This window comes from Panthera tigris, chromosome A3, assembly GCF_018350195.1.
Source record: "Panthera tigris isolate Pti1 chromosome A3, P.tigris_Pti1_mat1.1, whole genome shotgun sequence".
NCBI classification, from domain to species: Eukaryota; Metazoa; Chordata; class Mammalia; order Carnivora; family Felidae; genus Panthera; species Panthera tigris.
This window is the reverse complement of record NC_056662.1, coordinates 26,584,667-26,638,905: the sequence shown is the minus strand read 5'-3', so window position 1 is coordinate 26,638,905 and position 54,239 is coordinate 26,584,667. Positions and strand designations below refer to the sequence as shown.

At 51.5% G+C, this 54,239-nt stretch overlaps 2 protein-coding genes across 2 annotated transcripts; both read left to right on the top strand.

The window, feature by feature from the left end:
- The first annotated feature begins 333 nt into the window (after window positions 1–333).
- XKR7 (XK related 7) lies at window positions 334–24,175 on the top strand. Its single transcript, XM_042979715.1, has 3 exons — window positions 334–920; window positions 21,756–21,958; window positions 23,220–24,175. The coding sequence occupies exons 1-3, from the start codon at window positions 334–336 to the stop codon at window positions 24,173–24,175; spliced, it is 1,746 nt and encodes a 581-aa protein (XP_042835649.1).
- Window positions 24,176–35,994: 11,819 nt separating this feature from the next.
- On the top strand, window positions 35,995–53,854 carry CCM2L (CCM2 like scaffold protein). Its single transcript, XM_042980668.1, has 10 exons — window positions 35,995–36,063; window positions 38,842–39,009; window positions 40,558–40,641; window positions 40,740–40,923; window positions 41,712–42,181; window positions 45,029–45,164; window positions 47,425–47,488; window positions 50,477–50,606; window positions 51,178–51,316; window positions 52,232–53,854. Exons 1-10 carry the CDS (start codon window positions 36,034–36,036, stop codon window positions 52,540–52,542), a joined length of 1,716 nt encoding a protein of 571 aa, XP_042836602.1. The 5' UTR covers window positions 35,995–36,033; the 3' UTR covers window positions 52,543–53,854.
- Window positions 53,855–54,239: the final 385 nt, after the last annotated feature.

The following is a 54,239-nucleotide window of genomic DNA, read 5'->3' as shown; positions in this document are numbered from 1 at the left end:
GGAAGTGCAGTGGGGTGGGGGAGAGAGGCAGAAGCCTGTGGCTGGGGCCCCACGCCTCTGAGGAAGGAAGGAGAGGATGACCTGGGATGCTCTCCACTCCCTTCCCCCTCTCCATTCCCAGGGGAGCTGCCCCCATCCGGCCACAGCCCAGGCGGGGTGGGGGAGGGACGGGGGCGGCGCCGAGGGAAATGAATAATTGAAGTAGAGGGGAGGAGGAAGAAGAGGAGAGGAGGAAGACGAGAAGGCGGGAGCCTCCCGCACAGGGTCCTCCCCACTCCGCACCCCACCCCCTCCGCCGCCCGGAAGTCGCTCCCCGCCTCCTGCTCTACCAACATGGCCGCGAAGTCGGATGGAGCGGCGGCCGCGGCCGGCCCGGGGCCGGAGGGGGCGGCTGGAGGAGCCCGGGGTGGTGCAGGCGGGCGCGGGGAGGCGGCGGCGGTGGTGGCCGGGGGCCCTGGAGTGACCGGGGCGGGGGGCTCGGGGCCGCGCTACGAGCTGCGAGACTGCTGCTGGGTGCTGTGCGCGTTGCTCGTGTTCTTCTCCGACGGCGCCACGGACCTGTGGCTGGCGGCCTCCTACTACCTGCAGGGTCAGCGCACCTACTTTGGCCTCACGTTGCTATTCGTGCTCCTGCCCTCGCTGGTGGTGCAGCTGCTCAGCTTCCGCTGGTTCGTATACGACTACTCGGAGCCCGCGGGAGCCCCGGGACCCGCCGTCAGCACCAAGGACAGCGGCACCGGCGGGCCCTCCATCAGCACCAAGGACAGCGCCGCCGCCTTCCGGACCAAAGAAGGCAGCCCCCAGCTGGGTCCCGGGCCCGCGCCCTCCTCGGCCAGCGCCTACCGCCGCCGCTGCTGCCGCCTCTGCGTCTGGCTGCTGCAGACCCTCGTCCACCTCCTGCAGCTCGGCCAGGTCTGGAGGTAGGAGAAGCGCAGGTGGAGGGAGCTGAGCCCAAGGAGTGGGGGTGGCAAGGGGGCTCCCTGCCGCCCCAGCCCTGTTCTGACCTCTTCAGGTCCCCCTTGCGTCCTGACCTCCGCCCCGCCCCACCCTATTGCAGTTCTGATTTCTTCTCTGCCAGCTTCTCTTGCCCTCTACCCTCAAACACTGACCAGCCTCAGTACCATCCTCTCTGATCTGGCCATTGAGGGAGGAGGGGATGGGGCAAGAAGAGAGAAAAAGTGATCCTCAGGGGTGTGAATAAGGAGGGCCAGGGGCTGAAGGGTTATGAGAGGGAAGCTTGGAACAGGGCCCCAGGGCTCCCTCCAGCCTTGACCCACTCCTCTCTGCCTGAGTGCCAAGCCTCAGGTTAGGAAAGATCTCAGAAGTCCTTCCTTGCTCTCAAAGATTCTCAGTTTGGAATTGCAGTCCATTCCCAACCTCCCAGGAGAAACAATCTGAGGCAGCTAAATGAATATCCCGCCCAAACTTTTTGGACTTCTGGTTAAGGGTGTGCTGGACCCTGCTGAGAAGCTGTCTTCTGTTTTCTAGGACTTCCCCAGTTGTCTCCCCTATCCCGACAGGGCCAAGGGGATTTAAGATCTTGAATCTGAGATTAAATGGCCACTAGCTGACCTTTAATCCCAGGACAGTAAAACAAAACTGAGGCTTTGTACAAGCAGCCCACTTCCAGGCTGTCTGCTGAGCTGAGCTAATTGGAGACAGGGGGAATTCTGAACCTGGGGCTCCCCTTGAATCAGAATCGCTCTGGTAGCGTAGGCTCTACTGTGCACTGACAGAATAAACTTGCCCACTTTATGGTCTTAGATGAACCTCCCTCCAAGCCTCTGTTTCCTCACCTGTGAAATGAGGGAGAATTCCTACTTATCTCATCTCATTGGTCTACCATCCCATTTTATTACCTGTTGGGATGGTAGGGTGAGAGAAAGTCTGTGTGAAGGCCTTGCAGACTGTAACATATTTTAGGGATGTAATAGATTGTCATGATCACAGATGTAGGGAAATCAAGGAAAAAGTCAAAGTCACTGTAGAGACGTAAGGGGTGATTACTGCTGTTGTTATATTTATTCTGCTACTTGTTAACACGTTCTGCCTAACTCAGAAGATTCAGTGCTGGGCTGAGGGTTGGAAACAGGACTCCCAGGGTTTGTCCCAGCTGCTCACTTGCTGTGTCACCCTTGTTGTGTTGCTGAGTCTCTCTCTGCCTTGGTTTCCCCATCCACGCCTTGCTGAGATGGTGTGTATTTTTCATTTAGCTTGCCCTGGGGGAAAAGGGAGGTGGAGCTCTAGCCACACAAGGTGGTGTTATTATTATTAGCTTGACACATAAAAATATTCATGTCTACATCCAGGAACTAATCTGCATTTATCATTCTGTGCCCGAGTGGACAGATGGTGATAGATATTTTTAGATTCTGAAATGGCAACTTCCTATTCTTGGTAGCCAAAGCTTCATCCCCCTTTCCCTTTAGCCTAAAATGGGCCAGCTGCCCCTCAACTCACTGGCTACCTCAAACCCCCTCCTCCCCTTGTTTAGAATCTACTTACAAGAAACAAATACTTCTTTCTTGAACATAAACTGAGATTCCCTCAAACAGGGCAAAAAATGACCATGGGGTAGGGGTGGGGGTCTCAGGGAGAGTACCTAGAGATGGCTGAGGGTCCATTGAGCTCCATGGCTTCTCAGACAAAAGGGCTAACTATTTCCATTCTCCCTCATATGTAAAGCAAGGGGCTTGGGATGAGATGATTCTCCAGGGATGACAAACTAACGTCCCCAGGTTTGAATATGGCATACAAACGTGTTTTGTTTGGCTTGTACAGTATTTCAAAAACCAAGAGTTCTAGCTTTTCTTGGGGGGAAAAAAAAGGAATCCAGCAGTATCAGGCCTATAGCCATGTATACAGGGTATATGTCTCCTGGTTGTCCAGCTCCATTCCCTTTGGTCACATCTGGACCATTTCACTTAGGCATTAGAGGCATGAGAGCCCTAATTTACAGTTCTGTAACAATTATTTTATTAAGCACTCACTTTGTGCCAAGCCCATTGGTTGCCTTTTTATCCGTTTCATCTCTTATATCCCTCCTAATAATCCTGTGATGTGGTGGTATTATTCCTACTTACCAGCTGAGGGAGTGGAGGCTCAGAAAGGGGGCATCCTTGCCCAAGGTCACACAGCTAAGCTGTAGTAGAGCTGGGACTCAGGACTCTCTGCCTTCAAAGCCTAAGTTCAATTTATCCATCCTGCAGTTCTGCCACGAAAGTGTCCCCCAAGCTCAAAGAATTATGAGTCTGAGATTCCAAGATTCCAGGAGATAGAAAGTCAGGGCTTCTGCTGCACTGAGATAATAATGTGAAAGGAGGGGGAGGGAGTTGAACTATGTGGGTGAGGATGGGGAGACAGCGTGTATCGTGGGAAGAGTGCTGGACTTGGGGTGAGGAGATTAGGAAACCCACGTCTTCATCAGGGTTTGTAACTAGCTTCCTAGGTGACCTTGGGTGAGACTCTTCCCACCTCTGGGCCTCAATTTCCCTGTATGTGGAATGGGAACATTAGATCTGATGACCTTAAGAACCTTCCCTTTCTGGAATTTTGACTCTGGGACTAGTTACCAGAGCTAAAGCCTCTGGGCCCCTGTCCCAAAAGCTCTGGATTCTAAAATGGCTAAGTGTCTGGCTAAATGGAGGAAAACCCAGACAAGATAGAGAGAAGCCACTGGGGCTGGCATTCCTAGAAATTAAGCAACGTTGGCATATGTTTGCTTACCACGTGAAATGTTCCCACAATGAACATGCTCACTGTTCAGCAGGCCTTGGTGCAGATGTTCTGAGTGGTAGAACTTGGTGTAATGAGGAAGAGCCCTACAGGATCAAAGCTGGGAGGCTGGCCAGTCCACCTTCTGATCTCACACCCTCAATTCTGAATAAAATAATTTGAATTATAAAAGTATCTTTCAACTCCTCAAGCTTATACAATGCTGAATCAAAAGTCTGACTACTTTAAGGAGCCAGGTAACACAGACCTGTATCGGTGCATGGCTTCAATTGATAAGGCTGGATTCTGTTTCCAAACAACCCTGTGAAAATGGGTGTTACTATTATTTTAAACCCAAGATGGGGCTCTGAGGAGGAAGACAAGGGGAAGGAATTCATGGACACTGCACACGCACCATGACCCAATAGACTCCATATGAGGTGCTCCAGGCACAGGATCTCGTTCTACCCTGAAAGCCCCCCACTGGGGGCAATCGATATACCCAATCAGACAAGAAAGTAGGGCTCAGATGAAGTCAAATAACACATCCAAGGTCACCCACTGAGGAAGTAGGGGGAGCTGAGGTGTCAACCCAGCTGTGTCCAACAACTCCCAAGCCTAAGTCTTATCTCTGGCACCACACAGTGGCTGCATTGGAGGATCCCAGAGCAATGGCCCACATAAAGACAGATTGATCCCTTAGAAAATCAAATCCAGATCCTTTGGCGGGACATGAAGCTGGCTGTGAGCTGGACAGCAACCTGTGTTTTCATCCCTCCCGGCCTCCTCAACGCCAACCCTCTGAGCTGTTAAGCCACTCAGGGTTGTTAAGCCAATTAAAGTCCTAACCCTGTCTTCCCTGACCCTGTGGGCAGCAGAGCGGTAGACCATGAATCCTGCTTTCCCTAATCTTGAACTCACTGGGCCCAAGCTTTGCCCAGATAAGCATAGTTTGCTAAGCCAATTAGTGAGAGATGATCTGGCATAGATTCCTCTGAGGCTGTCAGGATCTGGGGACCCCAAAATGGGGAGGGAGAGGAGGGGGGCAGGCAGGCCTTTAGAGGGAAGGCCTTCCCTCTAATACTCTTTCTATGTCTAGGCCCCAGCACTGCTCCCTCTGCCTCCTCACAAACCCCGCACTCAAGAGAAGTTCTGAAATGAATGAGTAACCTACTGGGTGCGAAAGTCAGTCTCTGGGTCTTCTCTCTGGGAAGTTATATTCTTGGCTTAATGGTTAAGAGTACTGACTTTGGATTCAAATGTCCTCGCTTCAAATCCTGACCCGTCTACTTGCTATATGTGATTGTGACAAGCTATATAATCTCTCTGTGCCTGAGTTTCATCCTTCATAATCTAAGGACCACCTCTTGGGTTCTTTCTAGGTTTAATATGACAACACATACCAAGGATTTAGCAGAGGGCTGGCCCCATTGTTAAGTATTCAGAACCATTGGAGGTGATTAGTGCCATCAGCCTGGGCTTTGTTTCCTGTGGACGGAGATTTGTTCACTTCACACTTAACCAGGGAGGGGCAGGAGGGCAAGAGGGCCTCAAAGGTACCTGTGCACTCAATCTATAGTCATTCATTCCACAATATTGCAGAGCACCTGCTGTATACATGCTAGGAATAGAGTGGTGAATAAGACAAAGTCCCTGTTCTCATAGAGCTCAACAGTCTAACGGGAGAAACCAATAAGCAAGCAAAATAAAATATGGTATACATTTTAAACAGAATATAAAATGTAATGAGTCAAATAGTAAGTGCTATGGAAAAAGTGAAACAGTTCAGGGGGCTACAAAGTCCCAGGGAGGAGCGTTTGGCTCTTTGAGATAAGACGATCAGGGAAGGCCCCTGCAAGGAGGTGGCTTGTGGGCAGAGGGCAGAATGAGGTGAGGGTGAGCTGTGTGGAGGCCTTGGGAAGGATGTCCAGGGCAAAGGGAAAAAGAAGAGCCGGGAGAAGTCTTGTGTGGCTGAAGCAGAGAGTCGTGGGACCGTAGGAGATGATGGTGGACAGGTCGGCAGGGGCGAGATCACACAAGGCTTCGAAGGCCACAGGAGGACTTGGTCTTTCATTCTGCATGAAGCGGGAGCCCCAGAGGATTTGAGCAGAAGAGGAATAGGGTCTTGACTTAAGTTTCACAATGTGTACTCTGGCTACTGGGAAATAGACTGGAGGGTGGCCAGGGTAAGCCTGGAGACTGGTGAGGATCCTGCTCCATGATCCAGGTGAGGGGAGATGAAGGATGGGCCAGGCTAGTGGGGGGGGGGGGTGTCTGTTTCAGGCCGAGTGGACAGGGTATCTTTCCCTCTTTTGTCAGTTTCCCCACTGGGGCCAGAATGTTAATGGTTAAGAATTCAACTCTGGAATCAGCCATATCCTATGTTGGCCACTTTCTGTGATTTGGGGCAAACAGCATAACTGGTCTATGCCTTGATTTTCTCATCTGCAAAATGGATATTCTAATAACAGTACCTATCATATGTGGCTTGAGGGAGTAGTTAAATAATGTATACGTGGTGTTTAGCACAGTGCCAGAAACACAGGAAGTGTGCAATTCTTCTTAGCCATTCCTATTTATATTATTATTTATAAAGCCGGCCAGAGAGCGGATTCCATAATGGTTTCCAAACCCTTTCACTCCCTTCTCACTATCATTTCAACTGAAATCTCTGAGGTTCTCTTTTCTGATTATTTTGGTTACCTACCTAGGATTTGTTTTGACAGGACCCCTGCTGAAACGGGTTTACAACCCCCCTGAACTCAATGACTGTCCACAAGGTTCCTCCCTGCTCTGACTCTGCAGGGTTGTTCCAGCCCAGCCTCGCCACCTACCTCCCGGGAGACCCCTCTCCAGGAGGCGCTCCACCCCCCACCCCCTTCTCCCAGCCCATCCGCCTGCAACAGGCCATTAGAGCTGCTCCTAACAGACACAGCGGCGGCAGTTGGGCCCAGCGTCCCCTGTTTGATCTATAAAGACCACACAGGAGAAGCCCTGTGGGGAGGATGGAGGGCTGCCAGGAAATGGCTTTGAACCCCTGCAGCTGGGGCGAAGGTCCCTAGGGAGGAGAAGGAAGATGGGTTGGGATCTACTCTGGCCTTTCCATTCACCACCCAGCCTTTGTTAGGGTCTTGAAATTCCTCCCCTGGGAAATCCTATCGGCCTCCAGTTCCCTCCATCCCACCCATCCCCCTCCCGCTGCCTCCACCTGCAGCCGGAAGGATAGTTGAATGCTCAAATCTGACCTTGCCACCACTCCAGTCTAGATGCTTTAGTGGGGCATTAGGGCCCTTGACCTCTTGCCCTTTCCCCTCCTCACTGTTCTGTACACCGCCCCCCCCCCCGCCCCCAAAGCAAGCCACACGCTTTTTTTCTTCATGTACCTGAGCAGCTGCCTGTAGTCCTTCTGGCAACACTCTGTCCCGTTCTCCTCCCAGTGAAATTCTGCACATCCTTAAAGGTGGGCTCCAATGGTGCCCTTTCTGAGAAGCTTTCCCTGAACAAACCCGTTCTGCCCTCAACCCTTCAGACCCCACCCCCCCACCCCCCCCCACTCAGGCAAGTTGTTGTTTTTAATCTAAAGTGGAATTTGTTTCGTTGTTCTGTCTGTCTATAAAGGAACTATATACTCTTGTTTAAACCTCAGGCAGCATAGAAAAGGTATAAGGAAGACTCCCCTCCCCTCATTATCTTGGGGGGCAGAGAGGTGGGGTTACGAAAGATTTCCGCTTACTAAGTGGCTATTTCTTGTATTGCTTAAAGATTTTCTTTGGTTTTAATTAACCAAGAAATACATGTACACATTCACCTGTTTTTATACTTTTATTTAAAATTTTTAAATGTTTATTTATTTTTGAGAGAGAGAGCGGGGGAGAGGCAGAGAGAGACACACACACACACAGAGAATCCGAAGCAGACTCCAGGCTCCGAGCTGTCAGCACAGAGACCGATGCAGGGCTCGAACTCATAAGCCTCGAGATCATGACCTGAGTCGAAGTCAGACCCTTAACTGACTCAGCCACCCAGGCGCCCCTGAAAATTATAGTTACCTTATAGAAACTTCAATCAGATCATTCCACTTCACTACAATTCTGTCAAGTAGGGAGAGTGGTGATAAAGCGTAAGGACTGAGGAGCTCAAACTCTGGTTCTGCCCTGTGTGAGCTAATGGGCCTTGGGCAAGACATTTAACCTCTCTCAGTTTCCTCATCTGTGAAATAGGATAATAATGTCCCATGGCTAGACAAGTAGCCATTGTGAAGGCTTATTGCTAATATATGGAACATGCTTTGCCCAGGACTCAGCATACCATTAAGTGCTCAATTAGTGTTGGCATTATTGGCCCATATTACAGATGTGGAAATTGAGGCACAAAGAGGTAACAGCATCCCAGTTAGTAAAGAGCAAAGCCACGGTTTAAAGTGATGCAGTCAGGCTCCCAAGTCTGCTAGTGAAGTGTATTCCTACAACACAACCAATCAAGGTTTGCTTTGGGAAGAGGGGGAAAAAATCAGAAAGATATTTTTAAGTTTTTATTTGAATATAAAGTACCTACTGTTAACATTCTGGGTTCTTCCTCTCAGACTTTCCCTCCAGGCACAATTACTCATTCCTCTGCAGCCTCACAGGTCCTGATTATATTCTGTTGTGATCACCTGCCCACCTAGCTGGTTTTCCTACCAGATTACAAGCCTCTGAGGAGGTGAGGCCTTGCTCTTTCTTTCCTCCGTCCCCCATGGTGACTGGCCCAGAGCAGACCCTCAATTGCTGTGGGTGACCTTGCACCTGGCCAGCTTTGGCAAGGTCCCTAGCAGTTACTAGAACATGAGTCTGTCGAAGTAGGCTTTGTATCTGTGGCCGATGTGGGGGGCGCTAAGGCAGTGTGGGACCCCAGTATGGTTGTGGGCACAGTTGGGGTCTGCTAGCTTCCACACTATATCTGCAGGCTTCCACACTGTCAGTGGACAAATGCAGGCTAAGGGCAATGCATTTCTATTTGTATAAGATGTGGTAGGAACAGCCCTGGGGCTAGGTTCCCAGAAGGATACAGGAATGCTGGCATGGCTGACTTCAGAGATGGATCCAGTAGGTCCTGAGTAAATGTTTGTGCGAGCTAAATGGATTCTTTGAAACAAGAACCTTGAGCAAGGCACTTCACTCCCTAGAGTTCAGTGACCCCCATCTGTAAGTCCAGTTAGGGGCTCAAGAACACTGGCTGAATTCCCCAGGACTCGGACGAGAGAGCAGAGTAGCTGAGAGCTTGGAGTGCTGGTGGGCTCAGGGCTCCATGACTTCCTACTAGTGTGACCCCGGGCGAGTTGCTTCACCAGCCAGAACTCTAGTCTCATTTGTGAGGTGGGGATGGTGATAACACCCACTTCTTTAATTTTTTTGTAATGTTTATTTATTTTTGAGAGAGAGACACACACAGAGTGTGAGCAGGAGAGGGGCAGAGAGAGGGAGATGCGGAATCTGAAGCAGGCTCCAGGCTCTGAGCTGCCAGCACAGAGCCCAACCCGGGGCTCGAACTCATGAACTGCGACATCATGACCTGAGCTGAAATGGGACGCTTAACCGACTGAGCCACCCAGGCGCCCCTAACAGCATCCACCTCTTAAGGTTCTTGTAAAGATGTCCTGAGATAATATAAATGCACAGAACTTTCACATTCTATATGCTCAGGAAATATTTACTGCGACCACTATTATTATTGGCCCAGGTAGCAGCCATCCCACTTACTTAGTCACAAGATAGGGGGTAAAGGAGGGGCATCGGGAGTCCTAATGCGTGCTAACCCTCATCCACAGACAATCTTTCAAGGAAAGAGACTTTTCCTGTGGCACCAGAGATAGTGTGAGGACAGATAACAACCCAAGGTCCAAGGGAGGTAGAATCTGTCTGAACAGGAGCAAGAACACCCTGACAATCAAGCTGTCCAGGAACTGAGTGGGCTGTTCCTGAGGGTGTGAATTCCCCATCACCACACAAGTGCAGACAAGAGTGACTGACTTTGGCAGGGAAGCTGCAGCTGGGCCTCCTGCTCTGTTTGGAGGGTAAATTAGATCTCTGTAAAGCCCCTTATGGTTTTAAGACTGTGCAGATCGAACTTGGGGGCTTCGTGAGGCTTAACTGCCAGATCACAGGTTGCAAATCGGTGGCCCATGGGCAAATCCAGCCCGAGGATGTGTTTGTTTGGCCCACACAGTATTTTCTCCCTACTGCTCGATGAAACTGTTGATTATGGAAAAAAAATTAAAAAAAAAATTTTTTTTTAACATTTATTTATTTTTGAGACAGAGAGAGACAGAGCATGAACGGGGGAGGGGCAGAGAGAGAGGGAGACACAGAATCGGAAGCAGGCTCCAGGCTCTGAGCCATCAGCCCAGAGCCTGACGCGGGGCTCGAACTCACGGACCGCGAGATTGTGACCTGAGCCGAAGTCAGACGCTCAACCGACTGAGCCACCCAGGTGCCGCAAAAAAATTTTTAAATATACAAAAGTAGAGGGAACAGGATAATGACCCCCCCACGTGCCACCACCCTGCTTCAACACTTAACTCATGGCCAACCTTGCTTTATCTAGGCCAGCAGCATCCAATAGAACTTTCTGCTGTGATGGAAATACTCTATATCGGCACTGTTCAATACAGTAGCCCCTAGCCATGCCTGACTATTGAGCATTTGAAGTGTGCTGGGTGTGACTGAGAAGCGGAATTTTAAATTTTATTTAACTTTAATTAATTTAAATTTCAATAACCATATGCGGCTAGGGTTGGACACTCAGATGTTAGAGAACATAGGTCTAGACCCCACCCTGTCTCCTTCGCCTCCATGTTATTTTGAGGCAAATCTCAGACATCATATCACCACATCCACAAGTATTTCAGGACATCTCTAAAAAGATGGACTTTTTAAAAGTATGACTAAAATACCTAATACTGTTATCACACCTTTAAAAAGGAATAATAATTTCTTAAAAATTCATATGGTATTTTAAAAAATTAGTTGCCAACATCTCCAAGTTGGAATTTTTTTTTTTGCATGAATATCCTAATTTCCATCTATTCTTGAAAAATTGCAATTCCATCCATACTGGGCTCACAGTCTCCCAGGGTAGCAGTCAGCTAGAGCTGTTCTGCTCTCTAGGCAAGGTACCCATCTATCCTTCCCCAGAGTCCCCCATAGTATCAGCTTGGTCTCTCTATAAGTTAGTGTCCCCCAGGCCAGGGACAGAAAGAAATGGTGCTTCCTCCGTGCCTGGGCCTCCAAGTACCTTCAGATGCCACCAGGCGACTGGACCCTAACCCCTGTGCCCCAGTGGCTCATGCCTTCCCAAATAGGGATGACTCTGCCCAAAGATATCAGGAAAAGAGAGAAATGGAGGGGAGGGGGCGGGCAAAGTGCCCTGGGCTAGAGTACAGGGTCCTGAGTTTTAGTCTCTGTTCTGCACGCATTTCACAGATGGGGAAAGTAAGGCTCAGGCAGCAGAGGAGATCTGGCTGCACGCACACAGTAAAGGACAAACCAGGTGGGAAATCTCGTCCCAAATGCTTTGCTGGAGAGGGGCTGCCTACTTCCTGCTGAGTGAAAAGATGAGCCGATAGCAGTGGGTGGGAGGGGAGAGGGTCTCAGCTTTTCAGCCAGAGCCTAAAATTAGTGGCAGGGAAGTGTTTGGCCTTAGCCCAGCAAAAAAAAAAAAAAAAAAAAGAGAGAGAGAGAGAGAGAGAGAGAGAGAGAGGTGCTGTGACTCTGTAGAGGGCTGCTAAGGAGGAGGGAAACAGCCCAGCTCTCAGCACCACACGAACAGGAGCCAAACGTGTAAAATCACATTCTTTTCTGACATTTATGACTCATTTGGCTGCCAACCCCAGGAAGGTCCCATTTTGCATCCTTACAGGAGCACTCAGCATTGAGGGGTAGGCAGATGGGGAAGGAGCCTCAGGGCCATTCCAGAGCTTCCTGAGCCCCACCGCAGGTAAGGTGGCTGTTTAAGGGGGCCCCACTGTTTCCCAGAGAACCCAGAGACTGTAGCTGGGTCTGCAGGGCCTGACTCAGCCTGATCTGTGCCCTGATTTTGAGATGAGATGCAACTCTGATGCTTCTGGCTATTGACCTTGGGCCAGTCACTTTCGCAAGTGCCTGCTACTTGCGTCTGGAGTCCGTGCCCTTCTGTGGGGGCCACACTCAACTCTCACCTGTAACTGGTCTCCCACCTTCCACCCTTGCCTCTCTCCCTTCTGCTCCCCACAGAGTGTTCCCTCTAAAATGCAGAAGTGCTGGCTAGCCCTACCCTTGCTCCCTTGTTTTAAACCTCTTCATGGCTCCATCACTCTTAAGATAAAGACCAAATGCTTCGCCACGGCTCACCTCATCTCACACTTTGTCGCCTCCTTCTCTGAGCTCCAGCCCCTCGGATCACTCACTGCTTCCTTGTAACTCGGGATCTTTGCCCATGTTTTTCCTCTGCCAGAAATTCCCTTTGTTCCCTCCTTCACCTGGTTAATTCCTGTGCCTGCTTCAGACGATGGCTCAGCAGCCACCCCCTTCTGAAGCCATCTCTGACTGCCACACCTTTACAAGCAGGGCCAGGCCCGATCTTTCTGTCCTAGAGCACAGAATCTTGTTTGGAGCATGTCTGGTACCCATGGAATGTTTGTCGTTACAAGTTTACATGATGATTTAAATAACGTCCAGGTCTCCTACGAGGCAATACCTGACATGGTCTGGGTCTGTCTTGCTCACTATCGTGTCCACCAACACTTTAGCACAGTTTCTGGCGCTGCGTAGGTATTCACAAATGCAGGGTGAGTAAATGTCAAACAAACCTCCTCTTTTCTGGGACTCCATTTCCGCATCTGGAAAATGGGAATCATGCCCATGAAATCTCACGGGTCTGCAATGAGGATTTTAGCAAAGTACATTCAGAAGGCCTCTCGATGAGCGGGGGTTGTTTCTAAGACCCCCCAAAGAAGACCCTGCCCTATGCATTTTCCCCAAAAGGACTTCTCTGACCCTCTGCCTCCTGGGAATAGGTCCTGCCAGCCTAGGAATAGGTCTCAGGAATAGGTCCCAGACACGAAACTGGAAACCACAAGCCTTCCTCTTCCTGCTGAGGTGTCCGAGTCAGGCAACTCCTAAAACCCCCCATAGGTCAAGGGCCCAGAACTGGGCTGGGAATTTTATGCTTATCACCACTTTCTGATTTCATAGCTACTCTATAAAATGGGCATTGAGCTGAGGGGTTCAGAGAGGGAAGCAACTTGTCCAAGGCTACACAGACCGTAAATGATAGATCCAGAATCTGAACCTGGGTCTCCCTGACTCCCAAGCTTGGGTTCTTTCTCTCTTCACTTGACCGCCTTTACTTGGGGAGCTTATTAAGTAGATTTTATAAAGTACATTCACAGGGGGCCTGGCTGGCTCAATTGGTAAAGTGTGTGATTCTTGGTATCAGGGTCATGAGTTCGAGCCCCACATTGGGCATGGAGCCTACTTTAAAAAATTATATAGCAATTTCATAATTAATATAAATATAATAATATAATACAATAATTATATTTAATTATATATAATGTATAATGTAATAATTATATAATATATTCATATAACATATACGAATATATAATATAATTATAATTATATATATTATATATTATATTATATATATAACATATATGAATATATATATTCATATATTCATATATATTCATATATATATTCAATATATATATTCGAATATATAATATAATTATAATTATATATATTATATATATTATATATATGAACATATATGTATATATATTAATATATTCATATATATTCATATATATGTATATTCAATATGTATAACATATATTATATATATAACATATGAATATATATTATATATTCGTATATGTTATATGAATATATTATATAATTATTACATTATATATTATATATAACTATATATATAAAGTACATAAGATATAAGGTACATTTACACATTCACTCTTTCAAGAAACAAACATATATTGAACATTAACTCTCTGCCAGGCAATAGGGACATAGCCAAAAACAGGACAACCATGGTCCCCACCATCAGAGAGAGACAGGCAGCAAATATGTAAGCAAGAAATTTGACCATTTCAAATTGTGATATGTGTCATTAAGAAAAGAAATCAGGGGCGCCTGGATGGCTCAGTGGATAAGCGTCTGACTCCTGGTCATGATCTCAGGGTTCACGAGACCGAGCCCGTGCTGTCAGAGCAGAGCCCACTTGGGATTTTCTCTCTCCCTCTTTCTCTGCCCCTCCCCGACTAGTGTTCTCTCTCTCTCTCTCTCTCTCTCTCTCTCTCTCTCAAAATAAATAAATAAACTTTAAAAAAAGAAAACAGTGACAGGACAGAAAGTGGCCAAGGGGTGGGTAGAGATGCTCTGGAAGTGGGGTGAGGGGGATCTGGGGAGTTGACACTGAGGGAGGTGACACTGAGCTATGGAAAGACTGAGAATGAAGCCCCTGTCCAGGCAGAGGTCCTGAGGCTGGAATGGGCTTGGGGTATTCAGGAAGCAGCTGGAGAGGCATGAGAGGGGAAGGTGGAGGCAGATGAGCTCTCCAAGGTGGACAAACCTGGATCACACGAGGCCTTGAAGGTCATGGTGAGGAGTTTATTCTAAGATAGTAGGGTGTGGCACGACCTGATCAGGATTTCACAGGACCCTTCAGGCAGCTGTGTTAAAAATAAGCTCAGAGGGCAGGGAAGGAAGGAAGGAAGGAAGGAAGGAAGGAAGGAAGGAAGGAAAGAAAGAAAGAAAGAAAGAAAGAAAGAAAGAAAGAAAGAAAGACCTCAGCTACCGCTTGGCGTTCAGGGGCCTGCACTAGAATGGTGCCCCCTGGTGGAAGGAAGTGCTTGGGTTCAAGACACTGCTGTCGGGCCCTAACGTTACCAGAACTGGATGGGTGGGCTGTGAGCCTGATGACTACCCCCTGTGGTAGGCAAGAATCTGGTTACTAGGGCCCATTTTTCAGTGGAGACTGAGGTCCCCAGAGGGGTTAGACTTTCCCAGAAAGTCCAGTGAAGGACTGAGCCTGAGTCCTCTGACTCCAATTACCAGTGTCCTACCTCCTCCTGTTTGCTCTGAACACTTGTCATTCAGTCAAAGCTTGTAGGTCCATCCCTGTCTAACACGGGTCTTCCCTGGCAGCCATACTGCACAGCCTCCAGGGAACCGAATCACCTCCGAGGCAGGGGCCCATGGAGAGCCAAGTCGGAGTCCTAGGTCTGGCACTAACTTGCTGTGTGACTTATACAAGCCCCACTCCCTTTCTGGGTCTCCGTTTCTTCATCTGTAAAACGTGCATAATAATAGCACCCACCTCAAAGATCTGCCGTGAGGAACGGACAGTCTGTATAACAAGGCTTTGCGTGCAGTTGGCGCTCAATAAATGTGAGCTATTATCGTTAGTATTAACACCTGCACGCTGTCCCCCTACACACCTACAGAACAGTCACGGGCTCCGCTCGGGTGGGGCTCCTGCTCCTTCCCATCAGCTCCACCGGCTCACCTTCCAGAATCTGCAGGCCTGGCCCGTGTGGGAGACCAGAGAGCCAGCCATGTGGGGGGGTGGTTCCTGGATGGAGCCCGAGTGGGGGAGCCGCTGGAAGCTGCTGTGTTTTTGGCCCGGAGCCGTGAGGGGGAGTGGAAAGGGGCGAGAACACACACTCAGAAACGCCGAGACCGACAGATGGAGGAGCTGAGGACGTGAGAGACGCAGACAGACAGAAAGAGACCCAGAGTCGGGAGAGGAGGAGCAGGCAGGGGAGGACGGCAGGAACACTGGCAGTCATGCCGAGCCACGAGCTGAGCAACAGACCACCAGATGGACCAGGCAGCCGAGAGACTGAAAGACAGACAGACAGAACAAAAGGCAGACCCAGGATCCTAGAAACAGACAGACAGACAGAAAGGCAGGTGCAGTATCCAAAGGGACAGACAAGCCATCCTGACTTCTAATGGACACACAGACGGATGTTCCCAGCCTCTAAGAGCAGACAGATAGGCTGACCCAGGACCCTAAGGTCAGTCTAACAGAGGAGCATAGTATGTGAGAGGCAGCGTGACCTGTAGTCTAAGGGACAGACAGGTGGGTTGACCCAGGGTCCCAGGGTGAGACTCACTAACAGATTGACTGACTGACAGTAACTGAAGAAAAGACAAATAAACAGGCTAACCCCGCAGTCAAGGGATGGACACGACAACAGGCTGATCTGAGTCACAGACAGAGACAAGGCCCCGGACCTGATCTGAGGGCAGACAAAAGGATGGGTCCAAGCTGGCCATCTGCATGGAGACTGAGGCCCAGGCCAGAAATCCTGGCCACCACGAGAGACTCCCGGTGATACAAGAACAAAAAAACAGGAGAGAGACAGAGTGACCCAGACACGGGGCCCGGGAGCCTCCTGGCTTCTCAGGGACATGAGATCCCTTCATCCTTCCTCCTCCCTTCTGCCCATTGAGGAGAAGCTCCCAGGTCTGGGGGACACTGGGAGGTTCCTGGGTCACAATGGCAACCAGACCCAGGAAGCAGGGAATGAGCTCCATCCACTTCTTGATCCTGCTGCCTGCTCTCAGAGGCAATGGGGTCTAGAAGAGAGAGCTTTTTGCATATCTGAGCAAGCGATTTCATTGCCTACTTGCTGGCTTCTCTCTTCTCTAGGGTGGGGTGGGTTCCCCCCACCCAGCCCCACTCTCAGCGATACACACTCACCTGCTCTGCCAATTCCTCCCAGACAGGCTTCTTCTTCTCTGAGCACAAAATGGGCAGTCAGCAAATTAATCCAAAAGAGACCTCTGAGCACCCGTTTCCACACTGTAAAATGGGTGACGGTAAACCTGTTAGGTTCCAGTTCACACCGGTCTCGGCAGTTTAAGCCAGTGTTGTGTGGGGCCCAACTGCGCTAAGAAATATCAGGGAAGCCTTCCTGGAGGAGGAAGGACAGGAGTGAGTCGGTGAGGACAGGAGTTGCCCACAAGGTGTTCTGGCAATAAGAAAACTCAGGCGAAGGAGCCCCAGGGCCTCTGAGGTCAGCAGAAAGATGCACGCGAACACTCTCTCACCTTTATTCATTCGACAAATATTTATTGACCACCTACTACCGGTACTAATGTTGAGGAGACAGTGGTGCCCAAGACAGAGTCCCTACCGTCATAGAGCCCAGTGGTAAAACAGAACGTAAATGTGTCAAGTAATAAACAAGATTGTTTGATAGGCTATATTAAGATCAGACAGGGCAATGCGAGTGATGAGACTGGGGTGGGGAGGGCAGAGGGCCCACAGGGGATGGCCGACCTGGGAGGCCTCTCTGACAAAGTGACACGGGAGCCGGTGAGGACCCAGGACCCAGCCACGGAAGGGTCTGGAGACGGATGTTCCAGTCAGAGCAAATAGTAAGTGCAAAGGTCCTGAGTCAGGAACAAGTTCGGCCGGGTTTGAGGAACCTCCAGGGCATCTGGAATGCTGGCTTGAGACTAGGAGAGAAAGAGGCCGGGCCAGATGGTTTAGGGCCCACGAGCCAAGGGAAAACCATTGGACTTTATTCTAAGTGTGATGGGAGGCCCTTGGGAGGTTTTGAGACGGGGAATGATGTGATCTGACTGGTTTTTAAAGTATTCCAACAGTTGCCACGTGGAGAGTGGACTACAGGGGGCAGGAGAAGTCAGGGAACCCACCGAGAAGGCAAAAGATGATGGTGGCCTGGACCAGGGTGGTGGCAGTGGAAAGGATGGGTGGACCGGGGATGCCTTTTGTTGAGACCAGATGCACCCCCAGACCCCACCCCCAGGTTGGATTCCTTTCCCTGAGATGGGGTGTCCTTTTCTGTGGGTGGTGTTGGTCCCATTTGTGGTGAAAATCAACTTCTTCCAACTTTCCTTCAAATAGGGTGGAGCAGGGTGGGCTTCCCAGAAGAGGTTTCAGGAGAGGCTGCTTGGTGATCGGGAGGAGCCAGAGGCCCCCACCTAACATGTGCTCCCTCTCTCTGTGCACACCCACCCCTCTTAGTGTAGAAATTATTTTCAAACCCATCACCTCATTCAATGTTCACAACCAAGACGGAAATGAGGCTCAGAGAGGCAAAGAGACTGCCCAAGGCCACACTGCATCCAGATCAGGGCTGGGAGGCAAACGCACAAGCCCAGCATTTTGCCACCTTGCCTTTCTGATCCCCACCCCAGGGGCTGTGACACAGGCAGGATGGTGAGTGCTGGCCCCTTCTTAAAGAAGGTAAAACTGAGGCGCAGGGAAATTAGGTGGCATATCCTGGGCAGGGCTGTTTTAAAACCTTGGTGGGCCCCACATCTATCAAGCATATTAAAATGCAGCTACATCAAACACCAAATGTAAATTATATATAACCAGATAAGAGCCAAATTGCAGGCAACTGGCTGATATCATGTTCTGTTTTGCAGACATTTAATTAAACATTTATTAATTTTGATTCTGCAGTTTTTCCCTGTGTTTTAGAGCCAATTTTTTTTTTTCCAGGCCTCCAACGTTTTCCTAGGCTCATGAAAACCTCACAGGCCCTTGGCGGCGAGTGTTTAGTGATGGCTGAAAGGAACAGCCATGCTTTGGGATCCTGTTGCCAAAAGGGGCAGAGTGAGGTTGTACCCATGTCCGCTCATCCCCAGAATCCAGCAGGGTCTTTCCACACTCCCTGCCCAACATCACGTTTTTGGGAATCAGAGGCCTCCTTCCTTCCCCTCTCCCTTCCTTGCTCGGCCCACAGTAGCCCTGGGCTGGGTGAGCCCTTTGTCTGCGGTTATCTGGGATGAGGGGCCTTGGGAGCTGGCAGGGGAGGGGGCAGGAGGGGGCGGGGAGGTGGGAGGCAGCCTGTCAGGTGGTGAGGGATGCTGGCTGGGCAAGGGCCTCCCTCATGCTGACCCGGGCCAGGAAACAGATGGTCCTCCAGCCTGAGAGAAACTTCCAGGGTGTCGCCCTCCCCCAACTCCCCAGGCCCCTTCATGTTGGACCAGCTGGTCTCTCCTCTCTGTTCAAAGCCAGAGCCACAGGAATAGGGAAGGGAATAGGTCTGGGAGAAGATGGAGGCTGGGGAAGGTGGTCTGTGCTCTGGGCTCCCCAGAAGCTCTGGAGGCCATCTTGGTCTCTCCCATAGCCCCCATCCCCCACACCTAGCCATCTCTCCTCTGCTCTCTGCCCCTCCTCTGTGCCCTGCCTTTGCTCAGCCTGTCATCTCAGGCCTGGACCAAACCCCAGCCTCTCCTGGCTTTCCTCCAAGCCAGCCTCCAGAGCGAGCTTTCTAAGCCAGCAAACCGATCACATCACCCTGACTGTGGGATAGAATTCAGATTTAAAATAAAATATGAACCTTTCAGTCTAGAATTTGATGCCCTTCACAATTTGAGTTCCCTTCCGGCCCCAGCAAACCACTGGCCGTTCCCCTAAAAGGCTATGCCCTCTCATGCCTCTATGCTTTTGCCTCGGCCGTTTCTTCTGCCCGGAATGCCTTTCTGCCTCCTGTGTGCCTTCAAATCCTACCCATGCTTTAAAACTGAGATGAAATGTTTCTTCTTTGGGAAGTCTTCCCTGATCTCCTCTCTGCCCAAGCTAAAGTTACCCATCTCTTCTCTGGGCTCCCAAGCATCTTAGAGCATCTATTTCAGATCTTATCTTATCTGTGTCTCTTGGGCACAGGGCCTGACACATAACAAGCGATCAAAATATACTTGGTAAGTGAATGAATGATTCTGGCTGAAGGGATCCTTAAGTGGTGGGGAAGGCAGGGGCCCAGAGGATGGAAGGCATAGGGAAACAAATTTCTGCTCATCAGAAGAAACACAATCCAGTCCTGAAGGTGCTCAGAAGGCAAGGGCCCTGCCTTAAGAGGTAGGGACTCCCCATCCTGGGGAGCGTGTAAGCAGAAGGTGTAAACACACGGGGCTGGGAATTGCCGAAGGAGTTCTAGCATTGGATGGGGGAGTTAGACTGAGGGCCTTTGCATTTGTTCAGTCTGCTTCTGAGGGACCAGCCCTCTTCCCCTTCCCAGCTGCTGGTCCTACACTGTGTCATGTTGAAGGTATGTCTACACCATTGATTGGTGCTGGGAAGACCCAGGGATGGGGAAGAGAGCCTTGAATGGGATGTTTCTGGCCACATTTTGGGGAAGGAGGTTTGAGTCCCAGAACATTAGCTCTAAAAGGATCTCCAGAGTCATCAAGCCCATCCTTCTTGTTGGTAGATAGGGAAACTGAGGTCCAGGGAGGGCCACACCATTCCTATAACTGGGATACTCATTTTGGGAAACTCTGGGTATCAGCTGATACCAAATTCCAGGGGGTACTGTGATTCTCCTCATGGGCTGGCAACACACAGTTGAATACAGTTGGTCCCCAGGTTCCCAAACAACATGTTAAAAATGCCAGCACTTCACATCTGGGAGGAGACCCTCAAATATCTGGTTCCTCAATTTCAGATTCAAGTGATAAGATCACTGAATCTGTGTTGGGATTTTCTCCCCTGATTTCTGGAGAGATAACTTCTAGAAGAGCACTCTCTGATTTCAGCAAAGGGTGTGCCTGCCCCATGAGTGAGAGAATTGAGGGGCTTGGGGGCCAGGGTCTATGGCTGCAACAACCCAGGGCAGAGCTTCTAGGCAAAGAACAAGGGCAGAGAAGGAAAAGCACATCCAGAGATCTGGATGGCAGGCCCCTCCCTTCTCATCCTACACGGGCACTGCACTTCATAGGTGCAGAGTATATTCTCATCCATTTCATTCTCACAGCCACTTTGGGAGGGATTCACTAGGGCTCAGAGAGGGTCTGGCTCAAGATCACACGGTAAATGAGAAGCAAAGTCAGAACTTGCACTCAGGACTTCAGGATCCTGCCCATACCCCCTACTGGGTTACCAGAGTTCCATTTAATTAAACAAACTTCCAACACAAAAACAAACAAAACCTTGCAATTATGCATGCATTCATTCTTTGAGCCAACACAGATTGAGCACCTACTGTGTGCTAAGAACTGAGGGTACAGCAGTTAGCAAGCTGACCTAGTGATCCTCATAGAGTTCTCAGCCTGGGGGAGATGGGCGCATAACCTGGCAGTTACAACCCACTGTGGGTTAGACAGAAGCCCGGGAGAGGTCCCTACCCCTGGTAGAAAGTGGTTAGCAGACGCTTCCTGGAAAAGGTCATGTTTAAGGGCTTCCCCTTGGAAGAAAAGCAGGAGTTGCCAGGTTTGGGGCTGGAGTGGGGTTGGAGGACCCAGATGGGTGTTCCAGGCAGAGGGAACAGCAGGTGCAAAAGCCCAGCAGTGAGGGAGAACATGGAGAGTTGGGGTCTGTGACCTGCACAGGGCAGTTGGAGCCATGACATTTGTTGGGAGAAATAGCTCAAGAAGGAAGCAGCAAAGTCTCGTGCCAGGGGATCTATGAGCAGCTTCCCTGTGCCCTGTGGGGAAAAACTGGCCACTTAGAGGTGGGGTTGGGCAACAGGCCCGGAAGCTGGGGGTTGGCACCAGAGAGTGTTCCTGAGAGAACCAGGCTGCTTGGGTTTGAATCCCGGTTCCACTGCTTCCTAGCTGTGTGACCTTGAACAAGTGGCATACCTCTCCGGGCCTCAAGTTTCCTCATGCGTAAAATGAGGGCAATCACGAGGCTACTAGAACCTCAGTGCACTGTGAAGTGTCAGGAATCCTGCAAAGAAAGCGGGCCCCGGGAGCAGAAATGAAGGTGAGAAGGCTGAGTCAAGGGCTTACTTTGTGCCAAGCGCTTTAAGCTAATGAGCGCGCATTCGGGGTCCCCCGACGACAGCGTGGGGAGGCGATCCTTCCGATATGTCCAGGCCACGGGCCGAGGAAACAGGTTGGGCTGGGCGCTACTTTACAGAGGGCACACCGCGCGCTTGCGCCGGGCGCTGGCCTCGCGGCCCGGGGAGGGCGGGGGCGGGGGGCGAGTTGGGACCCGAGACCCGGACGAGTGCGCGCGGGGCGGTGAGGCGGGGGGGGGCGGGTGTTGGCCTGAGCACGGCGTCCCTCCCGCAGGTACCTGCGCGCCATGTACCTGGGGCTGCAGAGCCGCTGGCGCGGGGAGCGGCTGCGGCGCCACTTCTACTGGCGGATGCTGTTCGAGAGCGCCGACGTGAGCATGCTGCGCCTGCTGGAGACCTTTCTGCGCAGCGCGCCGCAGCTGGTGCTGCAGCTCAGCCTCCTGGTGCACCGCGGCGGCGAGCCGGACCTGCTGCCCGGTGAGCCCCGCCCCGCCCCCGCCCCCGCCCCCGCCGCCGGGGCTCGTTCATCCTGCGTAGTCGGCTTGCCCCCCCTCCTTCCTAGCACCCCCACTCCTGCCCACCCTCAGGGATTTGGAGGCCCCGCCCCTGCTACTCTCACCACCCACCAGGCCTCTGGAGACCCCCCATGTCCCTTCCACCGGTCCGCTTACCCTCCGTGTTGGGAGAGGCCTGGCTCCACCTCCTCGCCTCCCCTTGGCACCCCTGGGTGCTGCCCGCTCTCGCCCTCCTCCCCTTCCTCCTTGTCAGGACAGAGCAGACCCCATTTCTGCTAAGTCCAGAGAGGCTCTTGACCCCATCACCACACCTCGGGCCCTTTCTGGAGTTTCCCGCTCTTCATTCCCGGATGTGTCCTGATCCCAGATTGCATCTCTTGGGGACCCCCCTGACTCACAGACCTGCTCAGTCACCCTCAGTCTCCAGAGAGTCTCTTTACTTACCCCCTCACTGGCCTTCACTCCCTGGGGACCCCTCCCAGGCTTACCTGGTCCCCAGGTGCTCACCACCAACCTTGCCCCTTCCCTGACTCTCACAGACCAGGCCAACCTTCGTTGTCAGACAAAAACCACATCCGGGCAGCACCCCCGTGCTCCTCCCACCCGGACACTGTCCATCCCACTTTCAATGACCTAAAAGATTCTATCACCACCCTCAGGCCCCTGGGAGCCCCTTGCCTAGGATACTGTGCCCCAATCGAAACTTCCCACCCCAGATTTCTTCCCGTGCCCTCAGCTGTGCTTAGCTTGGACACCCCTCAACATACCCCAGCTTCACCCTGGTGGCCTATAGCTACTAATAGTCCCCTCCTGGCTCCTTCATGACCTAATTGTGACCCCCCCCCAACTCTTCACTTCCCTTTTCACTCCCAGAATCCTGGACCCTAGTTTCCCGCCCTTCCACCAAGACTCCTGAATCCTGATATCCCTATTCTAGAGACCTGGTCCTGACCTTTATGGAGACCAAAGTCACCTACCTTCCCTCCCCCTTTATGCTCCCACTCCTCCAGAAGTACCCAGCCCCATCCGCTCTACCTGCCCCCATCATTGCTCTTGAAGGCCACCCACCCGGGCCCTCCCCACAGCCCTCCTGATTTATAGACCCTTCCCCTCACACCTCCTCGGAACCCAGCTCCTGACCCAGAACCCTCCCCCCTCTCCCCAGACCCCAACCCGGACCCACCCCTAACCCAGCCCGCCCTGCCCTCACCCTGTCTCTGCAGCCCTGTCCACCTCCGCCTCACTCGTGTCCCTGGCCTGGACGCTGGCCTCCTACCAGAAGGTGCTGCGGGACTCACGGGACGACAAGCGGCCACTGTCCTACAAGGGCGCTGTGGCCCAGGTGCTGTGGCACCTGTTCACCATTGCCGCTCGCAGTCTGGCCTTCGCGCTCTTTGCCAGCGTCTACAAGCTCTACTTCGGCATCTTCATCGTGGCCCACTGGTGCGTCATGACCTTCTGGGTCATCCAGGGCGAGACGGACTTCTGCATGTCCAAGTGGGAGGAGATCATCTACAACATGGTGGTGGGCATCATCTACATCTTCTGCTGGTTCAACGTCAAGGAGGGCCGCAGCCGCCGCCGCATGACCCTCTACTACTGCATCGTCCTGCTTGAGAACGCTGCGCTCACTGGCTTCTGGTACTCCAGCCGCAACTTCTCCACCGACTTCCACTCGCTCATCCTGGTCTGCGTGGTGGCCTCCAGCTTCGCGCTGGGCATATTCTTCATGTGTGTCTACTACTGCCTCCTGCACCCCAACGGGCCCATGCTGGGTCCCCAGATGCCTGGCTGCATCTGCCCTGAGGCCCCAGGACCCTGTGGCCCACCGGCCGACGCTGTCACAAGCCCCCCAAGGTCCCTGCCGAGGACTACAGGCACTGAGCGGGATGGGGCCTCCGCGGGGGGCGAGCGTGCAGGGACCCCCACGCCACCTGTCTTCCAGGTGCGGCCTGGCTTGCCTCCCACACCAGTGGCCCGTACCTTGCGGACAGAGGGGCCTGTCATTCGGATCGACCTGCCCCGTAAGAAGTACCCTGCATGGGATGCTCATTTTATTGACCGCCGGCTCCGGAAGACTATTCTGGCGCTGGAGTATTCGTCTCCTGCCACGCCCCGGTTGCAGTACCGGAGTGTGGGGACCTCCCAGGAGTTGCTGGAGTATGAGACCACGGTGTAAGCCACAGTCTCCCCCACGAAGAGGGACAGGCTTGGCCGACCCCACATCGACCACAGTGTTGAGCCTGGAATTTCAGGGCCACCCAGCTACAGGGGTGTGGATCTGTTGGTCCAAGTGTAGAGTGGCCCACCATGGGTTCTTTCTGGGGAGGGGGCAGCCTTGTGGAGGCCCCAGCCCTAGGCCTGTTTGCAGCCCTGTGGCCCATCTCCTAAACTCCCCTGAACCGGGGCCCAGGGAATCAACTGGTGCTACACTCCTCATTAGCTGCCCCGCTTCCAAGGAGGCCTCCGTGCCACGTCGGGTGCCAGGGGCACCACACCCTCTCCCCTGCCTGGAGTCACCCACATGTCGCTCCTGGTGGACCTGCCAGAGAAAGGGCACCGTCTGGGGTCTGTGACCTAGGTCCTGTGCTCCTCAGGGGGTGTTGGGGGTGGGCTACTTCTCTGGAGAGAGGGGATCTCTGAGCAGGACGGAGGAGGCCGTGGAAGATGTGAGGGAAGGTTGAACGTCTGGTGGACAAGGCTGGTGTAGCTCCTGTGGGGTCTGAGGTCCGGAGCCTGGACAAAAGGGGGCTTAAAAGAGGGAGCTGGGGGTGGGGGCTGACAGGAAGAAGAACCCTGAGACAACTGAGGGGGTCCAAGCCAGCAGAAGCATGAAGGGATAGCAGGTTGGGGGGAGGGGAACCCTCAATGCACAGCATAGAGAATGTTTCCAAGGTGAACTCGTCAGGAGACACCCTTTGTTATGGGCTCTGTTATGGATGAGGTTCCAGAAACCTCAGGTGAAACGTTTCAAGGAGCCATTGTTTGTTCTAGATGAGTATCTAGAACGTTTCTTCTAGATAAAAGTCTTGAATACAACAGATACTCTGTCTGGTGAGGTCCTAGCACACTTAGCAGGGGAATTGTTCTAGAGAGACATTCTTAATTCTGGATTAAGTTTTCAAGCACTTAGCTGATAAAATGTTCTAAGGAGTCATTCTGATCTGGATTCTGTGATGAGGGTGATGGCACTGGAGCCCTGCTACTCTGCTCTGGGGGATTCTGGCTCCTGCCAAGGTGGTGGGGGAGGGGGCTCTAGAATCCCATGTGAGTGGAATATTCTAGGAACGGGTACTCCAGTTCTAGATCTCTGGGATTTATAGGAGTTCTATGCCCCATCCACCTTGGTCCACAGCCATCTTCCCCAGAGGAATTTGTCCTCACAACCCTTGAGACATTTCAACTGCCAACTGGTTTCCAGCTGGAAAAAAATTAGCTCTGGGGACGTGACATAAATCTTGGCTCTCAGCCGCCCTGCAGATGTAGCTCCTTGGGATGTCAGTTTTCCAGCTGACTTGTTTTGCCTCAGATCTGACAACTCCCTAGGACCTGCAGTCCATTCCTGCATATCCTGGGTGCCCATGGGACCACTTGCCCGTGGCCCCTCCTCTCTAGCTGGGGCAGCCAGTCCTGGATAGGGTGGGGGAGCGTGGGAGCAGAGAAGTAGGCAGTTCTGTGGGCTGAGGGGATGGAGCCTCTAAGCAGAGCTTGGAACCCCCGCTACCATGTCCCCACTCCCCCATGCCAGCTAAGGTGTGTTCAATGCAAGGGCACAGCAGGCGATATTAAGGACAGATGCAGACCTGGGCTGGGGGTGAGGAGGTGCATGAGAATCCTAGACTATGCAAATTAGAGAGGCACTTTGCCCTCTCTGGTTCAGCCTCTCTCAGCTTATAAATGGGAAACTGAGGCCCAGAGTGGCAGCTTAGCCCCACAGGTCCCAGACTCCTGCTGTCCCTTCAGATAGTGATTAGTGAGGGTGAATTTGCTGAAGATATAAGGAAAGGACCACATTCAACGTGCAGGGTGACCCCAAAGGCAGAGAGGGCAGGACTGCCCACATACACATATACACAAGCACACACCACACCTGTGACGCAAGTCCCCTCACCCCCTGGCACACAGGTGACTGCATAGACATCCACACAGGCCCAGATGGTGAGTGCGTCCCTCCCGCCAACACACAAAGAATGCTTTTCCTACTTGAAGAAAGTACTTCCATGATCCCTAAGAAGCTTCAGGAACCAGGCCTGAAGGGGATGGGGAGGGGGGCGGGGTCCAGGGTTGACCCAGACCCCCTCTGGTGGGTTCACCCGTTGGGGAGGCAGACACAGGTCTGGCCGACCGCTTGCCCAGGGCTGACTGTTTGTTTCACTTAAACTCGCCCCTGTTTGCAACAGCTCTGCAAGGCAGCTGTTATCAACCCATCTTACAAAGGAGTAAAGAGGCTCAGGGAAGTGACGTGAGGGTCAGCCTTGGCAAGTTATTTTACTCCCCAGTGTACTACAGTGCTCCATCTGGCTGCCCCATGATCCAGCACCCTAGAAGGAAAAGTTAAAAATGCGCTCCCGGGAGCTGGAAATTCTTACAGATCCAGAAGCCACCAGAGAACCAGGGAATAGGAATGAGCTGGCAGCGCTAAGAGGCAGCGTGAGGGTCTCAGGGAAACCAGGGCCACGTTTTTGGACCTTACTCCCTCCCCACCCCTACATCTCTCTCCCACGAAACCTGCCTTCAGAGCCTCTGCCTGCAAGGACAACCCAGCACTGGAAATGCCACAGTCAAAGGGCCCTCGGAGCCGCCTTCTCCTGCTTCTCACCCTCAGGAAAGAGCTTAGTCTCTTAAGGACCACCCCCCACCCCCATATATCCAGGAGCTCAGGACCCCATCGCTTCCTGTCCTGAGGTCGTGCTCTCCACTGACCTGTCTCTACTTCATCTGGTCCCCGTGAGTCCTCATTTCACTGGGATAGAGGGGTCAGAGTGATGAAGGGGCATCATCCCATGTGTTGTTGTTTTGGTGGTTTTTTTTTTTTTCCTGTGACACAATCTACCTCAGCCAGTCCCTCTCTTCCTTGCCAGAATTGGACCCCCTGGGTCCCTGCCTCCTGCTCCCCAATCTCTGTCCTGCACCCTAGCCTGGCTGCTTAGTCCTTCCCAGAATCCCTACAGGGTCCTTGCAGTGAGAGAATATTTCAGAACCACAGCCCCCAGAACCTTGGGGTCCCCTAAGTTACCTGCCCTCCACATCTATTATAGAAGAGAAATGGAGGCCCAGAGAGGGCCAGGGACTTGCCCAAGATCACACAGAAAGTCAGTGGCAGAGTTAGGCTTTTCCTGGAGCCGAGAGGTAGTTGGGTCCATCTTAATTTTGCCAGGAAGAGAACAGGACACTGAGTACCAAATTCGCCCTCGATATCTCTACCCCCAGGAGACCACATCACCATTTCCAGGATAGACTTCTGTCTCCTAGTTTTCTTGAACTGATCTCCCAGCTTGTTGACTGCTCCCCAAACCTCTCCAGGCCCAACACACCCCTTGTCACACCTCCATGCACTGATGTGCCACGTGCCTTGTAACTGTCACCCTGGTTAGACAGCACAGACCTCCACCCCTCCCCAGCGGGGGTTCCCCAAAGGAAGGCTTTCTTGGTCCCCTCCTCTCATCTGTCCCATCCTGTGTCCCCCCCCCCAAATCTGCCTTACCCCTGCCAGCTCCCTGCCGCACTGAATCCCACAGAGGTATGTCACTAGAAGAGTTGGGGAAAGGGAGAAAAAAGGCCAGGGAGAGAAAAGCCTGGCGAGGGCCAAGGGCGCTGCAAGTATCTAGGGAAGATCTTACCTGGCAGCCCAATGCCCTCCAAAGGGCTAAAGTCCCACAGGTCCTTCCCTTGGAGCGCACCTGGGCTTGGAGTTCACAGAAACCTCAGGCAGTGGGGAGGTTTTCCTGGACAAGGGTGTATGGGTTGCAAGTTCAAATGTCTTCAGGTAATGAAGAAAAGGAGAGAAGGGCAAGTGCCATACAATAGGGAGTGGTGGGGACTCTGGAAAACACAGGGGGTACATGCCCTGACTATAGGCCCTAGAACTCAAATGTTTGAAAAACCCTGTGCTGGCCAAACTAATCTCAGACTTGGCCCATGGGCCGCCTGTTTGAAATCTCTAGTTCAAAATGCTGAGAAGGTTCGAGGAAGCCATGTGGAGTCTGGAAACCCCGCTGGGGAAGTCAAGGACAGAAGCCCTGGCTCCCTCTGAGACTTTTCTAAACCCCCCACCAACTGGCCACCTGAGAAGTGTCTCCCCTTCCCCCCTCATCTGAAAAGTGGAAAGGGGAGGGAGACCTGGGTGTTCACAGGGTCCCTGCCTGGGGAACCATCGTCTGATAAGGGTTACAGGCCTCTCCATACCTGAAGGGGAAAAGCTGGAGGCTGGGGTATTCTCCAGTGTTGGGGCCCCCGGTTAGGAGGAACTTGCATTGTGTGAAGGGAGAGTCCAGGGAGAGGATGAGGACCGAAAGCCAAGACCCAACTGCCGCCATCTTGTGCTGGCCCCTGTCACCCTTTGGCACCTATCTCTGTCCCAGGTAAAGCTGGAGGTAGGGACTTCAGGGGAGGAGCTACCAATTCCTATATTGATACGCGTTGTGAGGTCTCCTTGAAAGGGACTGAGTGCCAAGCCATATATGGGCAGCAGTGGACAAGGGGGCTAAGTCTCCCCTCCCCAACCAGAGGGCCTTCTAAGACTTGGGGCCTGGGGGGCAAAGGGATTATAACATGCCCTTCTGGTTGAGGACAGGCTAGGACATTTCTGGGTCCTTGGTTGTTGCAGGTGGAGGCCAGGGGAGGAAGAGCAGGAAACTATAGAAGTGGGAAAGGAAGGCCCCTTCCCGGGATGGCCTGGTTCCTGGATGCAGACCTCCTCCCCCCCACCCCCGGGCAAGTGGGAAGAGGTCCTCCAATGCCTGGCCTTATCCACCCTTCAGCAAGGCAGGGTCCACCCTCTCCCCAGCAATCCTGGCCTTTTTTCTATGCACAATCATTGTAAGGGCACCCTCAGGCCAGGCTGAAGGGGTGGGGGGCCCCTGAGCACCTGCAATAATCCCAGAGTGGAGGGTAGCCTGAGACAAAAGGTGGGGCGAAGGGCAGGGGTGGGGTGGGGAGAAGGGTATTCCTCTACCCCTCTCTCACCCAAATATCCCAGAACCCAAACCAGACCTGTCTCCCTTGGGCTAGCCCACCAAACTTGGCAGGGGGAGCGAGGGTGCGCTCATACTACACAGCCCCCAACCCCCTTGGTTTTCCAAACTCGTAAAATAGCTAGAAAGGACCCGAACAATTCCCAGGGCCCCCTCTTATTATTTTCACCCCTGGGGATCCTATAGTTTGGAAGATTTTTCTCCCAAACAAGTCTCACTTCTTAAAGAATAATTCATCTTTCCACATTAAAGTAACTCAAGCTGAGCTTCTGATTCCAGATAAAGGCTACCAAGGCCTCAGGTTAGCTTTTAGGGCTTGAGGGTTGGGGAATGTCTGTATTATATTGGAGTGTTTAATACACAATTCTGAAGAGCACTCATGGGCCCCCATTCCTGCCTCCAGGGTTCCTTAGGGTCTGGGACCCCAAGTTGGGAATCTATTTATCCAGCCTCCTGTTTTATGGAAGGGGGAAGGCCTATGGAGGCAACCAGCCCAAGGTCACTGGGCCATTGGTGGCAGGGTGGGACCAGAGGCCACGTCCTTTGGGGGTCCCACCAGAACACTCCCAGCACTGATGCTTCCCTTTCCACTCTGTCTCCAACTCCAGGAACCACTAGCCATGGCTGAGGGGCTGATTTCCCTCCCTCAGCACAATTCTGGTGATTCTCCCCTCCAGGTCCTTTCTTTGCTCCCTAATCGGTCCCGCTCTGGCCCACCCCTGTTTCCTATTCCTTCCTGGTCCCACCTCCTGGTATTTACTACATCTGTGCCATCCTCAGTCCCCCACCCCCACTCACCCCTCTGCGCTTCCCCCAGGAGGGGGAGGAGACCCCAAGCTGGGGCTTCTGTACTGAGACTCTTTTGTACACCACAAACTTTTTGTATATTTTTAATTTTGCTGCAACATGAGATATTAAAAGTCATTTCAGTACGTGCTGCTTGTGTCCTATTGTTTTGGTTGTTCTGGGCCAGAGGAAGGCAAAAAGGAAGGAGGGAGAAGGAAGGAAGGATATCTTCTGCCACAATCCCTCCGGTTCCCCTAAGAGATGAAGGCAGTTGGCTAGGAGAGGAACCCAGAGTACTCTGAGGGATTATCTCCAAACGCTTCATTCTACAGATAAGGGGAAGAAAGAGATGCGGCTGGGGACAGACTTGCCTGGGGTCCCAGAACGAATCCAAGACAAAATCAGGACCCAGACTGAAGTTCCTAACACCACTAAACCAAATATTTGTTGGCACTTATCGTGTGCCAGGCACTCTTCTAGGCACCGTGAACAAGAAAGATAAAAAAACAAGCATGGTCTCTGCTCTCATAGAGCTTCCGTTCTAGTGAGTATTGCCCCTAAAAGATCTCCCTGCCTCCTCTCTGTGTAGTGGTTCTCTAACTTCAAAGTGCATCAGAATCACCTGGGTAGAGTCGGCAGGGCGGGGGTGGGGGGGGGTGGGGGGGGTAGTTTTAAATGCAGATTTCCATCTCCCGAATGGATAGAGCTTGCCTGGAAGTCTGCATTTTACAGGTTCTCCAGGAGATTCTGATGCAAGGGGTTTGAGAACCTCTCTTTGAGGCCCACTGCTTTAATGTATTCTCATCCTCTTACAAATCTCATCACAATAGTTCTTTGCTTTAGAACCTCCATGGCTCCCCAGGGCCTTCAGGATAAAGAGCGAACCCTTTGCAAAATGCTGACTTTTCACTACTGGGCCCCGAATACTCCTTGATCCTTATCTCCAACATAGCCTCTCCAAACCATTCATCTTCCTGTTTTTGTGAGCCTCTCCTGGTTCCCACCCAACAGCCTTTCTCACCTTTCTTTCATGCAGGTGGAGCCTCACTTCCTAGGGACCCCCATCCCAAATGCTCCGGGAATGCAGCCTGTACCTGGCCGCAGGAAGCAAGTCAGAATTGGCCCAAGACAGGGGTTCTCAAAAGGTGGTCCCTAGACCAGCATTACCCGGACATTTGTTAGAAATGCTGATTCTCAGGCCCCACCCAGACCTACCTAATCAGCTACTGTGGGGTTGGTTGGGAGCAGCTTGTTTTTATGTCTTTCAGGTGATTCTGATACTCAAGTTTGAGAACCATTGCTCCAAAATGATTCCCCTGACTGAAGATTGGTGGGGGCAAGGGCATATGACTCAATTCTGTGAGACAGAGACTTCTATGTGTCCCCCAGTAGCCATGCTCCCTTTTGTCTATAAAGGAACTTTTTTAGTTGGGCTGGTGGCCACCTGGGAGACTACATTTCCCAGTCTCCTTTGCAGTTAGGTGTGGCTAAGGAAACAAGTTCTAGCCAATGGGATGTGAGCAGTAGAATTTCATATTACTTACAGGTTATCCCTTTAAAAGGAGGGGTTGTGCTCTCCTCCGGCTAGGTTTACCTTTCCTATTGGCTGGACCAGAGCCGTGTTGAAGGTGAGAAAAAAATCCTAGTATGGGGAGTAACAAGATAGGAAGCCCCTAGGTCCCAGACATCTGGAGCTGCCATGCCTGCCCCGACTGCTTAGGTGATAGAAGAGAGAAACTTCTATCATGTTTAAGCCACTGTTATTTGTGTCTTTGTCACAGCCAAAATATGTCCTGGCTCATACATCTGGCTCCTAGACTCCTCAGGGAAGTCTTTTGAAGAATCTGTGGGACAGGTGTTCCTTCACAATAAAAGAAGGGGAAACCCTTCAGCCTTATCAGGGGTTGATGGCCTCACAGACTGGTGCAGCCACTCTGGAAAACAGAATGGAGTTCCCTCAAAAAGTTAAAAATAGAACTACCCTATGGCCCAGCAATTGCACCACTAGGTATTTACTCAAAGGACACAAAAATACTGATTCGAAGGGGCACATGCACCCCAATGTTTACAGCAACACTATTAGCAATAGCAAATTATGGAAAGAGCCCAAATGTCCATTGACTGATGAATAGATAAAGAAGATGTGGCATGTATATGTGTGTGTGTATATACACACACACACACACACACACACACACACACATACATATATATACACACACACATATATATATAGTGGAATATTACTCAGCCATCAAAAAGAATGAAATCTTTCTTGCCATTTGCAATGACGTGGATAGAGCTAGAGTGTATTATGCTAAGTGGAATAAGCCAGTCATATGATTTCCCTAATATGTGGAATTTAAGAAACAAAATGGATGAACATAGAGGAAGGGAGAGGGGAAGAGAGAGAGAGAGAAGCAAACCATAAGAGACTCTTAACTACAGAAAACAAACTGGGGGTTGATGGAGGGAGGTGTGTGGGGGGTGGGCTAAATGGGTGATGGGAATTAAGGAGGGCACTTGGGATGAGCACTGGGTGTTCTATGTAAGCGATGAATCACTAAATTCTACACCTGAAACCAGCTTTACCATATATGTTAACTAAGTAGAATTGAAATAAAAAATTGAATAAAAAGTGGGGGGGAGTTGATAGCATCAAAAGCAGGACAGTGATGGATGGCATTGTGTCTGTATTATTCCAAAAGCCACTGCAGCCATCTGGCCAACGGTATCAGTCTGCTGGGCCTCCGTAACAAAATATCGCAGACTGAGGGGCTCCAACAACAGAACTGTATTTTCTCCCAGGTCTGGGGGCCGGAAGCCTGAGATCAGGGTGCTGGCAGGGCTGGTTTCTTCTGAGGCCTCTCTAGTTGGCTTTTGGTCGGCTGCCTTCTCGCTCTGTCCTCCTGTGGTCTTTCCTCTGTGTGTGCACCCCTCGTGTCTCTCTGTGTGTCTGAAGTTCCTCTTCTCAGGAGGGCACCAGTCAGATGAGATTAGAGCCCACTTCACAGACTCATTTTAACTTAATCACCACTTTGAAAGCCTTATTTCCCCAAATAGCCACACTCCGAGGTACTGGGTATTAGGGCTTCAACGTATAAATTTGGCGGGGGGGGGGGGGGTGGGGGGGGGGAGGGACATAATTCAGCCCATAACAGCAGCACAGTAGGAAATGTATGGAACTTGATGTCATTTTGGGGTGCTCAATTAACCAGCCCTGAAATCAATTGCCTTTGGGCTTCTCGTCTTGAGAGGTTATACAGTTTCCTTACTGTCAAAGCCATCTTTGATTGGGCAGCCTGTTCTTTGGAGCCCAAAGCATCACAACCCAGGCACTGTGTGTTTCCTCAAGCTGTTTCCTCTGCCTAGAGTGACCTATCTTCTGTATGTCCTTCAAGGCTCAGCTTGAATGCATTGGAGTTTGGTGAATGGCCCCTGATTCTGCCTTCCCCAAATGCTTGGCTTGTATCAGAGTTTTTGCTTATGTGTCTCTCCAGCCAGATCAGGGTCAGCATATGCACCATACACCTGCTGTCACATCCCCTCCTCCTGTCCCGTGGCAGGCATTGATAATCAATCCCCTTTTGGTTCTGAGAGTAGATCTGGTTTTCATAATCTTCTACACAGAGCTCTAGGCAGCCCCTGCCAATCAACCAGAGGTGGCCCCAAAGAGATGAACCCTATTTGCCACAACTGTTAAGTCTTTGAGAACAAGGATTCTGTTTCACTCCTCTGTTTTGATTCACAAGCTACTTTTATTTTTTTTTATTTTTTAAATGTTTATTTATTCTGGGGAGACAGAGACTGAGCGCAAGCAGGGGAGGGGCAGAGCGAGAGGGAGACACAGAATCTGAAGCAGGCTCCGGGCTCCGACCTGTCAGCACAGAGCCTGATGCGGGGCTCGAACCCACGAAGTGCAGGATCATGACCTGGGCCGAAGCCGGATGCTTAACCGACTGAGCTACCCAGGCGCCCCCACAAGCTAATTTTAATAATCAATGTTACCATTGTATGCTTCTGTTCCCATTTAATCCCTGTAGCAGCCTTATGAGGCAAGCATCATCATTATCTTGCTGCTGACGCTTGAGACTCTGGGGCTCTGAAAGATGACCTGTTCCAGGTCATACCCATTTGAACCTAAGTCCACCTGTCTCCACCTATTTCCGCTGACATTTACTGAGCACATGAATTTACTGTTTGTGGCCCTGGGGTGGGCATGCAGGGAATGCAAAGATAGTTTGCTATTTCTAGCAGCATTCAGAACACTTCTGGTGTTCCCAGCACACTATTTGGTATTCCCAGCAGTTCGGTGATACTTGGAGTTAGTCCAGGAATAACAGAAGTCCTCATTTTACAAATAGGGAAATTGAGGAATTCGGGAGTTGCTCAAGGGGTAAAATGGGTGTTTGGGTGTCCTGGGTGTCAGGAGCTGTTAGGGATGGGGTTGCACATCCCAGCCTCTTCCTGTTGGGCCTGGCGGGCTGCTGGACATCTCACTTCCTGATGCTGGGACTTGACAGCCGGATATAGGGGAGGCAGGAGGGAGGGGCTGTGTGAGCTAGCACTAAGCAGCCTGGACTATTTCTCCTCCCCCGAAAGGGAGGGAAGGCGGAAGGCTAGTGGTTGGAGGCTCCGTGGACCTCACACCCAGAGGCAGTGGGGAGCTCTCTCTCACTCCTGTGGGCACTGATCTGGCACACTCGGGCTTCAAAACAGTCCAATGCATTAGCCCCTGCCCTTCACAATTTCCAGCTGCTCTGTCTCACGCATAGTCAGATGTCCTTCCTGCCACACCTCTGACTGCAGGGCAGGGTATTTGGGATCATTGCTCCCATTGGAAAGATGAGGAAGTGAGACCCAGAGAGGTTACAATAAGCAGTCTGCCCTAGATCATACAGCAACCTGGGACCTCTAGAACCCAGGTGTCATGGAGGTGTGGATGGGTCAGTCAGAATCTCCCCAACTGTCCCGGGTGGGACAGGCTGAACACACTGGCCCTAGAGGTAAGGAACTAGGATTCAGATCCAGACTTTCCAGAAATCCCAGGCCCTCCTCTTACAAACGCTATGACTTTTTCGGGTCAGCCTCTGCAGTTGAGGCTGACGTATAAATCTGTATAAATAGGTATAACGATACCCCAACGCTGTAAGGAATAAGAGAGATGAAATATGTAAAGTGCTCAGCACAGAACCACAAAAGGAAACTTGCCTCACTAAGGTTCTCCCAAGAGACAGCAAAAGAGCCCGGGACACACAGACACATAGATAGGGAAGTAGTTAATATTCACGAAGCACTTCGTATGTGTCAGGAGCTCTTCTAAGTGCATTTAATCCTTACAAGGTCACCGTGAGGTCAGACCGGCATGATGCCCATTTTACAGATGGGGAAACGAGTGGATAAGGGACTTGCCCAAGGTCATCACCCTAGTAATTGGCGAAATCAGGATTCAAACTCCGGCAGCCTGTCCTCAAAGCCCATGAATACTGCCTCCTTAAGAGTAATGATTAATTTTTAATTAATTAATTTTTAATTAAGTATCCTATAGTTTGGGAAGCATTTTCCTACCCACTTTTGCATATGTTCCTCACCACAGAGAGGAAGGCAATTTTATTCCTAATTTATAGAGAGGAAGGCGCAAATGAGGCTGTGAAGGGAACTGACTTGCTTTGCCAAGGTCACACCACAAGGTCAGTGGCAGAAGTAGGGTTGGGATTTGGGATTTTCTGACTCCAAATCAGGGGACCCATCCCTAGCCTGACTCAGTTCCCAAGCGCCCCTCAACAGCAAGCCTTCTGGCTTCAGGCTGGAGGCGTTCTCCCCAGGACAGTTGCTCTGGCTGGGTTTCCTTCCACCCTTCAGCTGGAGGGGCCCAAGGCTGCATCCTGCACCAGCCTCCATCCCCCCACCCCCCACTCGCTATCAGACGGGAGGGGCAGGAACTCCAGGGCTGGTGGAGTTTCCGACCAGGCAGGAAAAAGAACAAAGGAACTGTGTGGGGGGAGAGGGTGGAGGGGGTTGGCCAGGAGGGTGGCAGGAGTGGAGGGGACGCTTCACCATGGAATATGAAGTCAAGAAAGGAAAAAAGGTAGGTGGGAGGTTGGGAGGGATGTCAGGTAGAGAAATGTCCCTGGAGGGAGTAAAGTGGGGAGCCCGGGTGGGGGTGATGGGCAGCGAGTGGCATAGAGTCTTCCTTCTCATTTGGAAAGACCGTCCTTCCCACCCTTGGGCAACCAGACATTTGGGCTCAAACTCCCTAACCTGTCTCCCGGCTCTCAATGGCCTCTGCCATCCCTGGAAGGGACACTCAAGCACCTTCCAGGGAAACCCAGCCAGACAGATTACTTTGGGAGATACTCTCAAACTGCTGCCACAGTTTTCCTGGGGTTTCCTCAGACTGAGGGACAGACAGACACCTAACAGACCCATTCCTCTTCTCCTTACCTCCCAGACAGAAGGACCTCAGCCAGGGCAGCTCTGTGCTATGAGGCTGTCTATCCAGGTTGAGACACCTACCTGCTCCCCTGCTGGGTTCCAGCCTCGTCTGCGCCCTGCCCCCCCCCCCCCCCCCAGATCCTCACTCCTCCTTACTGTCAGAAGCTTTCTAGTCTGGTTCCCTGGACACCTCACCTGGTTGTCTTTGCCATTCAGGGAGTCCCTCAGATTCCAGCGCCCACCCCCACCCATCCCTCTTCCCCCAAGAATCCTAGGTCAGGCTATGTGAATCGTGAGGGCTCAGAAGGGAGCCAAGACCTAGGTGCTTGTTCTCTCTTGGCTCATTCCTTCTGCAGATGTGCACTAAGAACTTATTTTGTGCCCCACACTGTGCCTGGTGCTGGTGATGATGTAGCAGTGAGCAAAGTCAGACAAGGTCTCTGCTCCCTCCCTGGAGCTCACAGCATTTTGGGGGAAGGCAACTTTGAAGAAAAGCAATTAATACAAAGTTGCATGAGAGACGCCATACGTGGTGCTGGGGTACAGAATATTAGGGGACCCAGCCCTAGCCTGGTCAGCTTGAGCTGAGATCTAATGGGCAGAAGGAGAGAGGGTAGTGAAGTGTTTAAGGGGGAGGAACAGCATGTACAAAAGCTCTCAGTGGGAAGGAATGTAGCAAGCAAGACGGCCCTGTAGCTGGAGGGCAGGAGTGAGGGGGCAGTAAGATAAGGCTGGAGAGGTGGGCAAGGCTGGACCACTGAGGGCCACAGACCAAACTTTTACCTTTACACTCCACTCACACACACATATTCACACACACAGAATAAAGTCCCGGCTCCACAGCTGACATTCAAGCCCTCTGTGACTTGTTCAACAGACCACACGCATCTTCTCCAGGCTCATCATGCTCAGCCAGCCCTGCCAGCCCCCAGACGTTCGCACATGTCGTGCCCTCTGCCTGGAACGCCCTTTCCCAGATCATGTGCTCTCATTTAGCAGAACCTCCATATATCTCATGCAGGCTCCACGATACTGGTTTTAAAATCTGGGCTGGGCACGCATCAGAATCACCTGGAGTGTTGATTAAAACATAAATTATGGGGGAGGGGGGCGCCTGGGTGGCTCAGTTGGCTGAGCAGCCAACTTCAGCTCAGGTCACGATCTCATGATTTGTGTTCAAGCCCCACGTCGGGCTCTGTGCTGACAGCTCGGAGTCTGGAGCCTGCTTCAGATTCTGTGTCTCCCTCTCTCTCTGCCCCTCCCCTGCTCACACTGTGCCTCTTTCTCTGTCTCAAAAATAAATAAACATTAAAAAATTAAAAAAAAACCCACATAAATTATTGGGTCTTACCCCTAAGCTCTGATCCAATAGGTCTGAGATGGAAAGCGAGAATACGCGTATCTCTTAAGTTCCTTGGTGCTGCTGCTGATGCAGGAACCATACACTAAGAACTGCTCTAGAGTAGTGCTTTCCTGTGAGATTTAGATTCTGTTGGGATGGGCTGGAGTCCTGGAATTGGCTTCTTTAACCTTGCTGTAGGCCATCTTTATGCAATGCCTGCTGGATTCTACTTAAACATACTTATTAACTATTTATTTTTTTTAAGTTTATTTTTACTTATTTTGAGAGAGAGAGAGAGAGAGAGAGAATGAGTGGGGAAGGAGCAGAGAGAGAAAGGGAGACAGAAGATCCAAAGCGAGATTCGCACTGACAGCAGGGAGCCCAATGCAGGGCTCGAACTCACGAACCACAAGATCATGACCCAAGTCATGACGCTTAACCAACTGAGCCACCCAGGTGTCCCTACTTATTAACTATTTCTAATTTTTAGGAAAGCACAGAGAATAGCTTAACAAATATCTGTGCATTCACCACTTAGCCACATTGAATCTTTTTTTAAAGTTTATTTATTGAGAGAGAGGGAGAAAGAGAGAGAATGAGTGGGGGAGGGCCAGAAACAGAGAATCCCAAGCAGACTCTGTGCTGTCAGTGGGACTCAGTCCCAGGAACTGTGAGATCATGATCTGAGCTGAAATCAAGAGTGAGACGCTTAACCGACTAAGCCACCCAGGCACCCCTCAGCCACACTGAATCTCAATATTTTTCTTACTTGTCCCAGCCTGGACCCACTCCTTACGCCTGGGCCTGGGCCTTAGCAGGGTCTCCGCCCTCATCTGGGTGTTTAGAATGGAGATTTTAGAGCCAGACTATTGGTTCTACTGCTAATAGCTGGTGATCTTCTCGGCTAGTTCTCCCTCTGAGGCTTAGTTTCTCCATCCATAAAATGGGGATCACAGAGGTACCCCTTCTGCAGAGTCTATGAGAATTAAATCAGGTAATAGGGAAATAGTTAAAATGTTGAATGTGGATGTACTTGATAAAGTCAGTTGCTGTTATTACTGTTATTTCTCCTGCACCGCTCCCCCCCAGGGCTTTGTCTCCCCCATCCGGAGGCTGGTGTTCCCCAAGGCCGCGCGCCGGGCAGCCTTTCGGACCAGCGTGAGTCGCCGGCCCCTGCACTCGATGCCCCTTTATCCTCCTGACTACCTCATCGACCCCCAGATTCTGCTGTGTGACTATCTGGAGAAAGAGGTCAAGGTACGTGTGGGATGAGGAGAAGGGTGGGCAGAATCTTGGGGCAAGGGGTAAAGGAGGGGTAAGGTTTTCCTCAACTCTCTTAAGAGTCCCTGGCAGGGTCTGAAAATTGAGCTGACAAACAGATTAACAGGAGAAAAGCGTACACATTTTATTAAATGTTTACATGTCCATGAGAGCCTTCGCGAGAGAGTGAAGGCCCAAAGAAGTGACCAGAGCATGAAGCTTTTGTATCTTTTTTACAATCAGTTAATTTATGAAGAACTGACAAGGCGGAGGGGTGGGGGCTAGGGGTAGTAAAAGGTGAAGAAAGAACAAGGTTTGTTTATACAGCCTTCTCAGCCCTAAATTCCCTCATGAGAAGGATGTGTGGCTCCCTTCCGGTACAGGGAGGGTACCTTGCATGTGGGAGATTCATCTTCTGCTTTCAGGGAAGAAAGGTAGGGGTGGGGGCAGGTCAGAGGGACCTTCCTGCGTCTACCATTTTCTTCAACTTCTTCAAGCTTAGGATATTCTGTAAGCCGAGGTGCCATATTTTGGGGTAGCATGTTCTGGATCCCGTCAGGAGAGACTGCACCTCTCCCCCACACCAAGCCCTGACCAGCCCAGTCTCACACAGGGGAGGCTCAAAGGAAAGAGACCTGGGTTCAAGTTAGCCTAGCTCCTGCCTTATGCTGCAGCCCTTCAGCAAATGATGTCCATCTGCTCAGCTTCAGTGTTGTCATCCCAGCACGAGCCTCAAAACCTACCCACAAGGGAGAGCAGATGGCAAAAGCCATACCTTCCTGTGAGATTTTACTGCAATAACGTTATCGGTACTCAGTCTCCAGGGTAAAGGAACCCAGCTCAGCAAGCCACAGAGGACTTAGATCACTCAAGGCCTTTCTTCTATTTCAAGAGCACCATGGAGGAGCAGTGGAGAATCCTCATTGCCCAGGGAAGATTGCTATGGGGATAGGAGTGTCAGGTTTGACAGGCTGCCCATTTAAATGTGAGTTTCAGATAAGCAATAACTACTTGTGTCGTATTAATATGTCCCAAATATTGCATGGGACTAAAAATACTTTAAAAATTTTTTTGAAGTATTCACTGTTTGTGTGAAATTCAAATTTAACTGGCATCTTGTATTTTACCTGGCAACGATATATGGAGGGTAAAGCTAACAGGTGCACATAAGAACTGGGCGCTGAAATTTCATAGAGAATAAAAGAAGAAGAAAAAAGTTTGATTGGTGGGATTCACCTAGAAGAACAAAACTATTACTCCATTATTTTAATGGAAAAAGTTAATTCTTACATTGAGTAACTTAAAGTTTGTGATAACATTAAGTTATAACTAAGAATGGATGGAGAATTATTGATTGATTTGGGGCATCATTTTTTGGGTCTGGCTTCTGCGACCCCCTTAAGAGTTATTATCAGGTTATTATTAATTCAGATATGTATACTTCAGTCTATCTACATTGCCTCAGTGAGGAGGTCTGGGTCCTCCAAGGCTTCAAAGTGACTTCTCTCTGCCCTTCTCCCACCCACTCCCTCATTTTGTATCTAGTTCCTGGGCCACCTCACCTGGGTCACCTCCTCACTGAACCCCTCCAGCCGGGACGAGCTCCTGCAGCTGCTGGACACCGCCAGGGTGAGGCCCTGGAGAGGGGGGGAGGGCAGGGTCTTGTCCCTTTCGCCCTCTCCCACCCGAGTTCCTCCGGGACCCAGGAGATCCGACCCACCCCGCAGCAGTTGAAGGAGCTGCCGCTGAAGACCACGGCGGAGCAGGACAGCATCCTGAGCCTGTCGGCCCGCTGCCTGCTGCTCACCTGGCGCGACAACGAAGAGCTAATCCTGCGTATCCCCACGCACGAGATCGCCGCCGCCTCCTACCTGCAGGACGACGCGCTGCACCTGCTGGTGCTTAAGACCGGTACAGCTGCCGGGGCCTGGCCAGGGGCAGGGCTGGGAGGTGAACAGGGTGAGAAAAGACCCAGCGTCTAGTCTTGGGAAAGGCGGGGGCGGGCAGGTGGGGGTGTTGAGGATGGATGGTGTGTGATGGAAAAGGCCTGAGCACGCTACCCTGAGACGAAGGGCAGTCCATGGCTATAAGCAAGAAGTCGCGGCCCAAGGTTGAGGTTGAAGGGTGGATCGCCACCAGCCTGAGGCCAGGTGCCGGGGCCTGGGAAGGTTGGAGGAGCCCAAATTCTGAGACCTGAAGTTAAAGCGCTTGGTGAAACAGAGCGAGATCGCTGCGCTCGGAGAGAGCTCGGGCTAGCAGCCGGGTCTGATCCAGGGGCGTGGCCATACGCCAGAGAGGCGGAGCTCGCGGCTGGGGCAGCGGCGGGACAGGTCAAACCCCGCCAGGCTAGGGGCGTGGCCTGAGGCCAGAGGCGGGGTTGAGGGGAAACCGGAATCAAAGAAGAGGTCTCTGAAATTAGAAACTGGGGCCGAGGTAGGGCCAACAGAGGGAGGAGACTGCCTGGCCACCGCCCTCAGACCAGACGCCAAGCGAGGTGTGGCGGGTGGAAAAGGCCTGCGGGACAAGACCAGGGTGGAGCCGAGGCCGGGGGGGTGGGCCCGAAAGTAAGGGCACGGAGCGGGGCGGGTTTGGCCTCCAGACTTAGAAGGCAGAGGTGGGGCCACGCGCCGCTCGTCCCCAGCTGGCCTCGTGGGGGGCTCTTAGCCCGGGTCTCCTGACCGCCATCCCGCCACTCCTAGGTCTGGGCGTGGACCCGGTGCCAGCCGGCGTCGACGCCAGCCCCGGCGGCGCGGGGCGCGACCCAGGCCCGCCGGGCGCGGCGCCAGAGAAGCGGCGGGTGGGCACCACGGAGCGGCGCCACACCATCTGCAGCCTGGACTGGCGGATGGCGTGGGGCGGGGGCGCGGGCGCAGAGGCCCGGGCCGGGGGCGGCGGCGGCGGCGGCGGCGGCAGCCTGGAGCGCCAGCGCGCCGGGGCGCGGGCGTCGGGCAGCTGGGAGCGGCGGCAGACGTTCAGCGGCAGCTGGGAGCGGCGGCACGGCGGCGGCGGCGGCGCGGGCAAGCCGGGCGGCAGCTGGGAGCGGAGGCAGGCGGGCGGCGGCGGCGGCGGCAGCTGGGAGCGGCGCCACCCGGGCTCCAACCCACTCGACCCGCAGGACCCCAGCCCCGACGCCTACTGCAACCTTGTCATCCTGGCTGTGGCCAACAGGGTGAGCCCGAGGGCACCCGGAACCCCAGCGGCGTGCTCCCCGGGCACGTCCGGCGTTGGAGGGCGCCGGTCTCCGTCCCACCCCGCCCTGTTCCTGGGGTCTACCCTGGCCTCTGTCCTTTCCCCTCCTGCGGCCCTGCCTAGGACTTCAGGTACCACCTGTGTGCCCACGACGCCAAAGGGCTTCTAATCTCCAGCCTGGACACCTCCAGGACAGTTGCCCCTTGCTGTCCCAGTGAGAGGAAAACCCAGAATAGCCAAAACAGACCCCCTCCTCCAGCCTTGCTCCTTCTCCCACGTCGTCAATGTCAGCACTACCACAGTAACAATCATGAGGACACTAATCACCAGCATGAATGGAATGCCAACCCATGCCAGACAAGGAACCAGCATGAACACATTTCATTCTTTGACTAACCCCTAGAGGCAAATATTACAACCATCCCCATTCTGTAGAGAAGGAAACTGAGACCCAGAGGCTAAGTAATTTGTGCAACATCACACAGGAAGCAGGTGGTGGTTTCAACACTGGGATCCAGGAAGTTCAGAGCCTATACTCTTGTTAACTATGGCAGTCACCCAAGACAGAAGCCTTCCATTCTTGCCTTCCCTCCCCTCCCCCCTTGCTTCATATTCATCCTTGCTTTTATTCATTTTGACCATCTTTATTGAGCAGCAACTTTGTCGTAGGCATTGGGCTAGGTGCTATGGATACAAAGATGAACAAGACATATTTGGTGGTTTCCCTCAAGGAGCTCACAATCTAGCAGACACCTTCAAGCCCTAGGCTGTCTAAACCTTTCCTCTGACCCATGGCCCCCAACCCTCCCCCCTGCCCCAGCCCCAGCTCCCTTATATATATCTTAGTGAACAAAACAGTCTCGTGGATTTAAAACACCGAGAACTCCCCAAATTTTATCTTTCACCAAATCTCCAGGCATGTTTCTCCAATCAGCCTCTCCATTCGGTGGGCTGATGGCCATCACGAACTTAACACATCCAAAGCTAAGCACCCAATCTTCTCCCCCAAACCTGCTCCTCCCTTGGTCTCCTTGTTTTGATTAATGGCAGCTCTGTCCTTCCATTGTTCAGACCAAAACCTTGCAGTGATCTGTGGCTGCTCTCGTTCTCACACAGCCCATATCCATTCTGTCAACCCTATTGGCCCTATTTTTAAAATATATCCCAAACCTATATACGTTTCCCCACCCTCCACTGCCCCTGCCCAGGTCCATGGCCCATCTTCTGTCATCCAGATCACAGATTTGCCTCTTGCTTACAATCTGTACCCCCCACAGAGCAGTTCTGTTAACACATAAGTCACATCTTATCACTGCTCAAAATCTTCCTGTGGCTCCCCACTTCCCTCCAAGGAAAAGTTATTGTCCTTACAACTGCTTGTAAGACCACCCACGTTATAGTGGTGGCTGAAGTCCATTTCTTCTCTGGCCTCATCTCTTTCTGTGTCCCCCTTTATACACTCTACTCCAGCTGGACTGGTCTCCTTAGAGAGTACAAGAGACCTGTGCATTCTGGATGGTTCACCGTGATATTGATATCACCTGGCACCCAATAAGTATTGAACGAATGGGTGAAATAATGTATATTATAGTATTATACCTTACGATGCAGACCAAAAAAAAACCAAGCAGATTGCAGTGGTAATGAAGGAGGAGATCCAGTTTGCATAGAGAGAGTTTGCTCCTTTTAAACTGAAAGGTGAAGGGGAGCAAAAAGCAAGGCGAAAAGCCAGGAAAATGAATTCCAAGCAGAGGGAACAGTGTGCCCTGTTTATCGCACTGGATGGTGAGGGCTTTAGGATACAGACCTCATCTGAGACCCCAGAGCCTGGCCCAGTGCCTGACAGAGGACTAAATGAGAATTTGCAAAATGAGTAAATAAACCAAGAGTTGCATTCCAGGAGTATCTGATTCTCTGGCCTCCTATCCAAGGCCTTGTGGTCCCAAGGAGGGTACAGGAGTTAGAGTCAAAAAATCTGAGTGCCAGTAGTAACCAACGCTGTGAACTTGCTATATTAGCCTGGGCAAGTTACCTAACCATTCTAAGCCTCGGTGCCTTTAACTATAAAATAAGAATACTCTCTTCCCTGCCTATTTCTATTATAAGGATCAATCCTGCCATCGTGGCTTACATTTTAATGTATACCCTGGGCTTTTTTAGAGGCAAAAATATGAAATGAAATAGTATCGTGAAGATGGTCTCATCAGTTATTGTCTTTCTGTGTCTCTTGCCTACACATAAAGAATTAAATTAGGCAAATTCCCTTCAAATTTGCAGTCTCAAAAAAAGTTTCACCCAAGAATTGAAATTCCTGCCTTCTATCAGGAGACTGAGGTTTGTGTATTCATCCTACTTCCATTTTTGCCCTGGATGCCAGGAAGCTCATATCTAAATATGGCATCCAGTAGCAGTAACTATGTTGAGTCTAAAATTTTCACACATGTGATTCTTCCTCTTCCTAGTACGTAACAGGAGACCTGGGTTCTAGTGCTGGCTAATCACTTTACCTCTCTGAGCCCCAACTTCCTACTGACAAATTTAAACTAGGGCTTATTTTAGATAGGCTTCAGGAGGTCCTATGAATCCCCCAGAAGTTTGGGGTGCGTTTTTCAGAGCAGAAGACTTAGCGTTGCTGCTGGACTCTATATAGGAGTCTAAGACCCAGAGGGTGGCCATGTAATTTTGATAGGAAATGGTCTGCAAGTCGATTTAAAGGTGCCCATAGATGCACGTGTGGCCCTGTGAACCTCTTCACACTGTTTGAGGAAGCAGGCGTGTCCTGGGCACTGGAGAGGCCCTGAGTGCTCTGTCCTCCTCCCTGGGCCAGGATGCTGCCGAGGAATCCTGTGCCCTCATCTGTCAGGTCTTCCAGATCATCTACGGGGACCAGAGTATCGAGTGCGTGGACCGGGCCGGCTACCACTACACGTCAACGCCTGAGCGGCCGTGGCTGTGCAGTCGCAGTGAGTACTGGAACTCCTGGCCACCCCTCCTGTGAAACATCCCAAAAGGCCGGCGAGGACTCCGGGACTCAGGGCCAATGAAAGCCTGTAGGGGCCCCGATCTCTACCGCAATTACAGTGCACTGCTCCCTTATGTAGTTAAAATGAAATGTCAGTTTTCACGATGACCTCAAGCTTAGCTTCTGCACAACGTTCTGGTTGCCAGATTTGGAATGAGCCCCTCAGAACTGAACTTTTCTCTCTCCCTTCTGTTTCTGATGTCCCTTCTTTGCAGAAATGCAAGCACATGCATTGTCTGTTTACTGAGCTGTCTAGCCCCGCTAGGATTCTAGGTCAAAACCAAGATTTCCAGGCCCACCCTTGAACGCAATCAAAGGCTAGAATAAGAATGAGACTAGGAGAGGCATTTATTGAGCACCAACTATGTGCCAAGCACAGTACCACTGTGACTCATAGCAGCCTTCTCGGTCCTATTTGCCACTGTATCCCATGGGCCAAACAAAGGTCCAGGGACATCATAGGTGCTCCTAGATAAAAGACTTCTTTGAGACCTTATGATTCTAATTTTACAGACGAGGACATTAAGGCTCAGAGTAGTCAATGCATTGCTCAAGGTCACACAGCTGGTAAGTGACAGAGTCAGGATTCAAACCCAGGTGTGTCTGATTTCTTTTTATTTAAAAAAAAATTTTTAATGTTTGCTTATTTTTTGAGAGAGAAAGAGAACATGTGCAAGCAAGGGAGGGGCAAAGAGAGAGGGACACACAGGCTCCAGGGTCTGAGCTGTCAGCACAAGGCCTGACACGGGGCTTGAACCCACAAACTGCGAGATCATGACCTGAGGTGAAGTCGGACACTTAACCAACTGAGCCACCCAGGCACCCTGGTGTGTCTGATTTCTAAAGCTCCTATCTGCAACAGCCTTGCTCCCATGCTGCCTTCAAGGCTGCTAAGTGAATTTCCTCAGCCGCAGCCCCCTCAACGTGGTCCCTGTCTGCATAGCTCCAGGAACAGAGCGACAGCTCATTACTTCTGCAGGCACCCCCATCTGTGGGAACTGAGGTTATTAGGAAGTTGAGATAGTTCATCAGCTCTCACAGGATGAGATAAACAAATGAGCAAATGATGGATAAATAAATGAGTCAAGAAACCTTCCAACAAATTCTTTTTTTTTTTTCTTTAAAGATTTAATTTTTTAAAAGTAATCTCTAGGGGCGCCTGGGTGGCTCTGTCGGTTAAGCGGCCGACTTCGGCTCAGGTCATGATCTCGCAGTCCATGAGTTCGAGCCCCACATCAGGCTCTGTGCTGACAGCTCAGAGCCTGGAGCCTGTTTCAGATTCTGTGTCTCCCTCTCTCCGACCCTCCCCCGTTCATGCTCTGTCTCTCTCTGTCTCAAAAATAAATAAACGTTAAAAAAAATTTTTTTAAGTAATCTCTATACTTGGGGGCTCGAACTCATAACCCTGAGGTCAAGAGTCGCATGCTCTACTGACTGAGCCAGCCAGGCACCCCCACCAAATTCAACAAGTATTTATTGAGCACCTGCTATCACCAGGACATACTGGTGAGCAAAACCAGATGTGGCCCTGCCCTCACAGCCTTGCATTGCTAGGTAGGCTGACAGTAAATAGGTACACAAAATGTAACTACGTGCTGTACTCTGCAGACATAGACTGAGGAACCAGCCTCACCTGGGAAGTCAGGGCGGTGTCCTGAGGAAGTGACACTGAGGTGAGCCAAGATCAGAAGGGTAAGGCTAGTGGAGTCAGAGAAGTAACAGGACTAGGTACAGAGCAAGTTCTCTGTGAACAGTGCTGCTATTCTCTGGAGATCTTGAGTTCCTTTCCCTCAAAGTTCTTTTTTGTTCTCGCCTCAGACATGTACAGTTTTCAAAACATCCCCTCACCTGTTCCCTCACCTGCTGTTCTCAAGACCACTCCCCCCCCCCTCCCCGCAAGGCAGGCAGGCAGGTGGTATTGTCCCAACCTTGGGGAAGTTGAGGGCAGGGAGAGAGGAGGTGAGTTGCCCAAGGTTGGCTGTGAGTTGGTGATGGGGGCAGGTTTCATGGTCAAAATCTTCCAGCAGCTGCCCAATTTCACTCAGAGTAAAAGCTAACACCCTTACAGTTGCTTACAAGGCCATCGGTGCTCCATCCACCATCCCAACCGCAGGGTGGGACTGGGGTTGGGGGCTCGGGGAGCTGGGGACGTTGGTCCTTTCTCTGCTGCCTCTAACAGCCCCTCTGTCTGCTGACCCCAGGTGAGAGCTGCCGCACAGACGGGACGTACGCCTATGACGCCGACTTCAGCTGCTGCAGCTCCTTGTGGGTACCACCCCACCCCCACCTTGCACAAATAGGGTCTCTCTTCTAGGCATTCTTGAGCTCCCTGTGGGCAAGAGAGGGTGGGTGAAAAGGACCCCACCTCGATTTGTGCCGATGCCCTGAGCCCTGAGCCCTGAGGAGGGTAGGCGAACTGACCTCTCCGGGCTCTAGTGAGCTCATAGGATCCAGACCCAGACCCTAAGAAGCCTGGGGGACAACCGGAACCCTGAGTGGTTTCCACGTAGGCCTGTAGTTCTCTGCCAGTCATCCAGACACAGTGGCCTGCCTAGTCCCAAATCACAGCTAATGCCAAAAACTAATTTTGGTTTAATTCCATGTAATAGAAAACCCTAAAAAGGATTTGAGTTTTAAATAAGATCGAGCTTTCCCCCTCTCACCTCTTGTGTAAAACAGATCAAGAGTTTATGGCCCTTATGGTCATCGAGGGTCCAGGTCCTCGGCACCTGCTTCCGTACTCAGAGTTACCTCATGGACCAAGATGATGGTCAGAGCTCCAGTTATCACAATGGTAATGCCAGGGATGTCTGTAAAGAGCTTTGCTGGGATCCCGGCCTGATGACTTCTGCATATGTCTTAGTGGCCAGGACTTGGTCACATGGTCACAGCTAGCCGCCGCAAGGCTGGAAAATGTAGGAGGGGCGCCTGGTTGGCTCAGTCGGTTGAGTGTCCGACTTCGGCTCAGGTCATGATCTCACGGATCGTGAGTTCGAGCCCCGCGTCTGGCTTTGTGCGGACAACTCAGAGCCTGGAGCCTGTTTCTGATTCTGTGTCTCCCTCTCTCTCTCTGACCCTCCACCGTTCATGCTCTGTCTCTCTCCGTCTCAAAAATAAATAAACGTTTAAAAAAAAAAAACACAAACAAAACAAAACAAAACTCAGTTGGCAATATTGTCCAGGGTTCTGTTTGGTATGACTAACCACGCTAGCACTGAGGGGTTTCCCAGGACTTGGGATTTTCTATACTAAAACCAGGAAAGTCCCAGGCAAACTGGAACAAGTTGGTCAAAGTTAGTTCTCTTACTAAGGCCTCTGGCTTGACAGGTAGCAGGCTCTGCCAGTAATATATGCCCTACTTTTATTTTTTTTCCCTCTTCTGTGTCAATATTTGTGGCTTCCTTATACTGTGTGCCCTTGGGCTAGTCCTTAACCTGATATCTGCTGCCAGACCTAGATCTGCTAGAGTCATGATAATGACTAACATTTGTGCTTGCTGTGTGCCTAGTGCTGTTCTATAAAGCACTTCATTTTTTTTTTTTTAAAGTAAACTCTACTTCCAATGTGGGGCTTGAACTCATGACCCCCAGATCAAGAGTCACACGCTCTGCCAACTGAGCCAGCCAAGAAAAATCTACATAGCAACATTACAGTGGCTGCTGTTTATTTATTGCTTCTAGTCTATGACTCTGAGCGCTGTACAAATAGACTCCTCTAATTCTGATGACGTCGATGTTTGTCATCCCATTTTACACATGGAGAAACTGAGGAATAGAGAAGCTAAGCAGCCTTGCCCAAGGTCAAGCTGTAGGCCTGAGATTTGAACCCAAGCAGCCTAGCTGTAGGTCCACACCCCCTAACCACGATGCTACACTGCTTTTCTGTAGCTAATCATAGAAGATGGTTCTGGAACAATTTAGAAACCAGAAGGCAGGTTAATTTTTTTTTACTCTTTTTTTTTTTTAATTTTTTAACGTTTATTTATTTTTGAGACAGAGAGAGACAGAGCATGAACAAGGGAGGGTCAGAAAGAGGGAGACACAGAATCTGAAACAGGCTCCAGGCTCTGAGCTGTCATCACAGAGCCTGACACGGGGCTCAAACTCACAGTCTGCGAGATCATGACCTGAGCCGAAGTCGGCCACTTAACCGACTGAGCCACCCAGGTGCCCCTATTCTTTTTTTTTTTTAAATGTTTTATTTATTTTTGAGAGAGAGACAGAGCATGCGCGGGGGAGGGGCAGAGAGAGAGGGAGACACAGAATCTGAAGCAGGCTCTGAGCTGTCAGCACAGAGCCCGACATAGGGCTCAAACTCATGAACCATGAGATCTTGGGCAGGTTGATTTTTTTATTAAGCAAGAATTATTGAGTACCTTTCATGTACCAGGCACTGTGCTGTGTGCTAGGGTTACGGTGGGGAATCATACAAGGATGAGACCCGTGATTGGCACGCAGTAGGTACTCAACAAATAAGAAACCAAGGTCCCTGCTCCTGCATGGTTTATTGTGCAAGCACACTTGCGTCTAGCACAGGAGACAATGAAGTCATTATTTAACAGAAATAAGCATTAACGATAACTAAAGAGAACGAGCACTTCAGAGCACTGAGAGAGAACCATAGGGAGCCTACCTCTTTGGGGGTCAGGAGGGCCTCTCAGAGCTGATGAAATTTGAACCGAGGCCCAGAGGAGAAGAGGGGAAGAGCACTCCGGGCAGAGGGGCAGAAAGTGCAAGGGCTCTGAAGCAGGACAAAGCTTGGTGCATTTGAGGAGCAGCCAGGAGGCCACCGTGGATGTCGGTGGGGAGGATCTGGGAAGGCCTTGCATGTCATGGGTAGACTTATGAGTTTGTGACCACATTTGACAGAGGATCAACCCAGTCATGGGGAGGGGAGGGTCAGGGAAAACTTTCCCGAGGTGACATTTAAGCTCCAATGATGAGTAAGCGTTAGTTGAACAAAAGATAGGGTAGAGAGGCATTCCAGGCAGAGGGAACGGCATGTGCAAAGGCCCGGAGGTAAAGAGGTACTTGAAGTATTAGAGAAGATGGCAGAGAGGCCTGAGCACACAGAGCAAGGGTGAGATGAGGCTTCAGAGGCAGCCAAGGGCCAGATAAGTGGGGCTTTGGAGGCCAAAATGGGATCTAGGATGAAGCCCAGAGCATCAGTAGCTGTGCCCTCCCACCCCCACCTGCTGTAGGGAGAGGAGCTAGAGGAAGGTGAGTGAGGGCCCCATTCTGCCTGTCTCTGCAGCAATGGCTCCCAGGATACATTTGAAGCGTGTTATAGTGGCACGTCCACACCCTCTTTCCACGGCTCCCACTGCAGCGGCAGCGACCACAGCGGCCTGGGCCTTGAGCAGTTGCAGGATTACATGGTCACGGTGAGCAGGGGCAGGCAATGTGAACAGCACAAGCAAAGGTCTGGAGGCTGGAGAAAACACAGAGTATTTCAGGAATCCTGAATAATTCTGGACATAACTGAAGTAGACCTTGGAAGATTGGGGGCGGAGTGGTGGTGGGGGGATATGAGGTTAGGAAAGTAAACTGGGCAGCTTGTGAAAGCCTTCACTAATGTCAGCTAGCATTCATTATGTGTCTTCTGTATAGCGGGCACTGTTCTAAGCACATTTTATGCGTTTATTTTAATCCTTTCAACAGCCAAAGAGGGAGGTACCATTATCTTTACTATATTTAAGAAAAGCAAGGGTCAAGGAGGTTGCCCCCTACCCAAGATCACAGAGCTGATCAACCAAGGGGCCAGGATTTGAACTCAGGCACATCTCGTGCTTAGATTCAGCCCAGTGTCTGCATGCCCCCCCCCCCCAGTAGGCCATGGGAAAGGTTTTGGGGGAGATGTTGGCCAAATACACCCTTAAAGAGGGTTTGGGTCTTTTAGGCAAAGGCTGGGTGGGGATTGCTCCCTGGGACTGACCTTGGATGTTGTCCCCACAGCTGCGGAGTAAATTAGGGCCCCCCGAGATCCAGAAGTTTGCAATGCTGCTGCGGGAGTACCGGCTGGGGCTGCCCATCCAGGACTACTGCTCAGGCTTGCTGAAGCTCTATGGGGACCGGCGCAAGTTCCTCCTCCTTGGTGAGCCCCCTGCCACACCCCCCGAGATCAGGCAAGGACCCTACTCCCAACTGGTCCACGACATTCCTGATTAGGCATCAGGCTAGAAGCGTTTTCTCCTAGTCCTCAGCCTCCGATAAAGCCAAGATCATGAAATCCATGGCACATTTAGGGAGACAGGCGCAGGGCAGGGAGGGACTTGCTTGCAGTCACAGCCCATCAGTAGAGAGCACTGGTATATCCATTCAACTTCATAGCAAAGCTGGGGTGGTGGGGGGAATATTCTCCCCATTTACCCCATGGGGCAGCTGACGCTCAGAGAGGCTGAGGCACTTGTCCAAGATCACACAGCTGGTAAGGAGGGCTGATCATAATAACAGGAATAATATTAATAAGCTAACAGGTAATATCTTTGTCAAGCATCATCTCACTGAATGCTTCAGTTTGGGAAGGTAGAAACTCTCATTTGCCCCCATTTGGCAAATGAGCAAAATGAGGCCCAGAGAAGCAAAGTAAAGTGCTAAAGTCACATAGCTTGTGAGTGGAGATGGAAGCAAAACAAGCTGACTTGTATGAAGCACGCAGTGTGCTGGCCCCTCCTCACATCCCCCCCTGGGAGAAGAGGTGCAATCATCTCAGTTCTACAGGGAGGAAAGTAAGGCCCAGAGCAGCTGTTTAATGAGGGTCACACAACTAATAAATGGGAAAGTAGCAGTTGCAATAATGACAATGAGAAGCTAATGCGTAGTGAGCATTTACTATGTGCTGAGCATTAGGTCATTGTTCTCTGGCTCAGAGTCAAGGAACTTGTGCAGGAACATACAGCCAGAGAGCGGGCGGGCTGGGGATTTGAACTCGGTTCTCCGGAGAAGGTGATTCCACGATGGGAGGGGAAGGGCTGAACCCAGAGGCGTCCCTCTGCCCCTGGCCCCGCAGGGATGCGGCCCTTCATCCCGGACCAGGACATTGGCTACTTCGAGGGCTTCCTGGAGGGCGTGGGCATCCGCGAGGGGGGCATCCTCACCGACAGCTTCGGCCGCATCAAGCGCAGCATGAGCTCCACGTCGGCGTCGGCCGTGCGCAGCTACGACGGGGCGGCCCAGCGGCCCGAAGCGCAGGCCTTCCACCGGCTGCTGGCCGACATCACGCATGACATCGAGGCGCTGGCACCGGACGATGAGAGCACCGATGAGGAGGCCAGGGACTCCCCGGGTGGGGGCGACACAGTTGAGGACAACTACCTGTAGCCGCCACCCATGCGGAAGGCGGGGAAGCATCCTCAATCCCACCTGTGTCTCACTCGCTCCTTCCTGTGGGACCCCAGCCCCAGGGCGCCCCTCCCGGGGTGTCTGACCTCGCCCTTGGCGCTCCAGTCCCTGCAATACCGAGAATGTCCTGCAGGGGGCGGGACCCCAAAATCGCAGGCAGTTGCCGGAGGCTCAGCCAGCCCCTCTGCCAGACCTGGGTGGGCAACATTCTACTCTGTCACTAGCCCCAGGTGCCAGGGACAGCCCCTCTCTCTCCCGCCACTCCTGCAGCTTTCTGGAGGCCAAAGGACAGATGAGGAGTGGGCTCCACCTGCTGACAGACTGAGAAAAGACTTCCCAGAGCCCAGAGACCTCTTGTTCCTCCTATTTTACAGTTTGAGAAACTGAGGTTCAAAAAAAGGTGAAGGAACTTGAGGAAACCTCCTATTTCTCCTGAGATATTACCTCAAAGTACACACACAATAGCGTAGAGGGCCTTTTTAAGACTCTAAATGGCAGGGTCGCCCCTCCCCTGATGGCAGGAATTGGATCACCAGTGTGGCATATCTTCACTGACAGTTGGGTCAGAGGTAGGTGATGGGGGTCCCAGTCTTGGCCCTAAGACTCTGAACAAGTTGCTTGTTCGGATCTTGGATTGGGAGCCAGACAGACCTAGGTCTCCTGTCTGGTTAGTGTTCTCACCTCTTGGTGACTTCCATTCCCTAATCTGTCCCATGAGGTCGGCCCCATCCACCTCACAGGGTTGGTTGTGGGGATTAACAAAAGCACAAGGCCTTGGTGCTGGGTCTAGCCCATAGTAGGCACTCAATAAACGTTCCCTTCTACTTCTAACACTTACGGACTTGGTGTACCTGTCTTGGCTGGGCGCAGTTAGATGGAAACTGAGGTGGGGGTCAGATGTAAGAAGATCTTTGGGGAAGTTTGTGAAGAGGAACTAGGACTTGCCCTTCGTGGCCCTATTACACCCTGGCTCTGTGCTCAAGCCCCAAATGAAAAGTACCTGAGACTCCACAGGCTATCATCACAGGGGTCCGGGGTGGTTAAAGAAACCTGACCGCCGGGTTGGAGAGGTTAGAGAAGTCGGCATGAGGACAGCTTCAACACAGCCTGAGTAAAGGCTTGGAAGCTAGAAGGAGTGACCCCTGAGAGGGGGCCAGAGACTCACGCAGAAGTGCCGAAACTTATTTGTAAAGTTTTAGAGCCTTCCATGGCCAGACACATGGTCCTTACCGTGAGGTAGGTACAATTATTACCAATGAAAAAAATTTTTTAATATTTATTTATTTTTGAGAGACAGAGAGAGAGACAGAACATAAGCAGGGGAGGGGCAGAGAGAGAGAGAGAGAGAGAGAGAGAGAGAGAATCAGAAGCAGGCTCCAGGCTCTGAGCTGTCAGCACAGAGCCCGATACGAGGCTCGAACTCACAGACCGTGAGATCATAACCTGAGCCAAAGTTGGCTGCTTAACAGACTAAGCCACCCAGGTGCCCCTAATTATCACCAATTTTAAAGTAATATTATTATTAGGGCTTCAGGTCCAGGGTTCCAGGATTTATACTCAGTTTGTAGCAAATGATGTTTTCTTTTGCTTTATTCCCCCCTCCATCCACCCATTCCCCACCTTCCTTCCCCTCCCCACCGTGGGCACCCACCCTATGTGTTGATCTACGTCCTGGA

Coding starts and splice junctions, on each gene's coding strand:
- XKR7 (XM_042979715.1), top strand. CDS start 334: ATGGCCGCGAAGTCGGATGGAGCGGCGGCCGCGGCCGGCCCGGGGCCG. Junction 921..21,755: donor CAGCTCGGCCAGGTCTGGAG/GTAGGAGAAGCG, acceptor TCCCTCCCGCAG/GTACCTGCGCGCCATGTACC. Junction 21,959..23,219: donor CGAGCCGGACCTGCTGCCCG/GTGAGCCCCGCC, acceptor CTGTCTCTGCAG/CCCTGTCCACCTCCGCCTCA.
- CCM2L (XM_042980668.1), top strand. CDS start 36,034: ATGGAATATGAAGTCAAGAAAGGAAAAAAG. Junction 42,182..45,028: donor TCCTGGCTGTGGCCAACAGG/GTGAGCCCGAGG, acceptor TCCCTGGGCCAG/GATGCTGCCGAGGAATCCTG. Junction 50,607..51,177: donor TGCAGGATTACATGGTCACG/GTGAGCAGGGGC, acceptor TTGTCCCCACAG/CTGCGGAGTAAATTAGGGCC.